A 59,995-nucleotide genomic window follows, 5' to 3' on the forward strand; every position below is an offset into this window, starting at 1 on the left:
TTATGAAATGTGTAAAAATAAAATCAATTACTAGTTCAATGGCTTCTAGGTAACCTATAATTAACCTAATTCCTCATAACTATATTACAGAAGAACTCGATTATTTTAGCTCTAGGGAAAATATATTTTTTTCTTCATTAACTTTCTCATAAATGTTTTAATATTTTTTTTTATATTAAAGTAATTGTAATTTGTATGTCCTGACTGATTACTACAGATCTACTGTAATAGTAACATGATAAGGCCTTAAGGAAAATTATTTGATAATTATTTATTTTTCTCAGTATACATGTCTATGTCAGGATCTAGAAAAACATTGATTGTACAGCAAAGTTTGTGTTAAAAAATGTTCAAACTTTTATACATTATCTTGCTGCAACAAAATAATTTAATTTGTAAACAAAAATGTATTATATCTTATAATTAAGGAAGGGGGATAGCATTTTTGTTTCTAGACCTAATGTGCTGTCTTTAATTTTCAGCAGCTCCCATATACAGTGGCTCTCAAAAGTATTCACCCCCTTGGATTTTTCCACATTTTATTGTGTTACAGCAAGGAATCAAAATGGATTTAATTAGGAGTTTTTGCCACTGATCAACACAAAAAATTCCATAATGTCAAAGTGAAAAATAAAATCAACAAATTGTTCTAAATTATTTACAAATATAAAACAGAAAATAATTGATTGCATAAGTATTTACCCCCTTTGCTATGACACACTTAAATAAGGTCTGGAGCAACCAATTGTCCTTAGAAGTCACATAATTAGTTGAATGGAGTCCACCTGTGTGCAATTAAGGTGTTTCACATGATTTCAGGTTAAATACACCTGTCTCTGGGAGGTCCCACAGTTGGTTAGTACATTTCCTAACAAAAACTACATTATGAAGATGAAGGAACATTCAAAGCAAATCCGGAATAAGTTTCTTCAAAAGCACCAATCAGGGGTGGGATATAACAAAATTTCCAAGGCATTGAATATCCTCGGAGCACAGTAAAGTCCATTATTAAGAAATGGATAGAATATGGCACAACTGTGAATCTGCCTAAAACAGTCCGTTCCTCAAAAACTGAGTCTCCGGGTGAGAAGGGCACTAGTCAGGGAGGCCACCAAGAGGCCTAAGGCAACTCTAAAGGAGTTAGTTTTCACGGCTGAGCTGGGAGACACTGTGCATACAGCAACAATAACCCAGGTGCTTCACAAAACTGGCCTTTATGGGAGAGTGGCAAAAGGAAAGCCACTGTTGAAAAAAACTCACATCAAATCTCAGCTAGAGTTTGCCAGAAGGCATGTGGGAGATTCTGAGACCAAGTGGAAGAAGATTCTATCGTCTGATGAGACCAAAATAGACCAATGTTAAGCGCAAGCCTAACACTGCACATCATCCTGAGCACACCATCCCTACCGTGAAGCATGGTGGTGGCAGCATCATACTATGGGGATGTTTCTCTCCGTCACGGCCTGGAAAGCTTGTGAAGATAGAGGGCTAAATGGATGCAGCAAAGTACAGAGAAATCCTGGAGGAATACCTGCTGCAGTTTGCAAGAGACCTGGGACTTGAGAGGTGGTTTATCTTCCAGCAGGACAATGACCCCAAAAATATAGACAAAGCCACACTGGGTGGCTTAAAAACAAAAAAGTCAACGTCCTGGAATGACCCAGTCAAAGCCCGGACCTCAATCCAATTGAGAATATGTGAAAATAGTTGAACATTGCTGTTCACCAAAGGTCCCCATCCAGCTTGACGGAGCTTGAGCAATTTTGCAAAGAATGGGCAAAAATTGTGGTGTTCAGATGTGCAAAGCCGATAGAGACTTATCCAAATAGACTCATGGCTGTAATTGCTACCAAAGGTGCCTCTACCAAATATTGACTAAAGGGGGTGAATACTTATGCAATCAATTATATATATTTTTTTATTTTGTATTTGTAATTAATTTAGAACAATTTGTAGATTTTATTTTTCACTTTTCTGGACTTTTTTTGTGTTGATCAGTGGCAAAAACTCCTAAATAAATCAATTTTGATTCCATGTTGTAACACAATAAAACGTGGAAAAATCCAAGGGGGGTGAATAGTTTTGAGAGCCACTGTATACTTCAATTGTTTATCTGCTTGTGGATTGGGGTTTTGTGCTTCTGTTTGAACAATACCAGCGACAGTCCAACTAATCTGAGGAATAATAGTGACCATAACATGGTTGTTAAGAACACTTTTTTTAAGTTTTGCCTTTTGGGGTGTAAAAAATAAATTATTTTTGTACTTGGCGCATCCTAAAATATTTACACTTTAGTCAATCAATTCATGGAACATACAGAATTATACAATCTTTGTTATTGTGATTCATAATAAGTTAGTTAACAGGAGCGGCACGGTGGCGTAGTGGTTAGTACTGCGGAGTTTGCATGTTCTCCCCGTGTTCGCGTGGGTTTTCTCTGTGTACTCCGGTTTCCTGCCACAGTCCAAAGACATGCTGGTTAGGTTGATTGGCCACTCTAAATTGCCCTTGGTTGCAAGTATGTGTGTGGTGCCTGCGTCCCATCCAGGGTGCAGTCCTGCCTTGCGCCCTGTGTATGCCGGGTTAGGCTCCGGCTCATCGCGACCCAGTTGAGAATTAAGCGGTTATTGATGCTGGATGGATGGATGGATGGATGGATGGATGGATAGTAAGTTAACACATCATGTGTAGGGTGTCTCTTACTGCAACATAAAAAATTTTGCATAGTTTGGCAGACAGAAATCATCCATAGAGCATGACATGACAGCTTGTATAATAAGAGACGCCCTAGACTCAAAGTATCAACTTTTAAAGTTTAAGATGATTCAGGCAAGCACTGAATAACAAGTTCCTGGTTCACTCTCTGTCTGTTGTATTGCCTCACCCTGTCAATCCCCATGTGTGAGTCTGGAACACTGGAAGCCATCAGACCACATTTGTATCTATTTATATGTATTGCTACTTTTTCAAAGCAAATAGTTAAGAACCCATGGGCCCATGTTGATATCTATTTGTATGTATGCTTGGCTATTTTTTCAAGGCAAATAGTTAACTAGACTTCAGATGTGACAGAAAATAATATTTTGACAGCAAAGCAGCTCACTTAATTAACCTGAGGGGTATACAGAATCACAACCTATCATTCCAGTTTATCGTTCTATTACATGTATGACCTTAAGGAGATTATCTGACCTTGCATACTGTAAATGCAGCACAATGCGTAACACATTTTCCATCACTATCTGTCATACTGCACTGAAGCGGTTGATAGGTGGTGCAAGGATTCATTCAAAACCAATGAACTGTTAAAGTTCTTTAAACTAAAGTATAAACAGTGAAAAAGGTTAATGGAAATATATTCAAATGATTTACGAGGTGGATTCACAAGGAATACAAAGCTGTGCAGTTTCTTTTGCTACAGTGCGGTGCTTGAAACATATATATCCCACATTGAAATAAAAAAAGACAAGCAAAATAAATGTTCAGCAAAAAATAATGCTGCTAATGCCACTGTCACCTTACCATAATGATTACAATTCAAGGTTAGACACATTTCTGATCAGTAATTAATATATGAGGTAAAGTAGGCAAACTTTGATGTCTACAGGATTCTGTCAAGACGGGCACTATGACAGATGAGTGCCGATTGTTTAGATGTGATAGAAAGCAGTTTTTCTCCAAATTAGTTTGTTATTACTGCTGACAGCAAAGATGACAGCCGCCAACGTAAACTGTCACACAAATGTCTTTTTAACTGGTCTCTTTGTTTGGTGATGGGGTCATGGTTCACCTACGGGGGAAAAAAAACAAAAAACAAACAAAAAAAAACAATATTGTAGCTTTTTAGTTCAGCTCCATGCAGGGTAAATAACAACTGAAGGGCATCATGCATTAAATTGCATGAATTAAATTGAATGCATTTAACAGAAGAAAAACATCTTTCTGTAGATAATTATTCTTTAGAATTCTGGCTTATTGTACTGTGTTTTTCTAATCATTAAAAGTGACAAGAGATTATTAAGGTTACATAAACCATACCATTGTGCTACACACAGCAAAAGCTATTATGACTCAAATCTGTATAAATGTTTTCATGTAAAGATGTGACAAAAAGATGTGCAAGAAGTTGAGGGCTCTGTAGGGAGTAATCGTCTTTTTGGGCTTGAGCTTTACTAGTGTTTTTAGAGGTGCATTCTCTGAATAAGGTTTATTTTTTTATTTTGGACAGGAAATATATATTTTCTTATTTAAAAGTGTGTTTTTAAATGCCAAGATAGAACAGGAGTACGAATTCAGCTTACAGAAATTGGTTTGCACTGCTTCTGACACATGCACCTCAAGGACTGACATTAAAGCACCTTGAGAGTATGAATAAACTGGCACAAGTTACAAGTAATTGCATTAATAAACACTCATGATGGAAACATGACAAAAACAGTAAAATTAAATATGAAAATATAAATCTAAGATACTCTGAAATCCACAATGCTTTGGGCTTTTGTAGCAAACCAACAGCCAACTCAATATTCCATAAAATGCTATAAATAACAATGACTGTGTTTAAGAGAGATACTTTGTCTGCTTTTTGTACAACTATTTACATAACTAGAAGTAAAATGTTACCTGTCAATTTGGGGTAGAATAAAACAGATGAGATTATAAAAGACAGATGCTTACTATTATCTGGGATGGCAGCTAGCCTGCGGTAAATTACTTATATAAAGGTTATATTGATACATCATTCAGTGATAGAATAGATGCTATACAGGATAAACATTGAACTGCTATACAAATTAAATCCTGGGTAAGAGACAACTGAATTTATTAAGAAATCCATATGTCAGCAACTTAATCTGACACACTTTCTTCAGACATTTTGCACTTTATGGATCATCACAATGCTAAATGTGCCACGTGATGGCCTTCTAAAGAAACAACATTTTCAAATATATGGAGCTAAACTTTCATTAAAACATACTTTGGCAGAACTGTAATCTTTATCTACTGCAAAACATACAGTGGGGTTAAAACATGGGTCAGGAAAGCACTTTGAGACAGGTATAACACAACTTCATTATGGGTAGAAACACAGGGGTACATATATAATTAACTTTGGCATTGAACATTGTGAGCTCCAGCGACATAGAATTGACCATTTAACGTGTATATTTTTTTATGTTTGAACTTCAGTAACCAATGAATGACCTAGTGGGACAATCACATTTTATAAATATAGACACCAATACAGCCTGGTTACCCGATTCCTGTGTACACGCGCAGCCCTATCTTTAATACCTTTTTGCCAGTCTTGGGGATATGAAATGGATATAACAGGATAGTTCCTCATCTTTTTGGGGGGGGGGGGGGGGGGGGGGGGGGGGGGGGGGGGTTGGTTTGGGTTTAGTTTTACTCTTGAGATATACCTGTACAGTAAAGCGCTCCCTCAAGAGCTTGATCATACTTTTTTAATCCTATTAGTAGAAGTGCTTTAATCAACATGATGAAATACATCCTGCTGTATCTGTCTGGTTGATGTCATGACTGTCTCTAAATTGGGTGTAGTCCCAAGGTACACTTTTCCATATGAATACTTAAAAGCACCATACATTTGAAGCTATATTGCTGACTGAGTGCAAGAGCATCTACATCTATATGAGAAAAAGTCCTATGAATATGCCTGATTGCAACTGTATTGGAACTTGTATTTTACATGATGTTCTTGCTCTCAGACAGCAATATACAGTAGGTAAGAAACAGAAATGCAGGAATGATACCCTGTGTAGGACACCAGTAACCATAACTCACAAACCTCTGACACCTGATTTAATTCAGACCATGATGTCAAAATTCACTAGATTTGAAATACAATCAAATAATTACTGATTTCTGGATTTTTTATTATGAAAAGACTATGGGCAATGTTGTTTGTATTATCCCTTGCAAATATGGACAGAATTAAATCAACACCTGTCCATATGAACAAAACATTTTAATTGTGTTGATAAATTTATCAAAATTGGACTATATATTTATTTTAATTTAAAGCCACTAATCAGATTGATGGCACACAACTACATTTTGAGGTAAAACTTGTAACAAACTCAGGTAGACAAATGTCAAAATATAGACCAATGGCATTCTATTTACAGTACTGTAGGTTTGTCATGCTATTTTAGAAATGTTGAGATAATAAAAAACAACTTGTTCTTATATGGCAGTGTGACCACTAGAGGGAAACAGCTAACAACGGTTTATTATTATTGAGCTGTGAAAAGAGCAAAGGAATGTATTTTACCTCATTCTTGTAAAAAAAAAAAATAAATAAATAAAAAAAAAAATCAGAATTTCCCTGGTTTCTGTACTTTGATAAAACTGAACAAAATGTGTTAATTCTGTATCTGCTTCTTTGTTGATGTACACGTAGCAGGTTTACAATTGTCTTTTCACAAGTACAATTGGTTGCCAGATGCAGATTTTAAACAGATCACTAGACAGTTGTGACAGTATCTGGATACTAAGCTGGTGCAAACATTAAAATGTGATGTAAGGATTTTGCCTTGCACTTAAGCAATTGCTGACCCCCCAAAAACGTTATATCTCTTCTTACAAGGTGCAAACCATTGTAGAAGCGAGTAACTAAGAGCTGTATAAAAGCACACACCTTCAGAGACCTGTCATTGGCTTCAGGGTGGCTGTTGTAGTACACTTCCTGATGCAGTGACACTTAGCTCTTGTTGAAGACAGGAACATGTGCAGAGGAGAAGACGAAGAAGACCCTGCATATTCAATCCCAGGGTCACTGTTTGGGAGGCTAGAGGATGTGGTGCTAAAGCTATCATGTCATTCTGCAGGTCATCCTTGACCTCACAGCTGCACTGAGGGATGAGCTAGACCCCAGCGTCAATCTAGGGACCGCTATCCCTGCACAAGTGAAAGTGCTGTGTTCTCTGCACTACTCAGCCTCTGGAAAAGGTGATTTGGTCTGAAAGGAACCAAAGTGCTAGGCATATTTCTGGATCATGCTAAAAAGGGCAGGCCAATAAATATAATTTCCTGGCTGCAATGCAATTTGAATTTTGCATCTGCAATTATTTGCACTGCGTCTACACTTAGACCTAACCCAATATGTGCCAAATTTATACATTTAACCTGGGATGTTTAACAATATATTTCAATAATAACTAATCACACTTTATAAAAAAAAATCATAAAAAATCTAAGATGCGAGAAACAATTGTCAAGTTCCCAGAGTCTAGAAAGCCGAAATTTGCACCAGTTTTATTTTAGATTTTTTTTGTGGGACTGCCGTTCTTTAGTGAATGGTAATAATACTTAATGAAGAAAATTAAAGAATGTAGAAATGCAACAAACATTAAGACAATAACTCAGTGTACTATCTCCACGCAGCTGTAACTTCAAAATGTACCTCAATATGGTAGCTATATTAGGTCAGAAAAGTAAAAGCATTACTAAGGTACACCATTTATAAATATACATGATTTTATGAAACAGCGAGAACATTCAAAAGAGGAGGTTAAATGTCTAAGAGATACAAATGGCAAAAAAAAAGCAAATATTAAAATGACTACTTTTCACAAGTTTTTACAAAAGGAGGATACGGACAAATCAACCTGTTCCTATATAGTTTTAAATAACTTTAGCATAAGCGAGGCAGAAGTATTAAAGGGAATAGGAGCTCTTAAAATAAACAAATCGCTGGGCTGGATGAGTTCCTCCCATTAGTACTCAAAGAAATGAAAGAAGTTATTTACAAACCGCTAACCAAGATCATGCAATAGTCTCGTGACACAGGAGTTGTACCGACAGACTGGAGAATTGTAAACATAATATCGATCCCCAAAAAGGGAAACAAAACCAAACCAGGTAACTACAGACCAATAAGCCTGACATATGTAAACTAATGGAAACTATAATAAGATCCAAAATGGAAAATTACCTACAGGTTATCAGTATCCTGGGAGACAGTCAACACGGTTTTAGTTAAGAGAGATCGTGTCCAACTAACCTGCTTGATTTTTTTGAGGATGCAACATTGATAATGGATAATTGCAAAGCATATGACATGGTTTATTTAGATTTCCAGAAAGCTTTTGACAAAGTCCTGCATAAAAGATTAATTATCAAACTGAACACAGTAGGGATTCAAGGAAACGCATGTTCATGCAGGGAGTGGTTAACATGTAGAAAACAGAAAGTACTGATTAGAGGAGAACCTCAAAATGGATCGAGGTAGCCAGTTGAGTACCACAGGGATCAGGATTAGGTCCTCTGCTATTCCTAATCTACGTTCATGACTTGGATTCTGGTATAGTAAGCAAACTTGTTAAATTTGCAGACGACACAAAAATAGGAGGAGTGGCAAACACTGTTGCAGCAGCAAAGGTCATTCAAAATGATCTAAACAAGATTTAGAACTGGGCAGACACATGGCAAATGACATTTAATAGAGAAAACTGTAAGGTACTGCACGCAGGCAATAAAAATGTGCATTATAAATATCATACGGGAGATACTGACATTGAAGAAGGAATCTATGAAAAAGTCCTAGGAGTTTATGTTGACTCAGAAATGTCTTCATGTAGACAATGTGGGGAAGCTATAAAAAAGGCCAACATGATGCTCGGATACATTGTGAAAAGTGTTGAATTTAAATCAAGGGAAGTAATGTTAAAACTGTACAATGCATTACTAAGAGCTCATCTTGAATATTGTGTTCAGTTCTGGTCAACTTGCTATAAAAAGGATATTGCTGCTCTAGAAAGAGTGCAAAGAAGAGCAACCAGAACTATTCCAGGTTTAAAATGGATGTCATATGCAGACATGGTAAAAGAATCAACACTATTCCGTCTTGAACAAAGAGAATACGTGGCGACCTGATTCAAGCATTCAAAATTCTAAAAGGTATTGACAGTGTTGACCCAAGGGACTTTTTCAACTTGACAAAAGAAACAAGGCCCAGGGGTCACAAATGGAGATTAGACAAAGGGACATTCAGAACAGAAAATACAAGGCACTTTAGACAGAGAATTGTGAAGGTCTGGAACCAACTCCCCAGTAATGTTGTTGAAGCGGATACCCTGGGATCCTTCATGAAGCTGCTTGATGAGATTCTGGGATCAATAAGCTACTAACAACCAAACAAACAAGATGGGCCAAATCTTGTTCTTATGTTTGTATTCACTCCTGATTTATAACAAATCAACCCTTTGTGTATTTAGGTGTTAAAAATAATATGTAGTCAGCGTTTATTCTGTACAATCTAAACAATGACTGGCCTGCAAATGTGTTTTCAACCAACTGGAATTGCTGTACAAATAAAATCAAATGCCATATTTCTTCTTTAGAGATCTGACAAGGTCATCTTCTAAACCAGCTTGATGAACACAGTTGAATAATTCTTGCACAACTGAAAGAGAAAATGGATTTTAGACTAATCATCAGCCTGTTTTCAGAGCAATGAAATCAGTGTAGTGTTATAAAACTTGCAAGACACTACTCTTAACAATACAGTAAAGTTAATGTACTGTAATGCTGTTACTGTTTTTATTACTTTCAGAAAATATGCCTTTAATCTTGTATTTACTTTAAAATAGAACCTAAAAATGACTTTTCACTTGCTTCAGAACATGCTTCAGTACTTACCAGTCTTTTCTGCTGCAGACATAAACATGACTGCCATGTCAAACCTTTTCACTTCTGCAAGGTTCTTCAGAATCTCTAAAATAACCGAATGCTCGTCATGCCTACAATGTGTAAAAAATACAAATAATAATAAATAAGCTAATTTGAATTTTTTTTTTTGTTTCTGCTGTTGCACACAAAGGCAGTGATATTAAAATAAAATCAAGATCAAGTCTTTGAGAATGTTATGACAAAGTCTTTCTTGAGGTCTTTAAAAATGGAGAAATGTGTTGTCAGTGACATTTTTATTTCATAGGGTTTGGTGTTGTCTCAACCCTCAAATGGTCTGATAATTTCTTAATAGCCCCATTAAGAGAAATTGAGTGCAGGCTGGTCTTTAGCAAACACTAACTGCATATGTGCGAATAAGCCAATTATTCCTATGTACTCACGTCAATTGATTGCAGAAACATATTCTGTCCCTAAAATGTAGGTTCCGTGTCTGTCTGTCTGTCTGTGTGTGTGTGTGTGTGTGTGTGTGTGTATGTTTTTATATACTTAAAAGGTATTCCTTGCTGCTTGATCTGGTAGCTTGACTGACTCAACTGCACAATTATAATAATTATACAAAGGTAGTACTACTTGAATGAATGAGGTTGGCCAAAACTAGCAAAGGTTTAGTACTGGAGAACAAAAGGTAAAGGCAACATTGGATGTTATATGTCTTTTATACATCTGTTAAAACAAATAAAACAATGTTTAGTCAGTTTAATCACAAGCCATTTTTGTTTTTTCTAATATTTTTTCTCTAATGTAAATCTGACTTGACATTTTGTACCTGATATAAAATTTCACCCCTCTGTTTTTTCTCCCCTCCTTCATTGGTTGCTTTTAGGTTACCCTGTCATCTACTGTGCAGAGAAATGACAAGCCTACTAGACAGCTACTTACATGGTATAAGAAGTGTGTAGAATATTTAGAATCTGGTTAAAAATGTCAGGTTCCAATGACTTCTGAAAGAGTTTGGGGTAGGCTGATGGCTCAATTTGCTGGAAAAAAGAAAAAAAGTGATTTCAGTTAGTTACTTATCATGGCAGAAGACAAAGTCCAAATTACAAGGAATCCCTTATCTAGACTATTCTACAGCATGTTTATAACATACTGGACATCCCACACCACAGCTGTGGAAGACATCTTAAAACAAGATATTTACAGCTGGAAATTAGAACACAGACATGATAAAGTCTAGTGTGAAATATGCATTTATAGTATTGCAAGTCGGCTGCATGCCTCTTAGGTTGAGAGCTCTACGGATTTCACAAATAAAGACTATTGTGTCATATAACCAGATTCTAATGCTATTAAAAGTTGTGCCAAAGAATGCGTCTACCAGGTTTTATTACAATGTGATAAGTATAGGGCAGATGATTCAATGGTAATACAATATTTACCTAATAAGTGATGTCACCGCAAATACTCTACGGCATGCAAATCACAGATCCCAGGGGTATATAAATGATCATGATACCCTGGAATTATCTACATTTGTATTCTATACTTCATTTATTTTGGTTTATTTCAAGTGGCTTATGCTATAAACTAGAAAGCCATTTGGAATTATTTCTATCAAACCTATAGTTTCTGATCATGATCACATTTAGCATACAGTGCTTCTATAACTCTTCAAATAGTGCGGCATACCTTGAGGTACTTGTATTTCATTTCTGGGTAGGCTTTCAGCTTCCTCAAATCTGTTTCCAGCTGAAAGGAGTTTGCAGGAGGTGAAGGCATGGACAAAGACTCGGCTATGGAAGGTGATAGTTTCTTCTGATCTGCAGTATTTTCCACAGTAACAAATCTTACAGTTGACTGCTTCTCTGCATTGTCTTCAAGATGCTCTCTGTTATACAAAAAGTCATGTCATGATCTTAAGATGTCACAACCTGACTAGATGAAGTAGACAAGGTTAGATGGAGTAGACCTGGATTGAAAAAAAGTCCATGCATCTAATATAAAATTTTACTCTTATGAAAGTTTGTTTTTTTTTGTATGTGAAAGTATTAGACTTCAGTATGTACAATCAAAGTCCCTTATTCAAAATAAAGGAATGCCTCCAAATCTCTCAAGATTAAGTGCTTTATTCCGAGCTTCTGTTTATATAAACTTCTTTCATGTTACTTCAGAGGTTTGAGGCTACGCTCAGTTGTTCTACGTATAAGTAAGCGTTATATTACATAAATAAAGCTACATACTGGTAGGAGCCTTCTTTAGAATGACTGTAAAATTCAATTACCTTTCACAGGAATCTGCTGGAATATCAGAGATCTCCTCTATTTTAAGCATTTTGGCACTGGGGGCACATTCCACTGCTTCTTTGCTTCCAGTAAGTTCTGTGATCACGGAGAATGGCGCTTTACATTCTGCTGAGGTGTTTGCTATTAATTGAAGGTCAGTGCCAGGCAGTTCACCTCCAACTTCTTCAATAACCATTCGTCTCAATGGCTTCTAGGGAGGGAAGGAGAGAGAGACAGAGAGAGAGAGAGAGAGAGAGAGAGAGAGAGAGAGAGAGAGAGAGAGAGAATGAGAATACCTGAGCATACATCCTTTTTTTCTAAATGTGCTCCAATTTTATTGTATAGCTACAACTGCCAGGTTTTTACCTGTTTTTAATCATTCAGTTATGTTGCTTGAATATTGCGATGTAATATTGATAAAACATATTGAACTAATTTAAGGTAACACACACATTACGAAATATTTGATCATTTTGGCTTAAACCACTACAAAATGCACTGTTTTTATTGTACCGAGCCATGACTTTAGAGGTTCATAATCCACATTTAGTTCTTTCAGAGACATCAATACTGTGTTTTACAAAGAACACCTTTCAACAGCGGTAATAATTAATGCTTTCATCAAAATGGTATAACAAATGTTTCTTTTCTTTAAATGAAATACTGCATTTTGTGTTGATGTATTTCACTGGTGTTTTGACACAGCTGCAATTGTTTCTAGGACAAAAAAAAAATACCAAACGACAACAAAAACACACTGTTGGTAGCTATGGAAACAGGTACTTCACAACAGAGATCATATCGAGAGAGACCAGAGGATATATTAAAAAAAAAAGGTATTTAACCATTGATATTGTGCTAAATGTACCAACAGCCATCAAAAGTAATTAGTCAATTTAATAATACTTAAGTTATGATGTTCTCGCCATAACATTTTCAGTTAGTAGTTACTATTGACTAGTGCCACTCAGATAATATATCCGTGGAATATCAAATCCATTTTTATGATTTTAACAGTGGTATTTAGACCTGCCAGCGTTTTGATTAATCATTCAAAAAATAAACGTGATTGCAGAAAATGCTTCTGGAAACGTCTCTCAAAGAAGAAGTCAAGTCTACTAGAAGCAGGTTTCATGGAACATGGTTCCTGGTGTATGCTGGGCTTCAGTAACCCCCTGCCAAGTACAAAAATAATACCTTACAAAGGGTCCTACATCTACAACATGTGGAATAAAATCTCATGGCAAAAGCCAGAGCACAGTATAATGCATTCATCTCTCAAAGGAGATAATCAACACTGAAGCAGGAGCATGAATAGCAGTGTTAGAAAATCTACTTTGCATCAGACAATGAAACAGCGTTTAAGCTGCTGCATTACCTTGTGGGCTTATTAAAATGCCTTTCTCTAACCCTAGAAAACCATTCCCTAGCATATTTTTATAAAAGAAAACTACTTGTCCTGTGCACAAAAGATCTCTTTATGCTTCAAATGTTCCAGTGCACTTAATAAAGTAGTTCAAAGGGTACTTGAGCCCTGGTTTGTTCATCTTTTCCTTGAAAGCTCTTCTGCTGTATATAAATGAGCTCCAATAAATCCTCACTAATTTAAGAGTACTTCATTTGGCCTGGTTGACTGAAAACATGACAATGTTTTGCTTTATATATGTGTTGTTTATTTGAGCTAATTCAATGACTAAGTTTGTGACTTAAAGCAGCTTACTTGACGACACAATGGTGGCTGTTAGGCATTCATAACACAACTATTCAAATTGATAGAATTACACTAGATGTGGTACAAAGATTACTGGTACAATTTAAACAAATCTGTCAATAAAACCCCACCATGCATATAAGGACCAAATGTTTCTATACACCCAGATTGTTAAAAATTATATAATATATATATATATATATATATATATATATATTATATATATAATCAGATATATTATATATATATATATATATACTTTGTATCAATAGATCTATCTATCTTCTTGTTCGTCTGTCAGAAGTGTAGAAAATGTGGGAGGTTTTATGGCTATATTCTAGTCAAACAGATAGATAGACAAGCAGACAGTCCACATCTTTACACCCTCCAAATACCGATATAAGATCAACTCCAAATGAATGCAACAAATGCCTTCATTTGGTTAACGTTATCACTAAGCAACACATATCCAACTGTCACATCTATATATTTTTATAATATTTTAGATATTCATGCCATGCTGTCTATGACCTTGTATTTCCAAAAAAAAGAAAACAGAAATGTTACAATATGTGGTCTTTTGAAACTGCATCCACTGAATATGTTAGTGCGTGGTGAAATACATGGAATTGTATATGTTTATTACATAACAAAAGGACCTTGAGTAAGTTGTTTTTTTTAATTAGCATATGGTAAACATGACTGAACAAAAACAATAAAATCAATCACACTTTTTTTTTCCCCCCCGCAGAGTTTTTAAAAGCTATAAAGACCACACGGGGAGGCTAAAGATTAAGACATTAAACATTCTAAAAAGGCTGCTTTACTAATTATACAACCATTGATTTCCAATAAACCTACCTACCTTATCATGTGCTACTCTGACAATTAACACAAAAAAAAATGTTATTGATGAGCATTTATGCTGAACATCTTTTATGAACATTAGTTGTTCAATTATTTCCACAGAATATAATGTGTTACTCAAAGCCTTTGCAAAGACAGCTGAAAAAAAGCTGTCACATTTAAAAACTGGCAGGGCTCTTACTCCTAAGAAAGGTCAACACTAGATTTAAATGTCAATGTCATGTTCAATGCATTTAACATTAAGGGGAAAAAAAAGCACTTGCAAAATAAATATCAAATTCCTAAATTGTTTGCCGATATTAAGATTCATAAAGGAATTTTTTTTTTTTTTTTTTACAATTAGATGAACCATTTAAGTTTACATTGAGGTTCTTTATGTAAACTATTATGTTCTTGAACTTTGGTCTTCATTTAACCTCCAGCTCTCAAATATATTCCTCTGTAAACTGGCAAATGCGTGGAAACCCTTATTTTGGCACATGGATGACATTCAGCTTGCACAGACTCAGTCAGATACAAACTACACTAATCAAATGAAGTAACAGCTTCAGAAACTTGTTATACAATTAACAGGTTTCGTGACGTTTCAATGAAGAACCTGTGTTTTGTTTTTTTTTTTTTTTTTTAAAACGGCATTTTGGATACTCCTCTGCTTTCTGAATATGAGCTTCAACAAAATCTAAAAATGAAAACATCTACAGCCATCTTTCAGCAATATCAGCAGAAACACAGACTTCACGAGTCTTGGAGAACTACAAGCCTTAACGCCGAATGCAGATAAAGCTGTCTTTCAAGGTGTAACAAAACATATGGACTGGACATTTCGTGTTTTGTGGGAAACTATTGTCCCCTCACGTTGATAGTATCCTCCAGGGAACAGCATGGCCCTCAGCACTTGGCTTCGAGCAACACAATCTCCTCTCAAAACACGACATTCCATTCTGGGACAACAGTTTTCAACTACACGCATCAACTCCAGGCCTTATTTGTATGTGTTTACAAATACAACACTGGTTAACAAAACACTTATTTTCAAATGCTGCCTTTTTTTTATGGTGCAACAATTAACCAATGCATCGATTATTGATCATCTATCCTTAAATTTCCAGAGCTTCGATTACATATTGGTGAATCGAGGCATAAAATTAGAATCCAGTTTGAAATCTCCTGTTGCTGGTTTGCATTAAGACCTTGAGTGTGCATCTTTTGGTGCTATTACGGCAGAAACAACATCAGCGCGTTGCTAGGATACGCACTTTAGGCCTCAACATTCACGCTAGATATATAAAATTAGTTGAGTTGCTTCACTGGTGAGTATGCATTTTTTTGCACTAAATTCTTAATCTTCTTCATCATTTTCTTCTTCTTGGTCATAGGCTGGAAACCTAGTGCCATTGTTTATTATTATTATTATTATTATTATTTACTTATTTTACATCAAAACTTGCTCGAAAACTCACCAGATTTGGTAGGTTGGTAGATGCTTATGGGAAGATGGAAAATGCTAATGAACATATGTCGTAAGTCACATAGTTTGGCTGCCATATTGGATTGAAAAAAAAACAAAAACATTTTGACTAAATGACTAAATGTAAAAATCCGTCTTTCGCAAACCACTTATTTCAGAGTGCTGAAAGTTGAAAAAACTTGCTGAGGGATAGTCCAAGATTAACTGGTATTCGTAAGAAGCTGAACAGTTGTGTGGTACGGCAATCATGCTGCATGATGGAAAAATCGCACAGTACAGACGTCATAATCACAAAATACAAAGATCTTCTCCCAAACCGCTAGCCCGATTGAACCAAAAATTGGCACACACGATCCTAGTGTTGTTGTCTTTAAAGGTTGTTCAAGGGAAGTTGCTACAATAAAAAAAAACATGGCTGCCACGTTGGATGACATCATCAACTTACAAAACTGGCTTATAACTCATTGTAGAGTGCAGACAGGGTCATGGTTACTATGGAACACACATATAGTAACCCATGTATGCATTCTGTACCATTTGCTAAGGTGTTTGGTACTGGAAGCTGTAAAGTTCTTGGCAACTCTAGTTTTTATTATTATCACACTGTTACAGGTACATCTGATGTGGATGCACGCATATTTTTTTCAGTTGTTAACTCAAGTCCTTTAAAATAATTGGAAGTGTTCTAAGTTGAATGCAAGCTGTGCATTTTTGTTTAACTATTATGCACAAGTGTTTTTAGTTATTAAATCTTCTGTTAAAAAAAACTAAAGTTTGCTCTTTATTTTGAAACAAAATGTCAATCCATCGATTATCGTTGATAAATGCCTATACGATAAATCGAATAAGAATTTAGGTTGCCGACTGCACTACTACTTTTTATAGTGTGCACAATAATGATATTTTCCATCTCTCAGCTCTGTGCACTAATATATTCCCCTAGACTTCCATCTAAATTATTTATACCATTTTATTTGACTTCTTGTCCTGACTTGTGTGTCTGTAGTTAAATCGGGAAATTGTTCTTTTATTATATATTGATAAGGGAGACAGAATGAGTCATAATAGCATACTTTATGGGCAGAACTAAATGGATTCTGGCAAAATCCAAACCACTCTGCAGCATTCTTTATTTTCAGTGGTTTTTCGTCATCCTAAGACACCTGCAGACAAAACACCCTGTAGAAAAGCACTGCTCAGAGGCATGAGATTGACCCAGAAATCAAAAGTTGCACAATTTTCAACAACTTCTGGACACTTTTTCTGTTCACTTATTTTTTAATTATTACATAGCCATTATATCAATTAGACTACATGTTAACAATAAAGGGGTCATCCATGCTCATCAGTTAATAAACAGAACAAATATGGCTTACTCCATAGCTGTTTACTGAGCACATATTAGTCGTTTACAGTACATGTGAGGACAGCCAGATTAAACTTTTTATGCTCGTGTTATTATAGCTCACTTAATGTTTAATTTGAGGTAGTGACTACCTGGCCCGTATGGGTTTAACGTATAAAAATCCATGGTCTTGTGAATTTGTAGACTATTCTGGTAGAAAGGCATTTAAAATGTAATTTTCTGTAGCAGCATGTCATTATTTACTTACTGTTGATCGCAGGTGAGGTGGTTTATTTATTGGCTGTACAATTCTTCTTTGTTCAGTATTCTTTGCTTGTTGGTCTGCAAGATATTCCTTTGACAAGAGACCTTTTGCAACCATTTCCTTTAAATAGGAAGTGAAATTTAAAAAAAAAAAAAAAAAAAAACACATTTTAAACATAATATAATGTAAATTCTTGACCCAACTTGAAATGCCCAATTCGAATGTCACCTCACGACTTACTAATCAGGAAGACTCAACATTAGGTAAGAAACATACATTCCTCCAATAGAGGAAAGGGCCCATTCTGGGACATGTCTGGCTGGTCTGGTGGGGAGCCTGGCCAGCAGGTTGCTGAAGTACAGTGAGGAAAACTAACCACAGATGATATTCCCCTCCCAAATAGCAGGAGTGCAAAGTTCTACTTTAGTGTTTCTGTCGGCCCCAAGTCAAGATTGACAAAAAAGACAAATATTTGAATCAACAAGCTCTTGATCACCAGACTCACTCTGCTTTACTGGATGAGCCACTGCGGACCCCCAGCAGATCACAGTAATTAGAGATGTGCTTCAAAACTTTCATGAGTAAGACAGAAAATCGATAACACTCCGGAACACAACGTCTATGAATTGACAATTTGCCTTCACTGACTGTAAATGCATTTCAGCCAATTTAAAGAGATGAACTATACCTCCGATAGACCCATTCTTATGTCTTTAACTTGGTTATATCCATTTACACTTCGATAACAATGTATTACATACTGGGTTTGACATTATCGTATACTGTGTATAAAAATGCTTACATACATTATTGATTTTTCGCGAAGCAATGCGTCTGTTCAGTAACAAAGCTAAAGTTTCGGTGGTTTCATCAAACAAAGGACCAAGGTCCAAAGTCGTAATTCTACACAAGTTTCAGCCGTTTTATAGATTGATTTTCTCCTTACTATAGAAATGTTATGTTTTGTAGACAAATCCACTTGTTTCTAATATTTCAAGTTTGTCACTTCAAACTTATGAATGTGAAATATATATATATATATATATATATATATATATATATATATATATATATATATATATATATATATATATATATATATATTATATATATATTTTTCAAATAAATATTTGAGTACAGACAAAATATTTGATATTTAAGAATTCAATCTAAAATATAAATGTATTTGTATGAGGTCTCAAAACAACTTTGAGAACTCTGACAAACTTTTTAAATCTTTTGAATACTTTTCAATTCACATTTTTTGCAAAAAATGTGATGAAGTGAATAATTGCAGCCATCTATTTCTTGTAACTTTTTCCTCATCCACAAAAGCAAAACTTTTGCCACAAAAGATTTTTGAACTTTTGTGGTAAGCAAAAACTTGATTTGATAAAATGTTGAATAAAACAAGTGATTATTTAACTATCATGAGAATATTTTAAGTCCTATAATTATCAATATTTTCAACATGACATGTTTCATTGTTAAGATTTGTTTACTAATCTATATTCTCTATCATGATGATCTTCTAAAGTTTTCCAACTAGCACTTATAACTAAAAATAGCTGTATAAATAGTTGTGGCAGAGCAGAGCTCTGCCCTTTATAAATTGGCAGTCATGGGGTTAAATTCCCCTACCTGCCTGGGTTTATTGTGTTCAGGTGGCTGGGGTTGATTACAGTAATTAACGATCAATCAGCACCCAGCCACCTGACATAAAAGGAGGCCTCGGCTTCCCATTACGGAGAGGAGGGAGCTGAGGAAGCAAGCTGGTGTTTGTGCTTGCTGTTTTTGGTTTGCTGGTTTTGTGATTATTTTTTTTTTGATCCAGTGATGGCATCGCCCAGCTTGGAAACCTTTATTTTTCTAAGTTTTACTTTGTGTTTCGTTATGTGTGTTTAAATACCCTTGTGCACTTTTATTTTGTGCTTATTTATAATAAAAGTAGTATTTTTTTTGAACTGCAGTCTGTCTCTGGGCCTCTATTCACTCGCCAGCCTGTCACAATAGTATTAAAAAAAAAAAAAGAAGATGATTGCAACCCAATTAGTTTTGAATCTCCAAAAAGTAAAACAGGCAGTGTTCTAGATGGTTGGTTGGTTTGTTTGTTTTATATATATATATATATATATATATATATATATATATATATATATAAAATGGGATACTTCTATTGGGTTCCTGACAGTTCTGGCAGTGTATGTAGTTCATGGTTCTTTGCATAATAGGCACCAGTACTGAATTGTCTAAACAAATTAGCAACTTTGTTGAACAAATAACTTACAGCAAAGCCCTATTTTGATGTTACATGCAGAAAAATGAGTACTAGTAGTTTTTATCATGTGTACATGTTATGTTGTGGTTGACTACATGAACCGTCTACATTCAAAGTTATAAGCTGTTATAATCTTATTACCTGTCATGCACATTCACTGTATCGGGCTCAAATGTGCATTTTGGAAAGAAATGTTACAACAAACATGTATTTTAATTTAAACACATGACATCTAGTACAACACTTGGTTAAGAAAGTTCTGTCTCTTTGCCTTGCCACAGCAAAAAAAAAAAATCTTACTGGCTGCAAAGCAAGTCAGTCATTAGGGAAAGCATCTAGTTTGTTACTGAAACCAAAGGTGGTCTTGAAAGGGCAGGGAAATGACTAAGGGAGTCCGTGACAACTTGAAAACAAAGATTTCTTTAACCTAATGTATTACTAGATAGCATGCTTTAAAATAAAACATATCTTTGTTGTGACAAGCGTTTCTTTTAGAACTGCACATGTACATAGTGAATGGATATGCTTGAGAACTGGATTCACTTTCAGATTTAAATGTTGCATCTCCCTTTTCAATCTTACCTTCTTTAGCCTCTTTCAGTTTACCAAGTGCTGCTCTTGCAGTCCCCCGCCTGGCAAAAGCCTTTGAGTAAGTGCCATCCAGTGCTATAGCACTGCTGCAGTCATCTTCTGCCTCAGCATACCTGAAGAAAACTATCATAGTAACACTATGGAGGGAACAGTCGTGACCCCCCCCCCCCCCCCCCCCAAAAGATCCCACTGCATTTTGTTGGACCAGCATACTTGATTACAAAGAATATTAAAATCGGCATGTATTGTTTTACACAGTTGTATGATAAAACATTACTCAGCAATATTGTGGGTCTTAAATTAAATGAGTTATAATATACACTTATTCTATTAGCCTATATAAGTATAAGTCAATACATTAAAGCATGATTTTTGTGTATGGCCCTATGTGAACAAATATCTTACTTTTGAAGCTTTAAATAGGCCATGGCCCTGTTTGCTGGTAAAAGTGCATTAGTGCCATCTGCTGCCATTCCTTTGGCATAGCACTCTATCGCTGCTTCATATTTTCCTTCTTTGAAATAACCATTGCCCTGACAAAAAACAAAAAAACCAATTACAATCCACACTCTTTGGATGAAAGGATCTATGCAGTTTTGTTAGAGTTAAAGAACATTTATCTAAATGTGCATTTATTGTTAAGTATTTAGTTTTAAAACCTAGATCCCATTTAATCAATATGTTATTGGGGAATATATGTTTTCCTTAACCATTCAGCAAGATTACAGTAGATACTATATTAGCAAGATATATGTATGTTCTATCTGAAAAGCATGACAATGTACACAGTACCAAAAGACGGCTCCTAGAGACGGGTCCATCTAATTGTGCAAATATTTCTAGCCCTACTTACAAGATCTTTCTGAGTAATTGCTTGCTGTTTAGCCTGCTGCTGTTCTATTCTTTTCTTCTCGTTCTCATCAACCACTGCTTCCTTTTCTTTGCTGTCTGACACATGCTCATGTGAAGCCAGAATCTACAGGAAAAAAAAGAAAGTCAGACTAAAAAAACGTTGGCAACGTTAATATTTTATAACATATGAAAAATATACTGTATCTTGCTAAAATATTTGCCACACTAGACCAAATCCCAACCTGGTTTAATTATATTATCCGTTTGAGAATGGACATTGAGATATGGCAACAAATGTAGGCCACTTGTCACGTCTACTTCAAAGGAATATTGAGGGCCTCTTTCCAGACCCTATTGTCTACCTGATAAACTTGCATGCAGTGGCTTAAAGCCAAGTAATGGATTGCAATGGAGACTAACCACCCACTGAGAAGTTAACCCATAAAGAGAATGTAAGCACTTTGGTGGGACTATGTTATTGTTAATGGCCATCTTCTTCAGTCAATGTGACATGTTTCACAAGCATGACATAAATAAACTATTAAACAAGGCGTATCAGCAAACATTTACCAAGCTAAGGATATAAACAGAGTTGAAAAGTAGTTCTGAGTCAACCAGTAATTAGTACTGTAAAAAACAGATCACTAAGAGTTTACGCAACGTGAAATATCACGTTATAACAAACGTCTATATCCTCTAGAACAAATATTTAAGCAATATCAAAATATCACTAACATACCTTGTGTATTTTCTTCAGTTCATTCTGTGCTTCAAAGTTTTCAGGATCCAGCTTCAGAACCATCTCATAATCTTAAAAAACAAAAGTCAACTGATGTGTTAATGCAAGCAAACATCATTATCTTTTCTGACTTCTACAAATACAAACACAATAATACATAATGTTGTATAGATATGTTTGACAGATGACTCCATGTACATTTCTACCAATGTAGCTGACATACCTTCTTTAGCACCCTCGTTTTTTTTTTGAGCAAATCGAGCAGCTCCTCTTCTTGCATAAGCCTTGGTATAGTTTTTGTCGAGTGCAATGGCTAAATTACAGTCCGATTCAGCTACAGCATACCTTCAAAAATAAATTATTGAATACCTTAAAGTTAGACTACCAGCAGAATAATATTTTAATAAAAAAAATTACACCAGCATGACATTTAAAAAGTGGGGTAAACGTTCAACTTAAATACGATGACAGCTTCAACTATTATAAATAAATACATTAAATATCACCCAAATACAAAGTCTTCAAAATTAATGACTATTGTCCCAGTACAGCAGTTACTTACTTCTTTAGACGGAAGAAAGCAGCGGCTCTGTTTGTGGGGAGGACTGGATTGTAAGGATCTGCAGTCATACCTCTTGTGTAACATTCTATTGCATCGTCATATTTTCCTTCTTTGAAGAGATCATTGCCCTATACATTACAAAATTGTAATAAAAAAATACTCCTACAGTTTGTGTTAATTAAGTTATCCTTATGTCATAGAAAGTGTAGGTTCAACAGTAAAGCTGAACGTAAAACAAAATAGTGTTAGCTACATTTTAACAAAATGTCTGTTGAAAGTTACCTTGAAAGCAAATGGTTTTAAAACGAGTGGTCCTCAAAACTGTGACGTTAAATAAATATGTACCTAGTGTTGTGCCAGTGACACCAAAAATGGAAACTATCATGATCCTGGAGGGCCATTCCACTAAATTTAACCTATAAAATTAAAAGGTCCGGTTGGAGTTTTTTTTTTTTTTTTTTTTTTTTTTTTAAATATATCATTTAGTCGTCACCATTGTTTTTTTTTTTTTGTTTTTTTAACCCCGGTTTTCTCCCCAATTTGGAAATGCCCAATTACTATCTTTTATCCCAGTTCACCGCTGCAACCCCCCGGTGACTTGGGGAACAGAGGCTGAAAACGCATCCTCCGAAACGTGTTTCTGCCAATCCAGAATTTTTCGCACTGCGGATCCACAGCGAAGCCACCAGACGTATAGTGCCGGAGGACAACACAGATCTGAATGGCTCCACTGAAGACCTGCAAGTGCCCTATCAGCCACAGAGGTCGTTAGTGAGCGGTGAATGTATGGTACATCCTGGATTCTAACCTATGATCTCGGCTATAGGGCATCCTGCACTCCACGTGGAACGCCTTTACTGGATGCGCCACTCTAGTGTTGTTGCTAAGGGTTTAACATAAATCTTCGTACCTCTGCCATTTCACACTAAATGTGCTACACTGCCCATTTAATCTCAATATCAATGCCAAAAGACCTGGATGCTGCCGAGTTACTTTTGGTAAGGAATTTCCTGATACTACTGGTTTCAAGCTTACACCATAACTATTTAAACTATTTTACAAAAGTTTTTAGTAATGAATAAAGACAGATAATCGTAATATGCAATCTGTGGCTTTTGTTTCAGTGTAAACTACATTGAAGTATACCGTGCACTTTGCATACAACGTACATCCTCTGTTTAGCCTGCCACAATGCTTCTAAAACTTGTGGAAGGGTGCACGTTTTATTCAGACAACTACAGTATCCCATTATATCTTCTGCATATACAGCATAGGCCTCTTTTCTTATACTGAAATCTGACAGACACAGAAGGCCAGTTGTAATTTGCACAAAGGAAAAATAACAAATAACTACATAAACATTAATCCTTTAATTAATCTTTTAGTTGGTGGTAACTAGATTTGCAACATTAACAGTTTTATAGTCTGCCTCAAATAGTATGAGCCCAAAATAGGGATTCGCTGATGGAGGTAAGAAAATGTATTATTTAAATGCCTGAAGGTCCTAATTAGTAATTCAAAAGGTACAGCGATATTTATATCACCCACCGATTAGAATAATCCAACCGCACTGTCTAATAAATTAACAGCATAAATAATTAAACCCACTTTTTCTTTCTCAGAAAGTGCTTTATTTTTGTCTACATGAATCCCATCTTCTTCAGAGTCTGATTCATGTGATTCCTGTGTGCCGTCTTCTTTATCTAGATTTTCAAGTACTTTATCCTAAGAAAGGAGGGGGAAAAAAAAGTTGAAAGTTGTATATCCCCACATTGAAGATCATGTGAGTTTGCTCTCTGTGCACCGCTATAGTTTTTTTAGAAGACAAAAAAAATCACAAAAACTTGAACAAGAACATTTATTACTTGATGCAGCATTAAGACGCCAAAGACATACTAGGTGTAAAGGTTTACTGTTAGCATGTTTATGCAAGAAGCAAGATATTTGCAACATCTTACGGCAGCAAACAAATGATGACACGTATAAGATTTAACAATTATGGTTAATATATTCAGACGTTGTTGTTTGTACAAGTTAATCAAATTTATACAGCAAGGCTCTGCAAGATTATCATTAATTCCAGTAAAATGTTGTCATTTGAAATAATGTCCTTTGCGTGGACAACACATTGAAGTTAGAAATAAAAAATTTAAAAAATCATTGATTAAAAATAAATAAAAGAACGTTGCTGTACCTATTTTACGTAAGCTACTTCAAAAAAAATTATTTATTTTCTTCAGGGAAAACATAATATTCTGTAATGTTATAAAGCTACATCCATTGTTGCAAATCAGTGGGCAAGACTTAGGTACAATTATTAAAACAAAAACAGAAAAAGTCAAGGTTAACTTTTCAAATCTAATGCTGTGATCTGTTAGCACGAAACAACAGATATGACAGACTTTGATAAAGCCTCAGTTGCTGGGCTTCCACATACAAGGCTGAATATATTATTGATGTTTCACAAGAAAAAAAGTCTCAATGTGATGATTCTCGGGGTTACTCCAGAACAATTTACAGTAAACACTTTGACACATTAAATTAGTGCCATCTACTGCCCATACTGTCCCTATAATATTGACATGTGTGTTTGTACAGTAACTTATTCAGTCTCTGTACCCATGCTTCAAAAGGTACAACAATGTTTTTGGTTTCTATCGGTACAATATTTTCAGAATATTTACCATACAGAGTTCAAGAGCTTTTGACCTAATAAATGCGGGCTTACTTACCACATCAAATTTGTCCCATGCTTGGTAATCATACGATTTAATTCTGGAAGCTTTCTCCTTTTCATTCTTTGTATTGTTGGCAGCCACTTTGCTTTTGTCTTTTTTCTTACTCTTGTAATCCTTATTTCTTACCGGAGGCAAACTCTGCTGAAAAAAGTTGTAGGCAGGTTGGCATGAAAATAACTTCAAAAATACAAATCAGTTTAAAGGTAACCGTTTGACATTATTATGCAGTACAGTCACTAAGTTCAGTAAATGACGAACTTTGGGGTACATGTTATATTTTGCTATCACATTTTGCCATCCAATTTAAGACTATTGAATATTGTTATGTTTAGCAAGGGATCTCACCCTCTGTGTAATCTAGCCTAAGACTAAATATGTGACAAAGGCACTCAGTACTTCATTTAAAAAAAAAAAAAAAAATGTTACTTTAGTAAAAGAACATGTTTCCAATACGAAACTGAAAAACATGCATGGAATCAATACTGAATATGAAAACAGAATTTATAATTACAAGCACATTTGAATATGGTGAAATACACGCTTAACACTTCGCTAACAAAGTATTTACCACCGTGCTACATTTGTACCATTTGTTGCAAAGTCAAAAAAATCGAACTGCTAATGTTACATACTATTACATTTGTTTTCTGTTTAGAAAAAAAAAGTTAATTTAGCTTGAAAGGAAATGTTTTGTGAATATGGCCTTACAAAGTTTAATTCATTAAAATCCCCATTAAAATAAATAAATAAATACAATAAATAAATTGTTTACCATTTCAGGCTCAACTCCACTCTCCTTCCGCAGTTCCTCGTCTTTTTTCTTGATATCCTTTTCCCAGCTCCCCAGATCCCTCATGAAATCCTGCAGCTCTTCTGCATTCTGTCGCATTTGCAGCTGAAGCTCAACCGCTTTATTTTGCGATGCCATGATTGTAAATGTAATTACCTTTAACCCACAAAAAAGTTGACGGTTTAAAAGCATTGTTTGATAAAAAGTTCCTATATTCAAAAGTAGAGAACACCTCTCATAGCTCCCAGTATCAGCATTAACTTAAGTAACTTCTAAATAGCAATCAGTTAAAATAAAATAAAAAGTAAACCGTTAGGATTTTATTTGCATACAGAACAGTGCTTACTACAATTGAGATCGTAAACCTTAAGTAAAAAAAAAAACATACATTTTTGCTTACTCACTGTACATGTTAACCCTTAAGACCATTAACACAATCAGGCAGCCTTGTGCATCTTTAAATACTAGTTAGTTTGCTGTGATGCATCAGTCAAACAAAACCTTGCATCTGGGAGGGGTTGGGTGTTACTTTGCTTTTGCATAATCGACTCCTTTAATGTGCTTGAAACATTACAAAGACAGAAAACAGTCTCCTCTTATTTTCATGAATACATGGGTTTACCCCATTGAGAACTGGCTGCTAAATAATTTCCCATTTTAGTTATTAGCAAATATGCACACAAGCCACACAGACCTCCCTCCCCCTTCTTAAAGCAAGGACAGTTCAGCAAATTAGCAGTCAGTCGTTTTAAGTTTTGAAGAAAAAAAACAAAAAACACAACAACTGAAGACAACATTTTGAGTGGCTGAAACGAATATGGCGTTGGCCTGAAGTTTAAACCAATTTAAATGCACCGTATCTCTTTGTGTACACACCGTGTTTTATACGAGTGACAATGCCGCAAAGGCAAGCACGGAAAGTAAGCTCTGTCCCTCGAGCTTTTTAGGTTACTGTAATTTACTGTCTTTGATGGAAAACAATTTTCAAAACCGTAATTAATGATAATGTCAGAAGACTCCACACACACACACACACACACACGTGCGCGCACACGCAAAAAACCCCATTAAACATACTTTTTACAAAAGTAAACTCAGCTTTCATGTTATTTTACATTTTAATGAATGTCCTCTCTGGTGCAGCCCCAATTAATGTTGATAAATGATTCGGAGACAAAGTAGTTTTTTTTGTTTGTTTGTTTTTGTGTGTATGCGTTCTGCCGCGATGCAAAGCGCAATAATTTTGAGAAGCCATGCTTTGCACTGATTCCTAAAGTTTTAGAAACTCAGTATGCCATAAAAATCTAACAAAAGCATAATTACAAATGTCAGCTGTACAGACCCTATTATTGCTCACCTGAACCTGCGATGTCCGACACAGCTTTCAGTCGTTCTAGCTATTTCTACCACAGCCGTTTGGCGTTTGTGCGCAGCGCCATGACAGCAGTTCCCAGAATTCACAGTTACCAAAAAAAAAAAAAAAAAAAAAAAAAAAAAAAAAAAAAAAGCAGTTGACATGGTAACTGCGTCATTCTCCGGAAGTACATTAAAGGTAGAGTCAAGACGAATGTCTTTGCAGTATCGTTGTCTTTGGTACGGTCACTAATATCGTAGAAACTTATCCAAGTTATTATACAACAACTCCATACATAACTCAGGTTACTGTTGATTTGTTAAGAACCTGCCGACCAATTCTCGTTTACAGTATTTAAATTCATAGCGTGTGGAAACTAGAAATAAGCTGTACGAAATGTGCAATTAGTTGATCGTGCTTCCGAGGCCTCTACAATTTAGATGTTAATCCAAAATGTTAGGCTGTTTATTTTCTGAAACACAGTCTCTGGTTTGCACAATAAAGATAAATACAAACCGTTAAACATTTTCTTACTACAATTTTCTTACTGGACCACCAAGGGTTAAATGTATGTATGCCCTTTTACCTCTTACCCTTGGCATAGCACGTGGTCTGCAAAACACGGAATGATCTGAACGGGATCGTTAGTGTACAGAACGGAAAGGTTGCAAGGTGTAGAAGTAGGGTTCACAAGCCGTGCATATGCAATGGACCAAAATAAACAAAACGAAGAAGATTATGGTTATCAGTTATTTCCGGAGAGAAATTCAGGGAGATTTAAAAAAGGATCTGTAGCAGAAAGCCTGTTCACTTTCAATCACAAATGTCAGGTCATGCTGAAAGTTGCACTGGATACAAGTGAGTTCTACTGTTTATTTGACTTGTTGCTATTTGATAATAATCAGGGAACCACTGAAATCTTCACTTATGTTTCGATATGGAGGAGGGCACAGTACACTCGTGTCAATGACTGTCATAACGCACGATAGCATACATTATACCGTGTGGATTTACAAGTGTCAAATGTTTACCAGTTCATATTGCTTTCTTCTCTCTAGGTCCGTATGCAAAATTGCTACTTGGTGCAATGAAGCAATCAGGATGGTATGTACACATGTCACATTGCAAAAAAGGTCCTTTCCTCTAATGGGGGCTTGTATCCCGACTTTAGTAATTTAAACAACCTGAAGTAACTCATAGGTCTACTTTGTGATAAAGCTGAATGTAAGGGGCTCTAGACAATGGAAATGTTGAAAATAGAAGAATTGATATATTCTACAAATGAACATTATTGTGAGTTAGGCAATTAAGTGGATATTCTCTTTTGTGTAACAAGTGTGAGGCTAATGCATTGTACTTGGTTTTGTTGTGTTATGTTATTGTAGTACTGTTTATAAAGAGAGGCATTTCTCCTGTGAAGATTGTGACGGGATTGTCAGTGGTGGATTTGATGCTACAACCTCCCAGGTAGGAAACACTCGTCCAAATTACATCATTTAAATCTATGCCCACTTATGGATATTTGACAACTTTGATAAAGTAATTTGCATATTTTATCTTTAGGGTACTCTCCAAGCAAACCTGAGCAAGCATGTATTTCTGCGGTCAGGCTAGAATAAAAGCATGCAATGTAATGGGATAATAAAACAGATGAAAAGAAGTGTACATTATACCAATTCAGAGGATGTACCTTTTAAAACTCATGAAATACTAATGTATGTATACTTTTGTTTTAAAAAAATAGTGAAATAACAATATTACAGTAAACAAAAGTGTTCTGTTTATTTTTCAGATAGTGTTGTGCCAAAATAACATTCACCAGCAGGCCCACATGAACAGGGTAGTAACCCATGAACTGATTCACTCATTTGATCACTGCCGTGCTCATGTTGATTGGTTTGATAATTTCAAACACTTGGCCTGTTCAGAGGTAAGAGTGTGCAAAGTCACTAGCTACAGCACTGTGTAATTATCTTATGCCTTAATAAAATAAATAATCACATTGATTTTGATTTTGTTTCCAGATCCGGGCTGCCAATCTTAGTGGTGACTGTTCTTTCAGTAATGAGCTGAGTAGGTTTAAATTTGGACTAAAACAACATCACCAGGTAATTATACAGTTTTGTGCATCAGTTTTTATTCTTCCTGTTTTCCTTTGTGTATACTGCTCGCTTCATCTGTATTCTTAATTGTGCTGTGTTTTCTTGTCCTTTCTAATATATACGTTAGTACTTTGTGATGGTGATGTGTAGGTTAAACATGTAATCCTACTGTTTAAACAGTTGCGGACCATTTAAATTCCATACACCTTTTCAATGAAAAAGTAGTAGTTCTATTAATGTTTATATTTCACTTTGGCAAGTGTTTTTAATTTGACATTGATTTTCACATATTAAGCTGTAGTGATTTACAGTCAGCTGCTTGGAACAGAACTGGACAAGTAATGATTGGCTTGTTCATCGTTTTTCTTATGTGGGTCCAGCACAGCATAGATTGTGCAAGAAGCCTAATCCGATTAGAGGAAGCCACTTAAAAACATTAAGAAAGCAAAAAAATATGATCAAATAAACAAGAACAACAACTCAGTTTCTGTCGAAAGGGTTTAGTCATGTTAAAACGGTGAATCATAATGTTGGGAACCCAGAAGGAAGGCAAAACTACTGTATGTTCACTGTCAGCTTTGACAATTATTTGAAATAGGCCTGAAACAGAAAAGGTTTTCTTTTTTTTTGTGGGAAGAGGGTTAGACAAAGAGCTAAATAAGATATTTTAAGCTGCTTATTAGATTTCAATGCGTTCCGCGTTGATAATGTTTGTCCTAACATTCAGAGTGCCAGACAGCAGTCCCTGTGTAACAATGGTAATTTCTGCTAATAGGCTCCCATGGGGACACACCTGTATACTATATAATACACTTCCATTGGATTGTTTTCTCCCAAACCACAGGAATGTGTACGAGACCGAGCCCTCCGTTCAGTCCTAGCTGTTCGAAAAGTGAGTCGAGAAGAAGCGGAGAAAGCCGTGGATGAAGTTTTTGAAAGTTGTTTTAATGACCATGAACCATTTGGAAGGATCCCACACAGCAAAAATGATGCAAAATATGCTTACAGAGATTTTCAAAATCGAGATCGATACTATGCCAATCTTTGAAAAATGATAGTTTAAAGGAAAAAGATGCTACAAGTTCCTGTAAAAGTCGCTGTATTTGAGCTGCGTTTTACACGCAACATAGGTTTTTTGCTACTTTTTGCAACTGGTATAAAAAATGTAAAATATATATCAGTGATTAGTAATATTAAATTGTGTTAAAGAGAAGTTAAAATACTGAAAAAAATGTATGTGTCTGATTGCCTTCTTGAATTAGTTGGATACACATTTCAGCAGTTTTTATATTAACAGTCGCAAACACACTAGTTATAATAACATACCAGTAGTTGTTATTCACTTTAGTTTTGGTTTAATCAGATATAATCATAGCTATGGATGCATGTAATGCATTATATTTGCGCTGCAACCTGCATGTGTGAGTTGGGCATGTTGGCAAAATTGAACTTTTCCACATATTCATGCAGTTTTCCTGACAGAAATTCATATCGCTTTAAAAGTTAAACTTAAAAATCTTTAACCTCGTAAAGTACAATGTACCTCAGAAATTATTTGACAACACATTTTAATGATTCATGGAAAACCTGACTGCTTTTCAGGTTTTTAAAATAGCGTTTTTATTTTAATATGTTTTTTTTATTCAGACAGTTAATGTAACTGCTTTCTTAAAATGTTAAGCTTTTTAATAGCCTACAGCACCAGCACTAGTGGAAAAATTCGTCTTTTGGGATAAAATGAAGAACACACTTCCTATCCAGTCATTCTTCATTGGCAGTAAATTGTAGGTGCAATTTGGTGAAGTGTACTGAAACCGACTGCCATTTTTGCTGGTTGTAAAAATAATTCTAAAAGTATACTGTAGAATTATTTTGGTAATTGAGATTTTAACCCCTTAGGGTACACAAGGAATTGAGCATTTATTCAAATGGTTTCTTTTTTAAATACATCTGAGAGTGACTCAAGTATCACAGTGTAACTGGCAATTTGGATGCCCAGATCCAACCTGTCAGTACATTTTAAACCCTGTTTTGTGCACCTCATCTCAAAATTAAGAAAGTTAGGATCATTGTATTTGTGGGACAGATGTCTACCTTAAAGGGTTAATTATTATTATTTTTTTTTTAAAGATAATTGACAACTAGTGTCACCCAGTGGACAGTCACCACAGCCATTATAAGAATCCCAACACACATGAAAACAGAGCATAGCAAACGAACTAGCGGTGTGCAAAGACATTAAAAGTTGAATTCAATATTACTATCACATGTTAAAACCAAACCAAATATAGAAAGAATGCAAATGTATAAAACTCAAAGGACATCAGTTACTTTAAGGTTTCCTCTCGCCCACCTTGAGGGATCAGTAACATTTCTGCTGTTTTTAAATTGTATGCAATGTCCAATCGTGTGTTAGTTTTGTGACGGTTGGGACTACTGTCCACTGAGCTATTGAGAGCATTACCAACAATCCACTGTGATCTAAGCAGGTCACTGGTTGTTAAAAAAAACAAAAAACATTTCTTTAGCCCACTGAGTACTAAAATAACAAAATTATAATCATGTTGCATTTTAACAGCATTCAGTGCGAGACCACCTACAGCAGGTTGGTACAATATGGAACAACTGGGTCATTATTTATATAAATTCTTTTAAAATCTCCTTTGCAAATTCTAATTGAATCCCAACCATGCAGTAGTGAATTTAATTAGACAAGATGTTGTTAAAAAGTACAATCTTACAGGCATTTAACAAAAACAACCCTTGTGCGCCACCAACCATAGACTCTGAAAGTGGTAACTTTAAAGAAGACACATACATTTTTGTCCTTAGCATTGAATTTTAATTATATAAAGAGACAGTAGTTGAAAACTTTATTGGTTGCTATAAATTCTCTAATAAAAGTTTTGCATTTTGTAGGCTTCTTACGGAAAATATTTAATCTAAACATGTTTGGCTGACAAATTACCAGTATTACATATTTTTATTTTATTTATTTTATTCAGTATTGGAACAGTGTGTTTGCTGTGGGCCATATTTCATATTCAGATATTGTTTGAGTGAATATAAGTGTAAGCATGCTTATAAAGGCTGTCTTCAAATGAATTGTGGTGCTTTCGTGACCGCCTAAAATGCATTTTATCCTGAGAGCGGGGATAGCACAATGCCAGTATGTCAGTAAGAATTGTATTCTGCCCTGGTACAGCGTGCTAGTGACACGCCTCAACAGGCCTCTTATTTACAGGTGAATGTTGTCAAAGAAAAAAAAAAAAACATTTTAAAGAGTAAGAAGCTGTAATTTTGTATGATGTTTGTAATTTATAACTTAAATACTGCTTTTTTTGTTTTTGTTTTGCTTAATAACTTTGTGACAGCTGTCGATTCTAGCTGCCTCCCATAGATGTAACCCTTGGCTAGATCAATGTCATTTTTTAAATGAGTGCCAGTACCTTCTAATGATCTGCCAAGTTTCCTTTATTTTTTCTGTAAATATGATTTTGCACTAGATGGTGCTGATGCTTACTAATACAGTCTAAATATGTTCGGACTGATCAAGCTTACATTACATGTTTATGGCAGGCAAAAAAACTGATGATCAGCTACTGAACTTGTCAAAAAACAAACCCCGTATTCGAGTAATCACAATAAGAACCACTAAGAATGATTGAAAACTTAATAATAAAAAAGATGATACGACAGTACAACAACTAAGACAATGTAAATTGTAACTACAGACTCTTTAATTTTAATAAACTAGTAGCATGCAACTCTCAACTGTTTGAAACTTTATATACTGCTTTACCACACTTCTGTGCAGTTTATTATGTACTTTACCATATAACCGTTCGACTTTTATTATGCCTTACCACACTTTACAATGCTTTTACCCTGGTATGTACTGTAGAAGCAGTGGCATCATGACCATGAAAAAATGTCTAAGAACAACCATGACACAAGATTGCTTGAACGGCCTAATGGTAATTGCTGTTGAAGCAGAGAGAACCCATTCAGCAGACCTGCAGTGTGTTGGAGACACCTTCTGGAAGTTAACTGATAAGACACTAGGTTGAATACTGCTGAAAACTACTGTTGAATATTTCTACATTTATGTAGAGCAGTGAAATAACACTGTGTAACAATTTTTTTTTTTTTTTTTTGGTTCCTGGGTAGTAAGTGTTATTTCCTAATTGCTTATGCCTCAAAAGTATAGAAAATGGCTATTATTCCCCACAAAATTTGCTGTTGTGACCAGGACAGTGATATTTTGAAATTTACTTATTTTCCAGAACATTCCAGATAGAATCAGTGCTGAGTAAACTTGGAGTAACTTCTAGAACTTTCTAGAACTTTCCAGTAATATAAATAGTAGTATAAATACAGGGGCCTTAAGCCCACCAGTTCAGTTTAGTTCCAGCTGCCTAAGTGGATACATATCTGCATTTTTCTGAGATGGCATCAAGAGGCTGCAATGGTGGCATTCCTGATGGGTCTCCAAGGCGGTTTTACCACTACCACAGGCGGGACTGGCCACAGCGGACCGAGTTCTCTGTGGGGAGGAACAACGTCAAGTGGGAGCCACTGGTGGACCCCCGGAATTGCACATCAAATTGGGCCTTATGAAACAATTTGTCAGAGCACTAGATAAGGAGTCGGCAGCCTTCAAGTGCCTTCAAGACTTCTTCCCTAAGCTGTCTGTGGCAAAGGTCAAAGCCGGTGTCTTCGTCAGACCACAGATAAAGAAGTTCCTGTAGTGCAATGAATTCTCCAAGAAGCTCACTAGTAAGGAGAAAGCGACTTGGAACAGCTTTGTCGCAGTGGTTCGGGGCTTCCTGGGCAATCACAAGGCTGAAAACTATGTGGAGCTGGTTGAGACTCTGGTGAAGAACTATGGCACAATGGGCTGTAGGATGTCCCTCAAAGTCCATATCCTTGATGCTCATCTTGATAAATTCAAGGAGAACATGGGAGCGTACTCGGAGGAGCAAGGCGAGCGCTTCCACCAGGATATACTGGACTTTGAACGCCGCTACCAAGGACAGTATAACGAGAACATGATGGGAGACTACATTTGGGGGCTGATTCGTGAAAGTGATTTACAGTATAATCGTAAATCCCGAAAAACTGCTCACTTCTAAATCTTTTGTAGTCATTTTTGTATTACTTTGGTGTAAATACATGTTAATTTGGATTCATATGTTGTTTTTTTCTGACTTTATGTGAAGGAAAAGACCGTTTTCTCATTAGAAATAGGTAAATTTCAAAATATCACTGTCCTGGTCACAAAAGCAAAGTTTGTGGGGAATAATAGCCATTTTCTATACTTTTGAGGCATAAGCAATTAGGAAATAATACTTACTACCCAGGAACAAAAATTGTGTTACATAGTGCTACATGTAGATTTAGAAATACCAATAAATACCTTCCAAATGTGCCCTTTTAACACACTAAATACCATCATTATAAATGTTGGCTACATGACGCCCCTGTGTATAAGGGATGAAAAAATGTTCACAAATTGCACTATGGTAAATCATTTTGATAACTATATATTCTTTCTGCGAAAGCCCATTAGAGTCGATAGTTTCTAAGCCTCGTCTGAGACGCTACAGCTTCTTGTTTTCAGCCGAACAGCAGGGGGAGCTTTCAGACCATATTTAACATTTATAAGAGATGCATGATGTATTCAAATCTCCACAACATTGTGAAAGTATGGCTTTGTAGACTTGGTATTGACTGTGAATTTATTCTTTGATGCATACACCAGTACTTTAAAATCTGTGCAAACATCTCTGCCTGCTTTTAATTTAGAAATTTAGTTTAGAAATTTAGAAAATATTCTAAGTGTATGAAAGCAGTAGAAGAACATGCATGTGTAGCTATAATAATACAAAGTACATATATGGAGGTAATGTGACTAGCAGCTACCATAAAACATCTCTCCAGCATATCACTTTTACTAAGTTCTTGTAGTATGAAACACTGCTACCTGTGAAATATCACTCAAATCTAAGAGCAATGGTCTTAACTGTAAGCAAACACAAGAATAAACAAACATCAGAAAATACACTGGTATAGAGTATGTAGCCAGAAAATTGTAACATCTCGCTAGTAATCAGACACAAGATATACATAGCACTTACTTTTGTAAATGGCATCACTGATATGAATTCTGCAGTACAGTAGGTGGCCAGTCAGTTTCACTCACAACTGGCATAACTGCAATCTGAGGGGCTGATAGTAGGCATTCAAATGGCAGGTGCTTGCATGTGAAAGACTGCCCATATCACTGATGTGTTAGCTTTAGAAATGCTAAAAGAAATGTTGTAAATTTAAGTGAAGTCTTTCTCAGTGTCTTCAGTGCTGCAATGACTTTTGGTTCACATATCTAATACTGTTGTCTCGCTTGTTGGAGCATGGCAAGCCATTAAAGAATATGAACCAATCTCATTTCGTCTTTGAAGACATTGAGAAAGACTTACATTACCGGTCAAAAGTTTTAGAACACCCCTATTTTTTCGGTTTTTATTGAAATTTAAGCAATTCAAGTCCAGTGAATAACCTGAAATGGTACAAAGGTAAGCGGTAAACTGCCAGAGGTTAAAAAAAAAAGTTTAGGTTACCAAAAACTGAAAAATAATGTACGTTTCAGAGTTATACAAAAAGGCCTTTTTCAGGGAACAAGTAATGAGTTAACAACTTACAGCTGTTCTGCAGCAATGGAAGTAAATTAAGCCTTGAAAGTTGATGCTAACAATTCCTACAGGTGTCCCAACCTTTGTTGATTACTTACAAACCCTCTGTCTGTATAAAAGCAGTGTTGGAACAGACTGTGTTACTACACCCTCTTAAGCATTATTTGGACAGTATTTTACTGCAGGAAGTAGTATATTGCTATCATAATGGCAAGAAAAAGACAATTAACAAAGGAAGACAGACAGACCATTATAACCCTTAAAAGTGTAGGTCTTTCCTTTAGAGAAATTGCAAAGAAAGCCAAGGTGTCAGTGAATAAAGTTTCCTACACCATCACCTGGAAATTGGAGGAAACTCTGACAGGAAGAGGTCTGGCAGACCCAAAGCCACAACAGAATCAGAAGACAAGTTTCTGAGAGTCAACAGCTTGTGTGATAGGCGGCTCACAGGACAACAGCTTCAAGCACAGCTTAACACTGGTCGAAGTAAGCAAGTCTCAGTTTCAACTGTGAAGAAAATACTTCGAGTTGCAGGTTTGACAGGTCGAGTGGCAGTAAGAAAACCATTGCTAAGATGGCAAGATAAGAAAAAGAGGCTCGCCTGGGCCATGAGGCACTGCCAGTGGACTACTGAAGACTGGAAGAAGGTCTTATGGACAGATGAATCAAAATTTGAAATCTTCAGTTCATCACGCAAGGTTTTTGTATGCCGTCGAGTAGGCGAAAGGATGGTTCCTCGGTGTGTGACACCAACTGTCAAAAATGGAGGAGGAAGCGTGATGGTCTGGTGCTCTTTTGCTGGATCCAGAGTCGGCGACTTGCACAGAGTGAGTGGCACCCTGAACCAAAACGGCTAGAACAGCATTTTGCAGCCCCATGCAATACCCTCTGGTACACGTCTAGTTGGTCAGGGGTTCATCCAACAGCAAGATAATGACCCAAAACATACCTCCAGGCTATGTCAGAACTACCTTAGAAGAAAAGAAAAAGACGGTAGGCTTCAAATCATGGAATGGCCAGCACAGTCTCCAGACTTAAACCCCTTCGAGCTGGTTTGGGATGAACTGGACAGAAGGGTGAAAGCAAAGCAACCTACAAGTGAAACACATTTGTGGGAACTTCTGCAACAGTGTTGGGAAGAACTTTCCAAACAATATTTGATTTCCATTGTATAAAGAATGCCACGAGTGTGTTCTGCTGTTATATCTGCAAAAGGTGGCTATTTTGATGAGTCAAAAATTTAGATTAAATTTTGTTAAACAAAATGATTCCATGATTTCTTTTTTATCTCCAATTGTTTATTTGTTCTTTGCTTTAATTTCAGTGTACATTGAGACATTAAACTGCGTAAATTTCAATAAAAACTGGAAAAACGGAGGTGTTCTAAAACTTTTGACCGGTAGTGTATAGTCAAAGTGTTTGTCATTGAATTCAGGAAGTTTATTTTAGCATTCTAGAAGTACCGCTACTGCCTGTTGTATAGTTGTGGGTGTTGTTTTAATCTTTGCTGCAGTTTTTCATCCCCAAATAACATAAAATAATTAAAGGTAGTAATCACTGAGAATACAGCCCTCAAGAAAAACTGATTATTTTGAATCAACCGTTGCCCATATTGACCCTGCAGCATATTGACAGTGATGTGACAGGTTTCTATCTATAACAATGTTATCATCATGTGAATCAACTTCATTACTGGAACAATCAATATTTTACGAGTCTATTCATATCAGGAATAATATGTCTATATGAAAATGTAACTGAAAATATGTAAAATGTAGGCAGTATTGCAGTCGTGGATTCAAGGGCAGGAGGAAGTATACATTAATCAGTCCCAGGCCATGACCTTTCTAAACATGCAAGGACATCTATCTACTTGCCATGGTATGATAAAAAGCATTATTCTTGCTTCAGATGGCAACAGCTCTGCTAAACCTGTCTGTTTATCTAGCTTAAAATCATAGTGCTCTTCTTCCATGTCACATTGTAGAAATGAAATTCATCTTCCAAAGATTTTTTCTTTAGCTGCCATACTGTGCCTCAGTACCGCACTACCAGCATTACATCTTCATTCACTTGTGGTTTCTCTCCTGTCTTTGTTCCTATTGAGAATGTGTCACTTTTATACTATGTACTATTCAACTTGTTTATCAGGATCTCCATGGTTGAATTGTTTTTCTCAGTTTTTCCTGAAGGGACATTTTTGTTTCTTCCCCCCAGAGATTTTTTTTTTTTCTTCCTAAAACCCAATATTTATCACAATTGAAAACATGTATTACCCCAGGCATTCCTTTAAAAACAAAATATGACTATACTACTACTACTACTACTACTACTACTACTACTAATAATAATAATAATAATAATAATAATAATAATAATAATAATAATAATAATAATAATAATAATAATAATAATAATCAGTTTTATAAATATATAACATATATAGGTATTCCTTTTATTTCATACTGTTTGTATTGTGATCCAAGGCCCGATTTAAAAACATTGATTAATCTATGTTTGCAGCTCACTAAATCATTTTCAGTGGTTTCAGAGTGGGTTTATTAGTTTATTGTCATTTCTCAATGCGCTGTGTAACCGAACAAAAAAGTCCTTAAAAAACCTTTCATTAAAAAAATGTCTGTTGTACTTTAAGTCACAAGTCTTTTGTCCTGAGTTGTATTGTTCAGAATCCAGTTATAGTCATGTAATTTGTATCTTTATGCAAGCATAAATAATGTGGCATTTGTAATACTTAAAGGATGACACATAACACTGAATAATTGCATTCTCCAAAATAGGAATAGGTTACAAAGTCAAAAATGTCACCTTGCAGTCAAATAATCCCAAAGATTACCATAAACAGTGCCATCGAAATAGTGCTGTGACTAAAAAGATATGTGATGTGAATCCTAGTCATTATCTGAGGCATGACTTCCATTGTAATTTCCTGCCTATCACAATGGTGGCATTCTGCATTCAGTCACTAACCTGCCAAACACGTAAACCCATTAACATTTTCTGTTGGAGCAATAACATTTTGTTTATTTAACCTTTGTAGTACGTGAGGTCGTGTTTTCAATATGAAAGCAGACAAAAGCAGAGCAGCATTCAATCTTGAAACTAATCATTACATTAGAGGTTCTTTCCATGTGTCAAACTGATACTAAATTTAGAATTTCCTTATTAGTAAATTAGTGCACATGCAGATATTATAAAATTGTTCTTATCACTGTGTTGGCGTGTTACAGCATCTTGAGGTTTTCCGTGTGATTTTGATCTGTGATAACAGCACATTTGAACAAGACATTATTGCACTCAATAGTTTGGAGAGCAATGTTTCTGGCAAGCCACAGTATTGTACATGTACAGTTTGTGGCATATCACTCTAATGTCTTTCACAGTCAAGTCAACATTTAACCTCTGGCCTGCTGTCAATAGCATTCGATATGGAAGGTAGCGGCTCACAATTATACTTTGACAGCCAATAAATCAAAATGCAATATATCTCCTAAAGTTAAAATGTAATGGTACAAATTGTAGACTGTCTGAAAGTGGATCTACAGCAGGGCCACAGTGCTAACAGGCTGAAAACACTTTCAGCATTACCACTATAATAAATATATAAATAAATAAGATGCTATAAATGTACAAAAGAGATGTGCTAACAGAGAAAGGATAACATTTATGTTATAGTAAAAGAGGTTCAAGTATGGTAAAATTTAGGAACAACAATCCATTAAAATAGACCTAATGTTCCCGTTTGAACAATGCACACGCTTGTTATATTTCTACTCATTACGACACGATAATGAGAATAAGTAATTAATAACAACTGTGGTTGCATGTGCCATCAGTAGCATGGCTCGGCTCTGCAGTGGAAAAACAACCCAGGCACTCTTTTACCACACTGTGAGGGCTTGGTATGGCCCCAGCGCGGCTCAGGTCTGCAATTGAAAAGAGGCATAAGGGTATATTATTCTAACGTCGCAATGAGTAACGCGATGAGTTTGACAGTAAATGGCATTTATGCATCACAGGATGAAATACTGACACGTTAAATACTACTATTGGCACGATAATGGAGATGGTAAGTTTTATGTATATGGGCCAATATCTGTTACCTTTTGCAATTATTTCTAGGTTATTTGTCCATACCATTTGCAAGATGTAAGTGTTCAAAACAAGTTTAGCTTCTGAGTACAGATTGGCCTAACCAATCAATAAACACAACATTTTCCACATATTGACATGAAGAGATGTACAATGGCAAGCACATTGCAATTTGCATATTTTGTCAAGAGAAAGCTTTACTCTGAATTTCACATCCAGACACAGAGGTCACCTGTGCAGCTGGTGGTAATGGTATTGCCATCAGGCAGTTTGAAAGACTCCATAGTAATATGTAAACAAGCAATCTCATTCTATCACTCCTTCTAAGTACCAAACTTTCCATTTAAAGACACATCTATGAGCAATTTAGCCTAAACCTAGTTTAAAATATTTTAAGCAGGATTTCTTCCGCAGTAGAATACTCACCAAACAATACATGTGTCTTCCTCTTCTAGATGCACCATAGTGATGCTAATTAGAATTGCCTGGATCGTTCTGTCATTGCTTATGTGATCCTTGTGATTTATCCAGGTGTTATAAACTGTAATCAAATATGTGCAGCTCCTATATAACCAGCTGTCTTGGGGTATATACTGTATATTTAAACCTGTAATATAGTAGACCCTGATCTTGATTCAGCCATTGCTGTTAATGTTAGCAAAAATAATTAAATGTATTTGTATCAAAAATACAAATGAGTTTTGGAAATGCTAGTTACATTTATGTATGTATACTGTATCTATTGGACCTATGATATTTAACAGCAAATGCAAATGAAGCAAAAGATTGTGCAATATTTATAAAATGTCTGTGATTTAAAGATTTTTTAGCCAGGTTGTTGGTGAACTCCTGATAAAGTCAACTCTGCTTATTATCAACATTTTGATGTGATATTTGTTTCATTGCTAGTTAATATTAATGAACAGGAGCAAGGACTGTGTGGGGGAAGAATCTCCTGGGATTAGAAGCACGCTTGTGACTTAGTAAAGAAGTGAGGCCAGCTCGGCGTCCAAGACTGGGAAGCAAGCTTCACTGCCCCCAAGGGGAAACAGAAACAAGAGAATCGAAAAGAGAAGTCCAGAGATCTCCCCTGGTTTGCTGAGCAAGGTCGATATGGCCAGACCTCCAAGGCTAAGTAGAGACCTTCACTTCCCTCAAGGTGGAGAAGAGAGGCCAGAGAGCTGCCTTGGAAGAGCAGAGGCTAGCGTGGCTGGTCTCCGAAGCTGGGGAAAAGGTTTGACTCTCCAGAGGGGGAGACTGACATGGATAAAAAGGAGAGAGTGAGGCTGGAGAAGGAAATGAGCAGAAGGCCTCTGAGGTTGAGAAGGGAGCTTCACTTGCCCCCAGAGGGAGACAGTTGCAGAGGTAGTGCTGCGTAGCGGAGGAGGAAGGGAGGAAAATGAAAAGCAAGACAGTGGAAAGAGGGCATGACCTAGGTTTTAAATAGGGCGTTTGAGAGATAGTTTGACAGGGGCAGAACGGGGGAGGAGTCCTAATTCCAGCTCCCCTGAACCACAAAAAAAGGTTATAGTAATGTACATTCCAGATACTGCTTGGCTATAACTTACTTTATTCTTACTTGTTGTTTTAATAGTGGTCCTAAAGATTTTGTTTTTGGTTGTTTTTGGTATTTTGCTTCCTAGTTGTTTCTGATTTATCCTGGGATAGCACAAAAAAAATAAAAAAACGAATAGTCTCACATTTACTTGTCAGCACTGTTAGTCTTCTTTGTAGTGTAACCTTTTGAAGATTATTTTTTGTAAGTCCTTCCTGATACTTTTTATATTTGTTAGGTTAGAGAAAACAGAAAGGACAGTTGTTATTCATTAAAAAAACAAACAAACAAACAAACAAACTTTTCCATATCATTGGTTTATCAACAAAAGATCAGGAGGTTTTTGAAAAGGTGAAAAACATTTTTTTTAAATGATAATGACATGTGTTGTGAATTTAAAACATTAAAATAAAAGGCAATACTGTAGGTTGCTTGCTCCAACACAATGCCTGGTTTAATTAAAGATGTACACCATATGACATTTTGGGAATATTTAATCACTTGTATATTTAATATCCTATTACATGTGTTTTGTATAATTATCTGTTGCTTTTCCTGCTTAGAACATTATTTATCAGGTGTACTTTCTGATTTCCCTTTTCAAGAAAGTGGCTGTTTCTAAAGTTTGGTGGTTTTAGAAATGACCACTATTGGTGTGCAGCTGTAATTTCTAACCCTCTGCAACTGTGGCAATTGTGAGTTAGTAAATAGAAAACCCCTATATAAAGTTATAGTTTCAGATGGAACAGAAACACCTTCAATTTTAGCTGTATTTTCTGAAGCAGAGCCGGTACGAGAACAAATCTGAAACTAAAACTATTTTGCAGGTTTACAGTCTGCTGTTTCTCTTGTGCAGCGTCAAATTGAGCAAACCTGAAAATTAGAGCACCGCAAAATAGGGGCTAGTTTGAAAAGCAACTAAGGGATTGGATGCGTTTCAGACTAGAGTCAATAGATAATGTGACAATTAGCTAGAAATTGCAGGTGTTAGTTGTAATATCTGCATATTTATTGGGCCTTGAATTAAATCAAGGTTGAGGGTGCTGCAGTACTTAGTGATTATGGCAGTGCCTTCAATTTAATTTAATCCAGGCCTGGTTGTCATTTGTTTTTTTCCACATGTAATCTTTAAGCATGATTTTCATTGTATTTCATCATTCATGTTTGAAGTAACTCCCATGTGTGTTGAATGTATTTGTGTTAAAAATGTAATTGTGAATGACGTTCTCTACACTGTTTTGGTAGTGTGAATTGGGTATTATGCTACGTTTGTGCATTGTTTGCTCTGTTTATATTGATGTTGGCTGTAGCATAGCAATCAATCATTCAGTCAGTCAGTGAGCAAGTTATCTGTTCATTTTGGCAGATCACATACAAAATGATTTGCAGCTGAGGGAAGGTAAAGAATGCAAAAAAATGTGTTCAGTGTAGTGCTCTTCAAAGGCGCAAAGACATCTGCTGAATCCTCTTGTCCTATGATATACCCAGTTAGAAAGAGAACGTTTTAAAACAACAGGTTCATAATGAGTTATAGAGGAACTGCAGAGGAAAACAGCAGTTTTCCCATTGCAATTCTGATGAATTTGTTGTTCCCCTATTATTATGTTTCACAATATGATTTAAACAAAAATACATTTCAATCTAATTTATTATTATTATTATTATTATTATTATTATTATTATTATTATTATTATTATTATTATTATTATTAATAAATACATTAAAATAGTACTTTGTTTTAACAATGAATTGAATAATATGAAGAAAAAAAGAAAATATCTAATTCTGTGTCTCTTCTGAAATATTAATCGAGAACATTAAGACTGAATTCTTAAGCGACTGATTCAGAGTTCTCCCTTGATCATCAGAAGCGGCTGTGTTACAGCTATCGGCATTTCTGTTGCTAATTCACGTCAATCAAAAGTGTTTGCCCTCGCTGACACCAGGTATGAGGTTCCTGATCTTATACTGGCCACCTGCCAGTGATGCCCTTTAAGATGCAAACTAGCTGAGGGATTTCATATGCCCCACAGTCACTATCAAAGTATGATGATAACGAAGATACATCACACACGCATCCCAGCTGTGTCCTCCCTCAGTTCTGAATAATGAACAGGAAGAAGTTGCCAGTTTCACATTTCAATAATATGTTAAAATAAAGCAGTCTATAACTTGTTTACTTACTACTTACTATCTTTAAGATACATGTAGAAGCTAGGCTTTGAAACTTTATGATGAATTAGTGCAATGTATTGATCATGTTAGAGGTAAAAGATTATGAACCATATAAGCTACTAGGTAGCAATATATATATATATATATATATATATATATATATATATATATATATATATATATAGAGAGAGAGAGAGAGAGAGAGAGAGAGAGAGAGAGAGAGAGAGAGAGAGAGAGAGAGAGAGAGACACACACACACACAGGCTCTCAAAAGTATTCACCCCCCTTGGACTTTTCCACATTTAATCAAAATGGATTTAATTAGGACTTTTTGCCACTGATCAACACAAAAAAGTCCATAATGTCTAAGTGAAAAATAAAATCTACAAATTGTTCTAAATTAATTACAAATACAAAACAGAAAATAATTGATTACGTAATCAATAAAAAATCGTAATCAATAAAAAATCAATTGATTACGTTGAGTCAATATTTGGTAGAGGCGCCACTGGCAGCAATTACAGCCATGAGTCTATTTGGATAAGTCTCTACCAGCTTTGCACATTTGGACACTGCCATGCCCATTCTTCTTTACAAAATTGCTCAATCTCCGTCAAGTTGTATGGGGACCACATATTCTCAATTGGATTGAGGACCGGGCTTTGATTGAGCCAATCTAGGACATTGAACGTTTTGTTTTTAAGCCACTCCAGTGATGCTTTGGCTGTATGTTTGGAGTCATTGTCCTGCTGGAAGATAAATCTTCTTCCAAGTCCCAGGTCTCTTGCAGACTTCAGCAGGTTTTCCTCCAGGATTTCTATGTACTTTGCTGCATCCATTTTGCCCTCTATCTTCACAAGCTCTCCAGTCCCTGACACAGAGAAGTATCCCCATAACATGATGCTGCCACCACCATGCTTCAGGATAGGGATGGTGTTCACAGGATGATGTGCGGTGTTAGGCTTGCACCAAACATAGCGATTAGCGTTGAGGCCAAAAAGCTCTATTTTGGTCTCATCAGACCATAGAATCTTATTACACTTAGTCTCAGAGTCTCCCACATGCCTCCTGGCGAACTCTATCCGAGATTTGATGTGAGTTTTTTTCAACGATGGCTTTCTTTTTGCCACTCTCCCATAAAGGCCAGTTTTGTGAAGCACCCGGGCTATTGTTGCTGTATGCAACAATAGCCCTAGCTCAGCCGTGGAAGACTGTAACTCCTTTAGAGTTGCCATAGACCTCTTGGTGGCCTCCTTGACTAGTGCCCTTCTCGCCTGGATACTCAGTTTTTAAGGACAGATTCACAGTTGTGCCATATTCTCTCAATTTCTTAATAATGGACTTTACTGTGCTCCGGGGGATATTCAATTTGTTGGAAATGTTCTTATATCCTACCCCTGATTGTTGCTTTTGAAGCACCTTATTCCTGATTTGCTTTGAATGTTCCTTCATCTTCATGATGTAGTTTTTGTTAAGAAATGTACTAACCAACTGTGGGACCTCCCTTAATAGCACCTTAATAGCATACAGGTGGAGTCCATTCAACTAATTATGTGACTTATAAAGACAATTGGTTGCACCAGAGCTTATTTAGGTGTGTCATAGCAAAGGGGGTGAATACTTATGCAATCAGTTATTTTCTGTTTTATATTTGTAATTAATTTAGAACAATTTGTAGATTTTATTTTTACTTTGACATTATGGACTTTTTTTGTGTTGATCAGTGGCAAAAACTCCTAATTAAATTTTGATTCCATGTTGTAACACAATAAAATGTGGAAAAGTCCAAGGGGGGGGGGTGAATACTTTTGAGAGCCACTGTATATTTTAGGAATGCACCGAATCCAGGATTCGGTTTCGGATTCGGCCCGAATACTTACTTTTTGAGCACGTTCCGGATTAGGCCGAACCCTATATCTGCCCAGATGCACATCCATTTTAATACATCCCTCCAGCAGGGACTGGGCATCTTGTTACAATTGAAGGAAGAATGGATGGAGCAAAATACAGGAAAATACTGCAAGAGAATCTGCTTCAGTCCGCTAAAAAACTGAAGCTTGGGAGGAAATTCACCTTTCAGCAGGACAATGATCCCAAGCACAATGCCAAAGCAACATTGGAGTGGCTCAAGAACAGAAAGGTGAATGTCCTACAGTGGCCCAGTCAAAGTCCTGATCTCAATCCCATTGAGAATCTGTAGCACTATTTGAAAATTGCGGTCCACAAGCGTCGTCCAACCAATCTGAACAACCTGGAGCAAATCTGCCAATAAGAATGGGTCAAAATCACTCCGACACTGTGTGCAAAGCTGGTACATACTTACCCCAAAAGACTTAAAGCTGTTATTGCAGCGAAAGCTGGCTCTACCAAATATTAATGTGTGGGGGTTGAATACTTATGCAAGCAAGATATTTAAGTTTTTTATTTTTCTTAAAAATATTTCCCAACATAAAACCAATGTCACCTTACAATAATTGATTTGGAGTTTAAGTGTTTTAAAATAAAATATCGAACAGAACAAAATTTCAATGTACCATTTGTAATTCAGTAATATGAAAGAATTGGTCAGGGGTCTGAATACTTTTGCAAGGCACTGTATATATATATATATATATATATATATATATATATATATATATATATATATATATATATATATATATATATTTGGTTTAACATAATGTTCCGATTGAAGTAGACAACAATATTGTTTTCATTAAAACGTTGTCGTTGTTGTTTGTTGAAATTAATCAGCTTTCATATTTTGTTGTGTACTACTCATTTAATCAAACCAAGTAGTGTAAGAAGTTGCATGTATCATTCATGACGTTTTTTCAAATCAAGTAAGCTTATTTGTGTGTAAAAAACGACAATGGAGTTGCAGCCAGTGTCATTTTTCTTAAAGGCACTTAAGCTGAAATCATAAAGTAATTTAAAGTAGGCTACAAACGTGGCAGTGGACTGTCTTTAGCGCGTCCCTTGTTATTAGCTGCCAGTCTGATTTTCATTCAACAGTTTCCTTCAGTTTTCTTGACAGTTTTTGTAGATTAGATATTCAGCTGAATCTTTCGAGATGGATTCGGTATACGGCCGAATCCCCAAAACTTGGATTCGGTGCATCCCTAATTATATATATAGACAATTGGATTTAAAGGACTGGCCTGTCATCAACAAAAAAATTATAAAATAACAAAATGGATTTACTTTGATGAATTACATTTTTAAAATGATGGGCACAAATAGGTTGTCTTTTCCGTTTGCATGACATTCTAAGTGTGAGTGTCACTGATAATCTTTTACACACAAGCCTTGTTGCTAAGTTTGCAAGATTGCTTTAGCCTGTTAGTTTACTTCTCTTAAAAAGTATCAAATGCTCACAAAGTGTATGTTATGTCTTGAATGAGTTAAAATAGTGCATATTAACTTATGCAGAGGAGCATAATGAGTTGAAAAATCATTAACTCCATTAAATATACCAACCATACTAATTGGAAGCTGTTTCTACTTATAAATTATAATTAATTATTCCCAAAGTTTGTTTTGCTACTACCTAAACTATTATAATAAGCCAGCAAAATGCTGAACAAACTATTTTTATTTCTGTCAATTATTATTATTTTTTTTTTTTTGTTACACTGACTGAGATGTAAGGTCAGCACATAACAAAAGGTACTTTATAAATAATGAGCAGCACAGATACTCTTCATTGTCTATAACAAAACCATCACACGATGAAAGGAATCCTCCCGCAAAAACTCTGGCCAGATTGTTAGCATTCGTGACTGAAATTCAGCAACATTCTTCGGTAATTAATGGTTGCCAGCAGTATTATTCTTTGTTGACTAATTATATGCATCCTATTAATTTAAACCAGCCAAGTTTTTTCACCGATGGGCAAAGTCCAGAAGGAACACAGTGCTACATGTCTCAGGATTCTGCTCATTAGTGTGTCTCTCGTTTCTAACACCTAATAACCTTGAATAAATACAAATTGTGTATTATTGAACTATAATTGAGTTGATATTCCCCCTTTTCTCAGAAATCCTTCAGGAGAGGTTTTGAGCTTGCCTCTTTGAATGCACTTCAGTTCTCAATGTGTTGCAGTCAAGGACAATTGAAGCTAAGAACAAAATATAGTCTTGATGAAATCTTCCTGTGCAGTGAGTTTTATATTAAAGTATGAAAATACAAAATAGCAAGACAGCAAGGTGAAATGTATCAGGGTTATTAAAACTTGGGTTAGCAGGGACGGATCCCTTATCAATTTTTAATTATAATATACGTTTATCACCTTTACAGATTACAGGTGTCAGAAAAAATAGACTAGCATACATTTCATCACAGAAGTATGACCAGTTTTCATGATGTAGCCCTCAAGTTTGGGACAGAGTATGTTACCATTTTAATGGATACTGAAACCTGTTGGCTTAATGATGAAGTACTGAAGTCTGTGCAACACTAATAAGCTTCCTCACCTTACCTCAGAAATCAGCCCTGATATCTTTTTCAGAAACATTATTTTAGTTAGTGTTAGAGTTAGTGAGAATTACATATAATGATATAAACAGAAATAATAGAGATTTACACAGAAAACAATAGGATAAGAAATTTAAAAAAGGAAAATGCCGATATAAATTAACCCTTTAAAGGTTTGGTTATGGAATCATAACCACAGTTCTCGCTAAGAGAATCCATGAATAATAATATAAATAAAGAATAAATGTAGAGCAGATTTGGCTGAGGAAGTTTCTGGAAAACTACAAACTGCGATTTAGATAGTTGTAACATATTGATCCATTATACAAATGTTAGTTTACAGATAATACTAGCACATAGCTTGTATACGCTTAAATATACAATATATCATATCAACATAGTACTCAATATATGTCGAGATTATATATATATATATATATATATATATATATATATATATATATATATATATATATATATATTGTAAGATAGCAGGGAGGGGGGTAAAATTCCTCCCTGCTAAAACCATGTGAAAATGCACTGTGGGTGAATGGGCTAAGGGTTTTAATTGTTTAATGATTTAGTTAATCCCCTGCACCTGGTGGTAATTATAAATTGGAGCCAGGTGCAGGGTATTTAAGAGAGGCAGCCAGACTGATCGGGGTGGCTGAGTGAAGAGCCCGACTGTGTGAGTGAGAGCAGTCATATCAGGAACAGGAATTGTGTGAAGCCTGTGTGTGTTTTTGTGTTGCAGGTAAACGGCTTAGCCGTCCGGCTTATTAGTCAGGGACATATTAATGTTAGTTAGAGCTCCAAGAGCGAGCTAAGTGTTTGTTTCTGTTTTGTTTGTTTGTTTAATTTCATTTGTGTTTAAAAAAAGCACATAAGCACTTCAAAACTCCATTTTCAGTGTCTTGGGTCTGCTTTTAAAGGGGCAACGAACTGAAAGTGACGCAATCTTTCACATATGGTGGCAGTGTGCGTGGGCGCCCTTACGACCCAAAAAGAAATGGAGAGCATAGAGGAATTATTCGTGAGAATCATCCAAAATACCGCTGCTCAAAAAGAGCAGGATAAGAAGTGGAGGCAAGTGCTAGGGCTACCGGAGCAGGAGCCAACGGAGTTGGAGCTGCTGCTCCAAAATCGGAGCCCAGTGAGGGCCCCGCCGCTCCCAGAGCTATCGGAGCCCAGTGAGGAGGAGCCGCCGCTATCGGAGCCCAGTGAGGAGGAGCCGCCGCTCCCGGAGCCCAGTGAGGAGGAGCCGCCGCTCCCGGAGCCCAGTGAGGAGGAGCCGCCGCTCCCGGAGCCCAGTGAGGAGGAGCCGCCGCTCCCGGAGCCCAGTGAGGAGGAGCCGCCGCTCCCGGAGCCCAGTGAGGAGGAGCCGCCGCTATCGGAGCCCAGTGAGGAGGAGCCGCCGCTCCCGGAGCCCAGTGAGGAGGAGCCGCCGCTCCCAGAGCCCACCTCCATCAACCCAGTGAACCAGTCCAGCACTGTCAGGTGCAGTCCCTTGCCCCATGCTCCTGGACACCCTACCGGTATTCGTAGACCTCCCTGCGCTGGACCTGGAACCCAGGAGTCTACAGCACTGGCCACAGCTTTTCTCCTGGTTCCCTTCTCCGCTCTTCCCGAGCACCCAGACATCGCTGGGCTGCTGCCAGACGTCGCTAGTGCTCCCCCTGTTCGCTGCTTCGCTTCCCCTGGGTGATCGGACATCGCTGCGTCGGTCCCCAGTGGAAAACCTCTGTCCACTGCTGCATCCTCCTGTTCCCCGGTCGTCGTTTTGGAAGGCCCTGTCATACCGATGGGTTCCCTTGTCACCGGTTCATAGTCCCTTCCCAGATGTGCCGGAAGATCCGACCCACCCTCAAGTCCACCCGTGGAAGAGGGCGGAAATAGACATTTCAGGACTTGAGTGTGGGTGGTTGTGTTTTAGGGGAGGGGGTGGCCTTGGTATGGTCGGTCAGTGTTGCACACTTGGGGGGGGGGGGGGGGGGGTATATGTAAGATAGATAGCAGGGAGGGGATTAAAATTCCTCCCTGCTAAAACCATGTGAAAACGCACTGTGGGTGAAATGGGCTAAGGGTTTGAATTGTTTAATGATTTAGTTAATCCCCTGCACCTGGTGGTAATTATAAATGAGCCAGGTGCAGGGTATTTGAGAGGCAGCCAGACTGATCGGAGAAGCTGAGTGAAGAGCCTGATTGAGTGAGAGCAGTCGTATCAGGAAAAGGAATTGTGTGAAGCCCGTGTGTTTTGTGTTTTTGTGTTGCAGGTAAAAGGCTTAGCCGTCCTGCGTATTAGTCAGGGACATATTAATGTTAGTTAGAACTCCAAGAGCGAGCTAGGTGTTTGTTTCTGTTTTGTTTGTTTGTTTAATTTCATTTGTGTTTAAAAATAGCGCGTAAGCACTTCAAAACTCCATTTTCAGTGTCTTGGGTCTGCTTTTAAAGCAGCAACGAAACGAGTGAGTGCGAACAATCTTTTACAATATATATATTCATGTGGAGTCAGAAACAATGTAGTGTGTGCGCTTGTTTGGTTGCTGGTAAACTGCATAGCCGTCCAGCGTGTTAGTTAGGGCCTTTCAAGAAGTTTAGTTAGCATTCTGTTCAGGAGTTAGGCTTTTGTTTGTTTTGTTTTTTATTGTAAGTAAATGTGCTGAACGGTGTTAAGATCCAGTTTCTGTGTCTGAATTAGTATTTTTAAAGGGTGAAACGAGCCAGAGTCGAGGACTTTGCCACATATATAAAAAAAATCATAATACAGGGCTGGAAATGGAACGTGAAACAAGCAATGCAATTGGTCGAGGAAGGTTCCCGCTGTTAGTATATTGGATGGATAAGGACAGTTGCAGCTTTGTCACACATTAGGTATCCATGTTGTTTATAGTTACAGATGTACAGTAACTATCAAACTGAGTGACCAATTACCAGCAAAAAATCAAACGCTGTCTTTATACTCACGCACCCCAACTTTGTCACTTCAAATAATGTATTTTTAGCGGTTTCTAACGCTACAGAAAAACATAAAGACACTTCTTCACATTATCCACCCCTCTGACACAGACCTTGAAAAATTACTCAAACCCGAGACATCTATTTATTTTACTCCCGTCCTGCTGAAACATCTTGCACTCACAGAAAAAAATGAAATCAGTGCCATCTCAACTACGCCTCCTGGTGAATCTTTTCAATGATAATGTAAAATTCAACACATCAATTCAATACAAGTAAAATATATTTATGTATGTTTTCATTTTTTTTATTATTATTATTGTGTTTGAACAAAGCCGTCCATCGTAATCTTTTTTTTTTTTTTTTTTTTTTTTTTTTTTTTCAGCGTCCGTCTTTATTTAAAAAGCTGGTCTTATAATGTGTAGTCAATTTGGGATTGGGTTAAAGCCCATCAAAAAGCCATCTGTAACATCCCTTTATTGGTGTAAAGATATTTAATTTAAAAAAAAAATTAATTACTTCTGCTTTTTTTATTTTTCCAAATTCACTATTTGGCCTGGATTATAAATGCAATAAAGCCCTTCAGAGTGTCCGTATACGTCGAATTGGAGAATTTAGAAATCTATCATTTATTTTGTCTGATTTGCAATGTTTTCTTCTATACAGAGGAAGATGAACTTGATATGTACCTCCTGCTGTCACATACAGTATTCAAGGCTAACTCCCTGTATTAGTATAATAGAGAAAAACATTTTCATAAACTTTTTTTTTTTCCCCTGATAGGATGTGTTAGAATGTTCTGCCTGTTAATTATTCACTGGATGCTTCCTCTGATTTAAGTGGTGTTTTAATTTAAAAAATCACGTTGCAAAGAATAATAGACTTTAATATTCCCCAAAACTAATCTAAGGATTTCAAAAGTATAAATTAACTTAAAATAATAATGACTTTTCTTACACATTTACAGTCTTTTTTTCACCCATTTTGTGCAATTCTTGCAAACTTTTCGCTGGAGCCAAAGAAGGATCTGTGGTCCATTGTTTTCTTTTCCCTCATCACTAGTCATGTGTCCATAGATTTTTAGGGTGTGATTTAAGCCCCCACAACCTGCATCTCATATTTTAGATGCATGTATACTAGAGCTTTAAATCGCATATTTAATTGATACAACTACTGCATTCATCTCATTTGTTTGTTTTATTACTGATGCTATTATTATTATTCTTATTATCCAAAAAATTACCCAGCATAAAAACCCTGTTTTCCTCTCTGGATCCTATTTGTTGATCCCTCTTTATGGTTTTATATTTATTTACAATTCAGCATTTGTTTAATTGTTTGAACCAACTGCTAAATCACAATAGAGTCAGTCATCTTACTGCATCTAACATTATCAGTTTCCTTTAGTCATAAACTGATGTTTTTCATTGTCATTTAAATAAAAATAATAAAGTCTCTTATTAATAACTTCAAATTGCCTAAATAAAACAAAACATTCACAGAGTAACGGCTATATCCTCAATAATTGTAAATAATTTTAAAATAAATGTGGTTATTACAATAAAAAGTATTACACTTAGCTTGATTCATGGGTTTGCAGTGATCCTGAATTTCTAAAAGAGTACTCTGTTGAAACTGACGGCCTTTCATTTGTTGTTGTATTGTTGTCTGTAGCAGAAGAACTAGTAGAAAGTGTATTTTGAGAAGTGATGCAGCAGACTAGATGCACTTCTGTGATACTGGAACTCACTTTGACAGTATATACAAGTAACCCTCTTTCTATCCAATGAACCATCAGAAGGTGTTTTTTTTAAATAAACTTCCCATTCACAAGTCCTTCAGTTTGAGTGCTTTGCTACTCAATGTGATTCCATGACTAATTTTATATTGAAACAATGACGACACTCATTCAATCCTGGCATGCACTCAAGAGTATTAAAATGCTGCCACAGGAAATGAATTACGATTTGCTACGAGGGACAAGACAGAGAAGTTCAATTAACACATGTTAAAAAAAAATGTATCTTCCAAAAAATGAACTTGTTAATCGCAGAAGTTAATTGACAGCCCTAATGTATACCCAATTTAATAGACATAATTAATTGCAACTACCGTTATTTTACAACATTTAATCCTATCTTCTAATACTTCTGAGATATTATCAAATCACTGACCCCAAGTAATCTCTTTGCATCTAATAAGGCAATGCACCACTGAACAAAACATGAACTGAACTCCTAATGAACCAGAGAAGCAAAACATTCCTCACAGGCTTCTCTATTAGAATGTAATAACCTTAGAGCCATGACCATAGGGGAATTACTAGGTGCAATATGCTGTGGAACTTCCCCTGTTGGGTGGCTGTCTGTCTGCTAGTCCTCTATTGCTTTTCTCAACAAAGGTTTGATGCATATGTATGCAAAGGTCTACATGTAGTTGCCTCTTGTAGTAACAGCATTTTACTAAGCACAGCAACTTGCTAACTTTGTATGTCCTGACAAACTGCATATGCTATATAGTAGTAGAACTGACAGGCTCACCTTGGCTACAGTTTCTGCTTTCTATAAATGTAAAGCTGAGCACCTTGAAAAATATATCTTTCCCTCAAAAATGGAAATTAATTGTTTATTCAGATCTGTAAAAACCCTCTGGTAAAGTGCATGAAGAAGGCCTCACTAAGAACTGGTTTTCAGACCACCCAAGTGACTTGCATTTCGCCGGTCAGACCAGAAAATTGACATTAAACCCGCAGACCCACAACAGTCATTGTACAACTTGCAAAACATAACATATACGTAAGATTGTCTTGGATTGTCCCCGGGTTCAACGAGCAGCACAAGACCACAGTCCGAATGAAGCATATGAATGTAGAACATGGATTAAACACTTTGGGTCATGCAAAAAAAAATTGGAGTTTGTCATTATCAACATATGATTGTATGTACACTCTATTCTTGGCTGGGTTCTTAATTCAAGATGCAAATTATATAACTTTTTTTTAATTCACCAATTTAGTTGTTTTCCTTTTGGTTTAATAATTTGAAATGTAATTTTAATAATTTAGGTCAGATTAATCATCTGCAGCAAATATTCTGGGCCAGCAAATTTAGGACCTATGGGTTTATAAAAAACTGAACAGGGTACGAATTATGTGTAAGGGAGTCTTAAATGTCACGTGTATTAGGCAGTATTGTGGCCCCAGTTAAAATTCCAATTTTAAACTACTAGTGGGCCCAGCTTGTAAACTGCAGTTTAACTAACATAGGCATTAAATATTTTCAAATCTGAATTATTTCAGCTGGAATTTTGTTGAAAGAATGGAATATAGTTTTAATGATAACCAACATTTTTTTGGCCTTATCTGACAAAACAAGCCATTGTTCTAGTGTTCTTTTTTTTTTTTTTTTTTGAGGCAAAAAAAATATTTAAGGCACATAGCTAAAGCTGCTCTCATTTCAACAGGGAAATGCAAAATATTTAAATAAAAAACACACATTGTATATGTATAGTCAAGTGAACAACAAGGACAATACAAAGCAAGAATGTTTACTGGTAGTAATTATTGACCAGTTTATATAATGCATGACCTATTTTCCTTAACTCAATCAAATATTTAAAAAGTGGCATAGACATAAAGAGAGATTAAGAGAAACATCTGAGATTATTTCTAGATTAAAAAAAAATAAAGTATGGTTGTGAAGTTTGAACTGAGGTCCAGGATTGACAGCTTTACCGGGAGAGACAAACATTCGCATTAAATTGATGAACAAAGGCGGCAAATAAACAACTGTTTGCGAAGGATTTTCCGCTGGTTCCAGCAGGATGAGCACAGCATCAGAAATTCCTGTCAGCATTTCAAAACACAGCTGGCTTCAAGTAAATAGTAGTTGTGTTTAATTTCCAGTGTATAATGTGGCACTGAACACAACGACATAGGCATTTTGAAAGGATTAAGAAACTGTAGAAACTGTATTTCTGGTTTTCAAAAGCAAGCCGACCATGTTTGCTGCTATTATACTCCACTTGATGGCAGTCAAAGCCTAACATTGCCAGTTACTTTCTATGATAAAGAGTATAATGCACGGTCCTTTGGACTTTGGGATGATGGATTCAGTATAAAGCTGAACTGTATAAGTAAGTAGTCCAACCGCTGCGCACCTCAGGATAATTCTCATGATACATGGAGGTAACACAATAGAAATCGCAGTTTAGAGATCCAATTTATCTTGCTGTGAATAGAATTGCTTCCACCACAGACACCAGTTAGTTTTGTTCCTCAACGTGGCTGTAAAAGTCTGACTTTGAAAAACTGTTGACAAAAAGAACTAGACAGCAATTCGGGAATCAAGTTTACTACAATCCAATATACAAGTTAATTGAATCTGGAAATACATTTTTGCATGTGGTGTTCAGTGATACTCTGCATCTAACTTGTCAACAGTTTTTCAATGTTTTGTGACGTTTTTCTTTATAAATAAAGGAACGATCATGATAAATAATGCTAATTTAAGTGAAAAGCCTAGTGTTGCCAGTAAACTTGATTTATGTATTTCCACAACAAATTTCTATTGTATGAAAGACAAAATCTTTAAGTTTTCTTTTCATTTTAGAATTAATCTGAGAAAAAATTAAAATGACATTAATTGTATGCAGCTTGATTTCGAATGCTTACCAGTTGTGTGTAATATAATATAATAACAAACACAAGCATTAGGGTTAGTCTAATGCATGATCTTTTTGCTTAAGTTTTAGTTATATATAGATGTTAAGGGTTTTTCATTTTATCTCCTTATTTTAACTCTTTCTTTTGCTTGAAATTAATAGTCAATGGTCTACCATATAATGCATAAACAGTTACCACCAGTGTAATATTGTTCTTTGTATATAAATCTTGCTTTTCTCTGTATTTGTATTAATGCCAGCCTCCATTGCAGTCCACTGGGCCATACCATTGTCTGACACAATATGTAATAGATTTCCTCACTTGAAGGAGAAGTCTCTTATAAGTCATATCTTTCCTCCCCTGGTTAGATCTGTACTCTTTTTTTCTGTCTTGGTACACATCTAATGAGTCCTTGCTCGCTGCCATGAGTAAAAGCAGGTTGCTTCTCCTTCCCAAAATCTTACTGGAGTTCACCTAAAATATGTGTGTAATAGTCTGTATCAAAAACTGGGTCTAACCCCTGATGGAATTTGAGAGAGGGAATTAAAGTTGATAAAACAGCTGGCAGCCCCTGCAGTTACGAAATGTAAAAGTAGAGACTCATCCTGTAGGGAATAATACCCCACTGAAAAAGTCCTTGCGACAACATTTATAAAAAACAAACAAATTCAATGCTTGACCCCGGATACATTAATGAGAAGGCAACTAAATCAGATTAAATGAGGTGGTTTGGTCTCAGTTGAAGCATCCACACAGTTTTTATAAATGAAACTAAAATATTGCTGCTGATTTTTCTATGGCGGTTTCGCACTGCAACGTAATTTGAACGGCACACCAGGTATCTACAGCACAGCAGTCAGAAAATGCTGATGGGATACACATAAAGGCAAGCATGCATTTGAAATATGTGATTTGTGATTGCAAATGGATATGTTATACATTTTTAATTAATCTTAAAAAGCCCCTATTAGAAGTCCCTTTTGAGTTTCCAGGGACATATTGCCATGCTTTACCATAGGACTTTCCCAGTGGGAATGTCAGTTTCATAACTGTGTAGCTTCAGAAGTAATTTGATCTGTGATTCACCTAGTAATAGCACTGCCCTTGCTGATTCAAATGTTGGGACAGTCCAAGGTCAATATTAAATATCGTTTAATAATTTATTCTTCATTATTGTTTTTTATTGTTAAGTTTCCTTATAAATATATATTTATTTAATTGTTAGAGGATTGTCAAAAGCAAAGAAAACAATCCATATACACTATGCAGTGTAATATCAATCAATCAATCAATCATTCTTTATTTTATATAGCACCTTTCATAGTGGACCACCATCACAAAGTGCTTTACAAGATGCAATAAAGAGAAAATCCATAATACTTTAAATACAGAGAAATGTATGATACAGTAAAAGAAACAAACAGACATAATATGATAGTAGCATTGTACATGAAATGGTACTTTAAATACAATGGAAAGTGCGTAAGACATGATAGTAACATAATATGGTAAAAGCTTGGATTTTACCCTAGGATGATATCCTAGATAGTGCAATCTCTACACACAGCCATAGCAAAACTGGCTATTTTTGTACTACAATTAATCTGTTCTTAAACAGCTTGCTGGGTTTGGCATTATCTGATTTATTTGGATTACAGATCTATGTCAACATGTCATATCTAAATTCATCTTACACTTGGGTAAACTTCAATTGACCTAATATTTAATTTATACCAGTTTGAGTATAATGCATGCCATTAATGTTCGTCCACTGACCTAATTCATTTGATTTTCCTGTACCAGATATTTGGAATCATGCTGTAAATCTCAGGGTAACAAATATTTTGTAACAAGAGAACTACAACAGAATGTCTGACTTAAGTGCACTGCTGTGGTGCTTGACTTGTGTAAAGAGGTATTTTGTCATCCAACATTTACTAAAAAATTATTAGGCTATAATAAAGATAAAGATAAATTTAACTGACCCACACTACGTCAGTGCTGTTCTAACCGCTAATAGAACGGTTTGCTGTTTTCCTCATGTTACTGAAACCGTCGCAGTCTTATTTACAAGTTGAGCTCGTGGTTCAGCTGACCTGTCTTACAGTATTAAAGACAGATGGTTATAAGAGGCAGCGCCCTTATTTATTACTTTTCCAATCTGAATAAATATGCAAGTTTAAAGACCCTCGCCTATATTCATAAAACTTACCATCCCCTTTATCATGCCAGTAATAGTGTTTAACATCAAAGCCATTTACAGTCAAAAAACATCAACAGAAAAACACGGCCTTAGAGACCAATTTTCTTGTTAGCATATTATTAGTTTAATTCATAAATCTACATTGTGCCGTTAATTGACCCTTATTGGTGAAGAATGAGATGTGTCTTAACGGTATCATTTCCTAGCATAATTAATGCGTTTAGGAACATGTATTTAAGCCAATAGTAATAATAATAAAGTGTATGTTTAATCCAATGGTTACTTAATTTACGTATTTTGTTATTTGTAACGCATACATTATGTAAAAAGGCGTAACAAGGAAAATGAATGAATCCTGTTTTAAATACCATTATACACAGCTATAACAATTACTATTGTCACACAGTTATTGTTTTGAGATTCAGTCTTTTATTAGGGAGCTCCCCTAAATCCCTTGTTTAGAAAGATACAGATCCCTCACAACGTTTGTATGACCCACTTTGAAACAGTTTAATTCCACCACACCAATTATGTAAAATTTTCTGAAAAACCTGAAGCTTACTTAATAATCACCTTTCCGAATAAAAATACAACAGTTTTGAATATGGACAAGAAAACCTATATATATATTATATAGAATAATATATATAGATATATATATATATAATATCTATATTATCTATATATATATTTTAGGTTAAAATTTTTTTCCTAAAAAAAAGGATCTTCTAGAGGGTTTGATACTTCTATATAGGAGGGTGCTCAAACTTTCGTCCACTAACTGTAGGTCCCCTATAGCCCATAAGAATATATAATAATAAAAAAAAACCTGTACATTGTTGTGTTGTCAAATCAAGTAATTTTGTTTTTACTGACATACAGATTTACAGTGGCCTTCTTGTTACTCAGACTATTTTCTTTATAACATAATTTTAAAAAAATCCAAAACAATAAAATACATTTTAAAATAAGGTAGTTTTGTGTACTTCCATTTCTTTAGGCCTTCTTTATGTCTTATGGTCATACATGTACACGTTTGCAGCCTGGATCATTTGCTTCGTTGGTCTGAATTTGGTGCTGTTTTTAACAGCAGTCATGATGTCTGTAGACAACTGATTTCCTACGTCTGTTTTTAAGGTTAATCTGACAGTTTTAAATGTAATATGAAAAAAAAATAACTGGTGCTTGCTGATGCTGGAGAGCCTAGACGTTCTTGTGGGCTGCAAAGGAAACGTGTTAACATTAGAGGATCCTTTTTTTTTTGTAAGCGAAAATTAAAATATCATGAAATGTGACAACACATTACATTTGTAGTGGTTACAGTGCTTTTTCGGGAAGGCATGTGCATATAAGCTATATTAAAACATGAATAATAATATATTTTTTTAATTAAAAAAGCATGTACTGTACCTACCCTAACCTCGTGTCTAGCACCCGTGTGCAGCTATTATTATTAATAAAACTGACATCTCGATATTTCGGACAAGCTGCCTGTCTCTAGACATGTTCCGTAGCCATAACATGACAGTGCTCAGACAGTGTATGCCATTAACATCTTCAATAGGGC

At 35.9% G+C, this 59,995-nt stretch overlaps 2 protein-coding genes across 2 annotated transcripts; one reads left to right on the forward strand and one right to left on the reverse strand.

Annotated features, from left to right (window-relative positions):
* Nucleotides 1-9,096: 9,096 nt before the first annotated feature.
* On the reverse strand, nucleotides 9,097-27,591 carry LOC121319142 (RNA polymerase II-associated protein 3-like). Its single transcript, XM_041256322.1, has 17 exons — nucleotides 27,500-27,591; nucleotides 26,125-26,298; nucleotides 25,347-25,493; nucleotides 24,223-24,339; nucleotides 22,615-22,742; nucleotides 22,276-22,397; nucleotides 22,053-22,123; nucleotides 21,315-21,437; nucleotides 20,867-20,994; nucleotides 20,305-20,574; nucleotides 18,399-18,495; nucleotides 17,596-17,712; nucleotides 11,936-12,147; nucleotides 11,344-11,542; nucleotides 10,594-10,691; nucleotides 9,664-9,764; nucleotides 9,097-9,427 (listed from the first exon to the last, which is right to left on the reverse strand). The coding sequence occupies exons 2-17, from the start codon at nucleotides 26,278-26,280 to the stop codon at nucleotides 9,342-9,344; spliced, it is 2,172 nt and encodes a 723-aa protein (XP_041112256.1). The 5' UTR covers nucleotides 26,281-26,298; nucleotides 27,500-27,591; the 3' UTR covers nucleotides 9,097-9,341.
* A 121-nt stretch (nucleotides 27,592-27,712) lies between these two features.
* On the forward strand, nucleotides 27,713-33,103 carry LOC121319991 (mitochondrial inner membrane protease ATP23 homolog). Its single transcript, XM_041258036.1, has 6 exons — nucleotides 27,713-28,354; nucleotides 28,555-28,600; nucleotides 28,882-28,963; nucleotides 29,289-29,426; nucleotides 29,521-29,604; nucleotides 30,443-33,103. Exons 1-6 carry the CDS (start codon nucleotides 28,204-28,206, stop codon nucleotides 30,644-30,646), a joined length of 705 nt encoding a protein of 234 aa, XP_041113970.1. The 5' UTR covers nucleotides 27,713-28,203; the 3' UTR covers nucleotides 30,647-33,103.
* The last annotated feature ends 26,892 nt before the right edge of the window (nucleotides 33,104-59,995 follow it).

The sequence above is a fragment of the Polyodon spathula genome, chromosome 8, assembly GCF_017654505.1.
Source record: "Polyodon spathula isolate WHYD16114869_AA chromosome 8, ASM1765450v1, whole genome shotgun sequence".
Lineage (NCBI taxonomy): Eukaryota > Metazoa > Chordata > Actinopteri > Acipenseriformes > Polyodontidae > Polyodon > Polyodon spathula.

Bases quoted from the DNA above. Each gene is read 5' to 3' on its own strand.
- LOC121319142 (XM_041256322.1), bottom strand. From the start codon at position 26,280: ATGGCATCGCAAAATAAAGCGGTTGAGCTTCAGCTGCAAATGCGACAG. The intron at 24,340-25,346 runs GTAAGTAAGCCC...CTCCTTTCTTAG, and splicing joins CATGGGACAAATTTGATGTG to GATAAAGTACTTGAAAATCT. The intron at 20,575-20,866 runs GTAAGATATTTG...AGTTTTCTTCAG, and splicing joins GCCTATTTAAAGCTTCAAAA to GTATGCTGAGGCAGAAGATG.
- LOC121319991 (XM_041258036.1), top strand. From the start codon at position 28,204: ATGGACCAAAATAAACAAAACGAAGAAGATTATGGTTATCAGTTATTT. The intron at 28,964-29,288 runs GTAGGAAACACT...TTTATTTTTCAG, and splicing joins TTGATGCTACAACCTCCCAG to ATAGTGTTGTGCCAAAATAA. The intron at 29,605-30,442 runs GTAATTATACAG...CCCAAACCACAG, and splicing joins GACTAAAACAACATCACCAG to GAATGTGTACGAGACCGAGC.